This window comes from Mustela putorius, unplaced genomic scaffold (genome assembly GCF_011764305.1).
Source record: "Mustela putorius furo isolate JIRA1106 unplaced genomic scaffold, ASM1176430v1.1 tig00003853_pilon_pilon_pilon, whole genome shotgun sequence".
Lineage (NCBI taxonomy): Eukaryota > Metazoa > Chordata > Mammalia > Carnivora > Mustelidae > Mustela > Mustela putorius.
In genome coordinates this window covers 67,167-131,463 of record NW_025422005.1, presented here as the reverse complement: position 1 = coordinate 131,463, position 64,297 = coordinate 67,167, and the positions used below count along the sequence as shown (strand labels likewise).

The 64,297-nt window shown below is 63.1% G+C and overlaps 5 protein-coding genes and 1 long non-coding RNA gene across 19 annotated transcripts; 3 read left to right on the top strand and 3 right to left on the bottom strand.

Annotated features, from left to right (window-relative positions):
* The first annotated feature begins 7,582 nt into the window (after positions 1-7,582).
* Positions 7,583-13,780, top strand: PERM1 (PPARGC1 and ESRR induced regulator, muscle 1). Of its 4 annotated transcripts, none has more exons than XM_013050404.2 (5): positions 7,583-8,778; positions 9,118-9,339; positions 9,687-11,828; positions 12,339-12,464; positions 12,722-13,780. In XM_013050404.2, exons 3-5 carry the CDS (start codon positions 9,830-9,832, stop codon positions 12,811-12,813), a joined length of 2,217 nt encoding a protein of 738 aa, XP_012905858.1. In that variant the 5' UTR covers positions 7,583-8,778; positions 9,118-9,339; positions 9,687-9,829; the 3' UTR covers positions 12,814-13,780. The 4 variants fall into 4 exon arrangements, with proteins under 4 accessions (XP_012905858.1, XP_012905860.1, XP_012905857.1 ...); XM_013050406.2 differs by having other exon boundaries at positions 9,118-9,503; XM_013050403.2 differs by having other exon boundaries at positions 9,118-9,572.
* Positions 13,753-22,426, bottom strand: PLEKHN1 (pleckstrin homology domain containing N1). 4 transcript variants are annotated; one of them, XM_013050402.2, is made up of 16 exons: positions 21,554-22,426; positions 21,356-21,455; positions 18,600-18,746; positions 18,427-18,507; positions 18,234-18,306; positions 17,784-17,911; positions 17,570-17,701; positions 17,231-17,311; positions 16,378-16,453; positions 16,115-16,254; positions 15,833-15,982; positions 15,500-15,640; positions 15,197-15,337; positions 14,831-15,040; positions 14,527-14,575; positions 13,753-14,442 (listed from the first exon to the last, which is right to left on the bottom strand). In XM_013050402.2, exons 1-16 carry the CDS (start codon positions 22,090-22,092, stop codon positions 14,327-14,329), a joined length of 2,304 nt encoding a protein of 767 aa, XP_012905856.1. In that variant the 5' UTR covers positions 22,093-22,426; the 3' UTR covers positions 13,753-14,326. The 4 variants fall into 4 exon arrangements, with proteins under 4 accessions (XP_012905856.1, XP_044919382.1, XP_044919383.1 ...); XM_045063447.1 differs by having other exon boundaries at positions 18,234-18,507; positions 18,600-19,690; XM_045063448.1 differs by having other exon boundaries at positions 18,234-18,507; positions 18,600-19,601.
* Positions 22,427-22,563: 137 nt separating this feature from the next.
* KLHL17 (kelch like family member 17) lies at positions 22,564-29,270 on the bottom strand. 4 transcript variants are annotated; one of them, XM_004781277.3, is made up of 12 exons: positions 28,566-29,270; positions 27,456-27,715; positions 27,247-27,368; positions 26,867-27,088; positions 26,275-26,391; positions 25,862-26,075; positions 25,397-25,541; positions 25,145-25,312; positions 24,632-24,720; positions 24,451-24,524; positions 24,065-24,246; positions 22,564-23,479 (listed from the first exon to the last, which is right to left on the bottom strand). In XM_004781277.3, the coding sequence occupies exons 1-12, from the start codon at positions 28,679-28,681 to the stop codon at positions 23,251-23,253; spliced, it is 1,938 nt and encodes a 645-aa protein (XP_004781334.1). In that variant the 5' UTR covers positions 28,682-29,270; the 3' UTR covers positions 22,564-23,250. The 4 variants fall into 4 exon arrangements, 3 of the variants coding, with proteins under 3 accessions (XP_004781334.1, XP_044919385.1, XP_044919386.1); XM_045063450.1 differs by having other exon boundaries at positions 24,119-24,246; XR_001177564.2 differs by lacking the exon at positions 24,065-24,246 and adding an exon at positions 24,247-24,369 and having other exon boundaries at positions 23,359-23,479.
* Positions 29,271-30,100: 830 nt separating this feature from the next.
* On the top strand, positions 30,101-42,644 carry NOC2L (NOC2 like nucleolar associated transcriptional repressor). The gene is made up of 19 exons (XM_045063449.1): positions 30,101-30,257; positions 30,452-30,625; positions 31,693-31,867; positions 31,954-32,073; positions 32,739-32,859; positions 32,945-33,035; positions 33,925-34,003; positions 34,112-34,222; positions 34,592-34,705; positions 35,409-35,597; positions 35,846-35,985; positions 36,919-37,030; positions 38,623-38,736; positions 39,079-39,180; positions 40,117-40,260; positions 40,376-40,489; positions 41,437-41,572; positions 41,928-42,041; positions 42,348-42,644. Exons 1-19 carry the CDS (start codon positions 30,226-30,228, stop codon positions 42,452-42,454), a joined length of 2,289 nt encoding a protein of 762 aa, XP_044919384.1. The 5' UTR covers positions 30,101-30,225; the 3' UTR covers positions 42,455-42,644.
* A 363-nt stretch (positions 42,645-43,007) lies between these two features.
* Positions 43,008-63,467, bottom strand: SAMD11 (sterile alpha motif domain containing 11). 5 transcript variants are annotated; one of them, XM_045063446.1, is made up of 14 exons: positions 62,522-63,465; positions 61,278-61,369; positions 57,282-57,463; positions 55,907-55,957; positions 52,011-52,135; positions 48,733-48,822; positions 48,422-48,556; positions 46,352-46,514; positions 45,165-45,280; positions 44,882-44,934; positions 44,526-44,797; positions 43,967-44,081; positions 43,512-43,622; positions 43,008-43,391 (listed from the first exon to the last, which is right to left on the bottom strand). In XM_045063446.1, the coding sequence occupies exons 1-14, from the start codon at positions 63,036-63,038 to the stop codon at positions 43,146-43,148; spliced, it is 2,268 nt and encodes a 755-aa protein (XP_044919381.1). In that variant the 5' UTR covers positions 63,039-63,465; the 3' UTR covers positions 43,008-43,145. The 5 variants fall into 5 exon arrangements, 4 of the variants coding, with proteins under 4 accessions (XP_044919381.1, XP_044919379.1, XP_044919380.1 ...); XM_045063444.1 differs by having other exon boundaries at positions 43,957-44,081; positions 44,301-44,797; positions 44,882-44,960; positions 62,522-63,461; XM_045063445.1 differs by having other exon boundaries at positions 43,957-44,081; positions 44,882-44,960; positions 62,522-63,460.
* LOC123387285 lies at positions 48,820-54,937 on the top strand. The gene is made up of 3 exons (XR_006601606.1): positions 48,820-50,139; positions 51,759-52,159; positions 52,580-54,937. It is a non-coding gene; the product is annotated as an uncharacterized LOC123387285 (long non-coding RNA).
* Positions 63,468-64,297: the final 830 nt, after the last annotated feature.

Here is a 64,297-nt window from a genome sequence, read left to right as displayed (position 1 = left end):
CCCCCACCCCCGTCCCGGGAGCCTCAGCCTCAATTTGACCTCTCACCCAAATGCAGCAAGGCAGCTCCTTCCTGGGTGCGGAGACCTACACGTGCAGTACGAAGCCCAGAATGTTGGGTTAGGGTTAGGGTTAGGTTAGCCTGGAACTTGGGAGGGTTGAGTGGAGTGAATGAAGTAGTGCTGGAATGTTCCAGGCCCCAAGAAGCACTTAGAGCTGGCAGCCATAACAGGGCCCGTGGCTGCGACTGTGAGTGCGTATGTGACCAGGCTGTGATTTGGTGGCCGCCATCGCTGGAGTCTGGGGCACGCGGCCCCCTCGGGCTTGCCATGTGGCGTTGGTGGAAGTTTGGAGAAGGGAATGGGGAGGGAAGCAGTTACCAGCTGCCCCCAGAGCAGCCCCTGCCTCTGGGCTTCCCAGAATTGTCCTGCCTGGAGATCAGCTCCGCCTGGGGCCGAAATCGAGGGGGACAAACCCGCAGAGCGGGAGACACACAGTCCCGTGGCCAGAGACAGAGATTGAGTCGGCACAGACAGAGAACCCCTCAGAGACAGCCAGAGCCTCTCCCGCCAGGACAGACAGACACGGGCCTTCTCGTTCCTCGTGCATGTCTCTGAACTCCCTTCAGTCTGCTCCGGGTCGGGAAGGCCGCAGACGCATCCCCGCACCGGAGTGCCCCGCGGGGCTGCTGTGCCGGGCTCTCCCTCCAGGTCTTGTCAGCACAGGGCCGGTGCAGGGAAGGCTTCTAGCACGCCCTGGGACCGCATTTGATTTCTGCGGTCACTCAGCTGTATGACCTGGGACAAGTCACAAAATCTTAGATGTGGAGTAGGGTTTGTAATACTACTTATCTCCAGTGCTCTGTGCTTGAAGGAATTAAATAAAATAATCTGCATAGTGCGTTGCTTCTACCACAGAGGAAGTAGCAAGGCCCAGATTTACTCTCCTGCCTGAAACAACTAAAAAACTGAGCAAAATATATGAAATGGCAGACCTGGAAGACAGTGGTCCCAGAGAAGCGGGAAACCAGTGACCTGAGCCCCCATTGCCCCAAGGCTGCCAGAAGCCGGTGTTCAGGCCTTGACCGCTGGCAGCGGGAAGCCAGATAGCCAAGCAGACTTCCGTGGGTGGGGATGGGGAGCCAGGGCAGCTCGGGTCAGCAAGAAAAGAGATGCCAGAGAGAGAACTACGGAGCGTTGTACAGGGTCTCCCTCAAGGTTGATTAGAACATGCTGGGAGAAGCTCCTCGAGGAAAAGAACCAGCTGAAAAGATTAGAGGGAAAAATCCTATGAGTTCACCCAGGGTCACCTCCAGCCAGACTGGAAAAGCCCATAATTCAGAGGGCACATGGTAGAGTATTCGGTGCGACCTATCCCAGTGGTGAGGGATAATTAGCCTTACAGTGAGTGCTGGTGTTGCCCGACCAAGTTTATGAGCAAGTCCCCAAAGGACCAAACTGTGTCCAAGTAACTCAGCTGTGCCCCAGAACGAAGCCCCAAAATATTTATAGGTATGCAGAAATACCCAGCACCCAACACATTAAAATTCATGTTGTCTGGCAGCCAATAAAAAATTACCCATAATACAAAGAAGCGGAAAATATGACTCATAATAGGAGAAAAATCAATCAAAGGAACCCTAGAAATGTCACAGATAATAGGATTAGTAGACAAGGACATTAAAACGGTTGTGAAAGTCACACTTCATGTGTTCAAGAAGCTAAAATACTGCAAATTATAACAGTAAAAACCATTCAGATTGAAACAGATTTTAGAACTGTGTTTTTTTTTTTTTTTTAAAGAAGGAAAGACAAGAAAAGAGCATTAGGTAGCCATGGGACAACCTGAAGTGGGGGTTAGCATGTGTAATTGGAGTCCCAGTAGGAGAGGGAAGAGTTAGAAAACACTGAAAGAAATAATGACTGGAATTTTTCCAGTCTTGATGCAAACTATAAACCCAGGGATCCAAGAAGCTCAATGCAACTCAAGCCTAAGAAGTTTGAAGAAAACTACATCAAGGATGGGGCGCCTGGGTGGCTCAGTGGGTTAAGCCTCTGCCTTCAGTAGGGGTCATGATCTCGGGTCCTGGGATGAAGTCCCGCATCAGGCTCCCTGCTGAGTGGGGAACCTGCTTTCCCTCTCCCTCTGCTGCTCCCCCTGCTTGTGCCCTCTCCTCTCACTCTCTGTCTGTCAAATAAATAAATTCTTTAAAAAAAAAAAAAGAGCAAAGCTAGAGGACTAAACTTCCTGATTTCAAAATTCATTGCAGAGCTACAGTAGTCAAGACAGTGTGGTACTAGTCTGAGGTTGAGGTTAGACATAGTGATTGGTAGACGAGAACTGACAGTTCAAAAATAGGCCCTCATATTCACAGATAATTGATTTTCAACAAAAATGCCAGGACAGTCCAATGGGGAAAGAACAGTCATTCCAACAAATGTTGCTGGGACGTCTGGTCACCACATCTTCCCTCACAACACGAACAAAAGTTAACTCAAGATCGATGCACATAAATGGAAGAGCTAAAACTTCTATAAAATTTTTAGAAGAAATTGATCTTGGGTGATGAAGGCAAAGCCTTTTCAGATATGATCCTAAAAACATAGGTGACAAAAGAAAAAACAAGTAAACTGAGTTTCATAAAAATTTTAACATGCCTCAAAGTACATTATCCACAAAAAGTGAAAGACATAGGAGAAAAACATTGCATAACATACATATAATATATATATATATATATACTATAGAAAAAATATTGATAAGTGTTCTATATATATTATATATATAATATATATAACATAAATAACTCTCAACTCAATAATCCAACTAAGAAAAAATGGGTGAAAAATCAGAACAGACATTTCTCCAAAGATGTACAGATGGCCGATGAGCGCCTGAAAAGAAACTCAACGTCATTAGTCATTGTGGAAATTTATTTTATTTTTTAAGATTTTATTTATTTACTTGACAGAGAGAGAGAGATCGCAAGTAGGCAGAGAGGCAGGCAGGGGAGTGGGGGGAAGCAGACTCCCTGCTGAGCAGAGAGCCCAATGCAGGGGCTCAATCCCGGGACCCTGAGGTTGAGGCTCATGACTTGAGCTGAAGGCAAAGGCTTTAACCCACTGAGCCACCCAGGTACCCCTGTCATCATGGAAATTTAAATCAAAACCCCAATGAGGGGCGCCTGGGTGGCTCAGTTGGTTGAGCGTCGGACTCCTGGTTTCCCTCAGGTTTTGATCTCAGGGAGATAAAGCCCTGCATCGGGATCTGTGCTGGGCGTGGAGCCTGCGGGCCTCTCTCTCTCCCTCTTCCCCTCTCCCCACTTGTGCTCTCTCCCTCTCTCTCTAAAATATAAATAAAATCTTCATTAAAAAATGAACTATTGGGGACGCCTGGGTGGCTCAGTGGGTTAAAGCCCTTGCCTTCGGCTCGGGTCATGATCCCAGGGTCCTGGGATCGAGCCCCACGTTGGGCTCTCTGTTCCACAGGCAGCCTGTTTCCTCCTCTCTCTCTCTGCCTGCCTCTCTGCCTACTTGTGATCTCTGTCTGTCAAATAAATAAATAAAATCTTGAAAAAAAAAAGGAACTATCGGTATATACAATATAATAGTTGAATCTCAAGTTACGCTGTGTGACAGGACTCAGACATACTGTACTCTTTAGCAACCCCATTATAACCCCATTTACATAAAGTTCTAGAGCACATCACCGGCTGTAGTGACCGAATGCAAATCGGCTGGCTTGGGAGTGGGGGCAGGAGGCGTCACTAAGGGCACAGGCACCTGCAGACGGTCATGCTGTCTGCACTGTGGCGGCGGCTTCCTGGGCATCGCAAATGTCCAAACTTAGCAAATTTCACATTCAAATATGTGCACTTTATTGTATGTAAATTATACCTCAATAAAAATTTTTTTAAGTTAAAAGCCTGTCGTCTGTGTAAAACATGCTGCTTGGCGTATTAGAGCTACTCGTTACAAGTTGGCTCTTATTCTCCGTTACCCTGGCAAGGTCAAGGCTCAAAGGGGACTCGGGGCTTCAGGAAAGCCCTGAGGACTCCATCCTCAGCAAGGAGGGCTGAGCTCTGCTTCCCGTGGAGTCCTGGTGCCCTCCGGTGGCCCCCAGGGGTACAGCAGGCCGCCTTCTCTGGTCACCCCCCTCTCCCGGCGCACCTCTTCCTGCTTGGGCCTCTGCTCTCCGCTCTAGGATGCGTGTGTCCAGCTGGGCAGCCACTTGTTCCCTGGCCCAGGTCCCCGCCAAGACTTAGCAACCACTGGGAGACATCCTCGGACCCTGATTTCCTCATCTTACAGCAGACATCCCTCCCTCTGCTGCCCCCGGCTAGGCGGACTCCGTGACTCGGTGGGGGAGGAGGAAGAGGGGCCTCTGGGTGGAGCTCAGTCCTCGGTGTCCTGAGGTGAGACCCTGCCTCCCTCACCCAGCCCACCCGCTCCGTCCCCACAGCCTCGCAGCTGGCCTCCCTGCAAGCTCTGTGTTCTCGTCTCCCTGGGCAGTCTGGGCAACTGCTGGAAAGCCCTTGCCCCGAGCCTGGCAAAGGTCTCCCCTTGTAGGGCTCCAGCCCCAGGTGGGGCTGTGCTGCTGAGCCCCAGTCTGGAGACAGACAGGCCCACATACGTGTGCCACCAAGCCTGGCGTGGCCCTGGGCCCGCTAGGAGTCCACATGGAAGCAAGAGAGGCGACAGAACCCCATGCCCCTCCGCCCTGCCAAGTCGGCACCAGGGGGGTTGCAGATCCAATGTGAAAGGTGAGAAAACACAGCTTTCAACAAATAAGCAAGGATATCTTCATGAAATCTTTATGACTTTGGGCCAGGCAAAGAGTTCTTTAAAGAACAGAGAAGGTGAGCGGTGTGGGGCGGTGTCATTGGTTGAGCCTCTGGCTCTTGATTTCAGCTCAGGTCATGACCTCAGGGTGGTGAGATCGAGCCTTGCATCAGGCTCTGCGCTCAGCACAGTCTGCCTGGGGCTCTCTCCCTCTGCCCATACCCCTGCTCTCTCGCTCTCTCAAGTACATACGTAAGTCTTTAAAATAAATAAATGAAATAAATATTTTTTTTAAAAAGCGGGTTAATCCGGGGGCACCTGGGTGGCTCAGTGGGTTAAAGCCTCTGCCTTTGGCTCAGGTCATGATCTCAGGGTCCTGGGATCAAGCGCTGCATCGGGCTCTCTGCTCAGCAGGGAACCTGCTTCTTCCTCTCTCTGCCTCTCTGTCTACTTGTGATCTCTGTCTGTCAAATAAATAAATAAATCTTTAAAAAAAATGGGTTAATCCTTTTACTCATTTTTTTTCAAAGATTTCAGTTATTTATTTGACAGAGAGAGACAGGGAGGGAGGAACACAAGCAGGGGAGTGGGAGAAGGAGAAGCAGCGTTCCCACTGAGCAGGGAGCCGGACGAGGGGCTCGATCCCAGGACCCTGGGATCATGACCTGAGCTGAAGGCAGATGCTTAATGACTGAGCCACGCAGCAGCCCTGAAATAAATCTTTGAAAAACGAAGAACAGGAAAGGTGATAGGGAAAGGCGGTGTTGATAACCCGGACTATATTAAAATTTAAAATTTCTGTTTATCAAAAGGCCCTGTGAAGACAGTGACATCTAAACTGAGGGGGAAGATATTGCTTGCACAGACATCAGTAAATAATCCTTACCCAGAATGCATGTGTCCTATAAATCGATAAGGGAAAGACGCATAAAAGTGGCGAAGCACCAGGAAGACACGCACCTTCACAGGAAAAGAAACACCGTGGCCAACACCAAAGGAAACGTGAATTAAAGCTGTAGCGTGGCACCCCGCCCCCCAGCCTCCCCAGGGCAAGGTGACACAGACCGCCGGTGGGGACGCGCAGCGCACAGGCCCCTGAGTGTGTCCACCAGTCTGAGCAAGTGTGTGGCAAGACCACTGGACGAGCGCGCCCTCCGAAACCAAGGACACAGGGTCTCCAAAGGAAATGTTCTGGAATGTTCACAGGCTCAGTATCTGTAAGAGCTGCCCAGTGGAAACCACCCAGATTTCCATCCACAGAGAAACGATGCAGGGATGCGAGCATCCCCACGTGGGGCCCCTCTTGGCGGGAAGCTGACCAGCGCAGCCCCCGGGGTGCCCGACTCCAACGCGTTGAGGCTCAAAGGAGGCCGCCGGCGAGAGGGTGGTTTCCGCCCCACTCCTGGCGCCGAGCTCTCAAATCCTTGGAAATTCCCCAGCGATAAGAATCCTGGACCGTCTTCTGTGGAGGTGACTTCTAAACCATGTCTGTCATCTGTCGTCCATCATCTGTCTTTACTGACACACAGGGTCCCATTTCCACCTTCGTTCTAAAGAGGTGACCCTGGGAGGCGCTTGGCTGCGGACGGTCCTCAGAAAGCCCAGCCAGGATGAGAGGCTTGGACTTTCCAGCCCCAGGCCCCTCTTCCAGAGAGGGGAGAGGTGGGGACGGAGGTAAGGGTGCCCCCACGTAGGTGAGGGAGCCCCCCAAGTCCCAGCTAGCTCGGAGCGCTTCTGGGTTGCGGGCCCCGTGGAGGCACAGGGACGCGCTGTGCCCTTCCTCACGCCTCGCCCTCGCCCTCGCCAGCTGCTCATCTGCACCCTCGGTACCTCCTCTTGGGATAAACTGGCAGACCTAAGGGCTTCCCCGCTAACCCCGCCCTCTGGGAGCCACTCCAGGAAGTTCGGCGCATCCCAGGGTGAGGGGGCGCAGGACCTCTGGTTTCTACAAACTTGTCAGCCAAGTTTGTAGCCAAGACAGAGTTTTGGGCAGCCCAGGCCCTGCTTGTGACAGGCACCCTGTGTGGCTGAGCCTCACCTGTGTCTCTGGGTAGATGGTGTCAGACTCGAGCAAAACCGTGGGACCCGCAGCTGGGGTTAGAGACGCAGAAGGGCAGCGCTTGGTGTGGGGAGTACAGGACACTCACAGGAGAACAAAATAAGAAGAAAACAAGCTTTTCCTTTTCCAGACACAGGAGGGAACTTAGGACGCAATTCCACTTGTTAAGTTCACTGCGGGCCAGGCTGGCTTGCGCAAGGCGGCCACGAGGCAGACACCAGCAGGCAAGGCCTTCCCGGCTGCGGGCAGCGGCCGCCACACGCCGCACTCCCCGTCTGGGCCCTTCCTGCGTGGGTGACGCGCGGACCCGTTCACTAGGCCTCCGAGCACCCCAGCCTCCCTCACCTGTGAGGCTGCCCCTCCGCCATCACCCCCACAGCCTCGGTTCTTGCTGTCTCCCACCCACTGGGGCACCCAAAGACCGCTTGGTCCACGGCCTCTTCTTAGACGGTCTCCGGCCCCTCCAGGGCACCTCTTCTCTCCACAGTACTTCTTCTTCTTCTTCTTCTTTTTTTTAAAGATTTTATTTATTTATTCGACAGAGATCACAAGCAGGCAGAGAGGCAGGCAGAGAGAGGAGGAAGCAGGGTCCCCGCTGAGCAGAGAGCCCGATGCGGGGCTCCATCCCAGGACCCTGGCCTCACGACCCGAGCTGAAGGCAGAGGCTTCACCCACCGAGTGCCCCCGGCGCCCCCCCCCCCCAGTACTTCCTTCTGGCTGGATGTTGCGGTCAGAAACGACCGGACTGACCCAGTTGTTCAGATGTTTGCTGCCTAGCCCCCTCTTCATGTTCCCTCGCCTGGGGGCCACACGTGTGGGTGTCACAGAGAATGCGTGGGGATGGGGATGCGGGTTGGCCTGGAGAAGGGCCAAGAGGAGCAGCTTTGGGACCCAACTCTGCCACTTGCCCGCTGTGTGGTCGTACGCAAGTCACTCACTCCCTCTGTGCCCCACCAACCTCAGCTGTGAAAAAAGAGTCGTCCTGTGCTCCCTCCGGGGACAGACAGGTTTTAGGAAAAGTGCTCACGAGGGCCTGGAACAGGAGGGGTCATTCTGGAGACCCGTCTCTGAGGCCCTGTCCCGCCTACTGGCCTACTCTTGGTGACTGGCTCAGCTGGGAGCTGGGGGGCTCCAGGCCCCCTTTCTTGGAGGGTCGGACCCCACCTCCCTCTTGGGACCATCTATAGGAGCCAAGGTCAGGAGGGTTGCTGGGGGGAGTAACCCACTTTCCACCCTGAACCCTCCCAACACTCTGGAGGCCCCAGGCCCGCACTCCTTGGGGCTCCTGCCACCAAGAGTGACCCTCAGTGATCCCACTTGCCTCTTGCCCACTGGCAGGCGCAGCAGGGCTGTGGGGGAGGGGCCGGGAGCCTCTGGAGGCCAGAGGAGAAAGGTGCAGGCCCTACCCCAGTCAGCAGCAGCCCCCGCCACAGGGTCTCTAGGAACATTCTGGAGTACTGAGGCCCCACTTACCACTCTGCAATGCTCTCTAATCCACACAGGGGGCAGGGCAAAGCCCTGAGGCCCAGAAGGGCCTCGGCTGGTGGGGGCCTGGGAGATGGAGCTGCTGGCACGGGGGCTGAGATTTTACAGCGGGCGGGGCCGCTTGAAGAGGAAAGGTCATCCCGGGCCAAGAGATGAAGTGCAGAGTGGCCTTCAGCTTGGGCAAAGGAGGCCCGTGCAGGACCGATTGCCGGGCAGCATTCTCTGGCCAGCGTCTGACCCGACCAGGAAGGCGTCCCTCATAGAGCTGGAGGCTCCTCAAATGCCATCTATTTGTGTCTTGGACCCTGACGGCGGGCAGGAGACATGTGACCACAGGGATGGAGTATTTTTGGCAGTGGGGGTGGGGCCCGCGTGGTGAGCCCAGCACCGTGCTGCTCTGGGATAGGCAGCTCGGATGCCCAGCTCCGCTGCCCAGGCTGGCCACGGGGTCCCAGGTATGACACTATTAGTCCCTCATTCCCATGCTAAGAAGTCCCAAAGTCAGAGAGAGGGACTTCCCCAGGGCCAGTGAGGAGGGCAGATTTCAGGGGTCAGGAAGGCACAGTGCTCTGGTCGCAAGGCGACTGCATGTCAGCACTGGCCTGGCCAGAGTGACCTACCTGGGTGGGTGATAGTGGGCCAAAGGCCAGAGAGCGCTGTTGACTGAGACGAGGCGGAAGGAGGAAGCGCTGACAGCCGGGCAGGCCTGGGTGAGGGGCAGAGACCTGGAGGACGGCCCATGGGGTCCACTGGGGGTTAGGAGCCTCATTTCTGTTCTGTGACCTCCTGCCTAGGCAGGGGGCAGAGCCAGGCACTCCCTGATGACCCCTGAGTGGGCTCTAGCCAGCACTAGTGTGACCTTGATGATCTCCGTGGAAGCCCAGAAGCCTGTCCCAGCCAAGGCTGGTGGAAGGTCATCGCCAAAGGCCGGTCACCTGCTGGGCACTGCGGCCCCTCCTCCATGGCCAGCTGCCACCTGAGGCGCGCTGGGACAGACCCGGGCTGATCCTCGCCAGGTGAGCTGACCCCAGTGAGTGATCCTTGAAATGGACTCTGCTGTGTCCAGTCGGCCTTGGTACCTGCAGGTCTGCAGGGGGCTGGAGAGGGTAGAGCTGACCCAGTGGAGCAGAAGACGCTCCCAGATGTGAAGAAAGCCACTTCTGGGGACAAAAATTCAAACGTGAGGATGCTGTTAGTGTGCTTGGCTAATCAGAGCCACGTTTGATTCTAGGAACCGGCGCACCACAAGGTTATCATTTGGGTCGGCTGGGAAATCGGGAGTTACAGGTTTTCTAACTTGGAGGAGGGGCCAGTTCTGACAGCTGCTCGGCTCCCTCAGGCTTCCCCTTTGGTTTTCTTTCAGGAAGCAGATGGGGTGCTGGCCCCCGAGCCAAGGAGGCAGAGGGCGCCGCAGCAAGCGTCCAGCGGCCGGTGCCCGGGACCTGGGCCCACGAGGACCCCGCCCGGCCTCCAGCTCTGCCACCCCGGCGCCTCTGCTGACCTGAAATGGAAAACTTCCAGTACAGCATCCAGCTGAGTGACCAGGACTGGGCTGAGTTTTCGGCCACGACGGAAGAGTGTGGTCTCCTGCAGGCCGGCCTGGCCTCAGGGGATGAGCTCTTGTCCAGTGACATTGACCAAGGGGACAGCAGTGGCAGCAGCCCTCCGGGGCCTCCACCCCTTCTCGAGGGGCGGCCGGCTTCTGGGGGGAGGGGCTGGCCCGGCTTCAAGGAGGAGGACGAGGCAGCTCCCCGGCCGCTGGTCAGCAGGTCTTGGCGTGAGCCTGTCTTGGCCCCGGGGCCCGATCAGCAGACGCCCAGCACGTCCGCACGGTCAGAAGCTCTGCTGTCCCTCGGATCTGATGCCACCCCCCAAGGCCAGAGCTTGTCGCTTCGAGGGCCGGTGTCTTCCCGAGGCGAGATGCAGAGGCTTCTGCAGGGGCCTGCCCCCCAGGGCCCTGCCCCTAGTCCCCCTGGTGGGCCTCCCCAGAACTCTGAGCCTCCTGGCTGCACCCCAGCTCCCCAGAGGCCCCCTGGCAGTCCCGGAGCCCCGGCACGCAGCCCTAGCCGAAAGAAGAGGCGCGCCGCCGGGGCCAAGGGGGGCGGGTGCCTGAGCACCCCCGGCTCGGCTGCCCCCCAGCAGGGTTCCCCGCTGCCTGCTGAGGTCAGGCCCAAGGAGCGCCTTGGCCTGGCTGCGTCCAGGGGGCAGGGTCTCCCGGCTGGGGCAGCGGAGCAGACCGCAGGAACTGGGCAGGGAGAAAGCTGTCTGGAGTCTGCAGGAGCCCCTGCACAGGTGACCCTGCAAGGAACAGATCCGGATCTGCCGACACCTGTCCCTGCAACTGAGGAAGGTACAGAGCTCCTGAGAATGGCCCCGGGAGCTGAGCTACACACCACGTCCACACCTGCCCGGGCCGCTCGTCCAGATATTTCAATGGCTGAGTCAGATGTGCCTCTGTCTACACCTGCCTCCAAGCTTCAGCCCGATATGCCTCTGTCTACACTTGCCTCCAAGTCTAGACTGGACATGGACCTGCCTGTGCTGGACCCAGTGGTCAAGCAGGAGGTGGATTCGTCCACACCTGCTCTGCTGCCTCACCTTGTGTCCAAGGCCCAGCCTGACGTGGGCGTGTCGGCAGCTGTCCCCACTTCCCGGGCCGGGCCTGATGTGGTGAAGGTGGAGGTGGGCCTAGCGGCCACGCCACAATTGAGCCCTCTTGGGTCTCCAGGACACCGGGAGAAACCCAGAGAGGAGCCCTCAGCAGGTGCCCCTGGACATCACTCAGGGGAGCCCCCACCAGGCCGGGTCCAAGCCCCCAGGAAGAAGAAAGTGCGGTTTTCCATGGCTGTGCCCAGCCCTGAGGGGCCAGGCTCAGGAGAGACCTCAGGACCCCTGTCGCCAGCCGCAGCCCGGCCCTCATCCCCCAGGACAGCCACGGGGGGCCGAGGGGGGCCTGGAGGCTGGGATGCCATGGCAGTTGGGCCCCGGTCTCCGCAGCCTCGGATCCTCAAACACCTGCCTCCCCCTTCCCCCTCCGCTTCGGTGGGGCCCAGGCCAGGGAGCAGCTTTGCAGTGACCCTCCCAGAGGCCTACGAGTTCTTCTTCTGTGACACCATCGAGGAGGAGGATGAAGGTGCTGAGGAGGCGGCAGAAGACGACCAGGCCCTGTGTGAAGCACGGTGGCCAGACGTGTGTGAATTCTTCTTCCAGGACCGCGGAGCCCAGAGGCCCGGGCACGGGGGGAGCCACGCTGTGGCCCAGCCGCCCCAAGCTGAGGCTGTACGGGCCGCTCTACCTGGAGACCCTGTGCCCATCTCCATCCCTGAGGCCTACGAACACTTCCTTGGGGAGGACTCCCCGGGAGGCACGCCCGAGCTGGCCGCCCTGCTCCAGGTGCAGGCCACGGAGCCCCCCAGCTTGGCGCCCTGGGGCGTGGGGCTTGGCACCCCACCAGAGCCCAGCCCAACCACAGCAGAGCAGCTCAGTCTGGCAGTCAGGCAAGCAGGTGCGTGTCGCGTGGGCCCCATGGGCTGTCCAGGCCTGGGAACATACCGTCCAGGGAGTCCAGCCAGGAGGGCCCCGGGGGAGGGGCGGGCTAGGACCCCGAGTCATGAGCCGGCGGGGGGCGCTTGGGGATGATCTGGGGAGGGTGGACCAGCTCCTGGCCGTCGCAGGACGTCGTCCGGGTGGGCAGATGAGGCCAGACCCCGCAGCTGTGCAGGGATCTGTGTCTGCAAGGACCATCCCTGTATCTGGGCCCCACGACGGCAGTGCCCTGCCCCCAGCCTCTAGCACGGCGGATGCTGGGATGGCGCGGGCCTTGCCGCCCGGTCAGGGTGTCGGTAGACGTCATGCCACAGTCCCCTCGGAAGATACGTCACAAACCAGGAAGTGGCTCCCCAGAGGCAACCCGCTCACGCCAGCTTGACTCAGCTATGCCCCACGCCGCTCTGTGTCTTGGGACGGAGGTGTCTGAGGGGGCAGCCCGAACACAGAGTGTGCTTCTCTCTCCCAGGGGGGCTCCGAGGTCCTCTCCCCTCTTTGGCCCTCAGCCAGAACGACATGTGCCTCGTGTTTGTGGCCTTTGCCACCTGGGCTGTGAGAACGTCAGACCTGCACACCCCAGATGCCTGGAAAACAGGTTTGGGGGCCCTGGGGGAGGAGCGGGCTAGGGCCGGGGAGGACCAGGGCCGCCCAGTCTCCCTTGCTGGGCCGGCAGGGGTGATGGGTGCGTGGCGAAGCCTAGGTTCCTCCCATGACCTTGCTCCTCTCATGGCTGACGCACCCCTCGCCCCGCTGGCCTCCTCTTGCCCTGTGAGGACCAGGCCATGCGGGTAGCCAGTGGTGACCCGGCCGGAACGGAGCCGGCACTCAGGAGGCTCTGCGTTTCCCTCACAGTCTTGCTGGCCAACATCGGCACCGTCTCTGCCATCCGCTACTTCCGCCGGCAAGTGAGGAAGGGGCGCCGCAGCCCCAGCCCCAGCTCTTAGAACCCAGGCTTGGTCCAGGAAGACACAGGACAGAGAAATGGCCATGGGCACTGAGGACAAGGTGCTACCCTCAGGTCTTGCCCTTTGACCCCTGTGTTCTCCGGCATCTAGGAAGGAGCCAGTGTTCTTGCTCCTGCTCCGTGGACTCCCGCAACGTTCTAACCACCGGCTAAGGCCGAGGCGATGCTTCACACCTGGGAGGAGGGAGATTCCGGAAGGCTGGGTGGGTGGGTGCTGAGCAAGGAGCTGATGAGTAAGGTGACCAGATTAGCTCATAAAAACATAGGGGGCCAGGGAAACTTGAATTTCAGATGCGCAGTATTTGATGCTTTGCACTGTGATGTGTGGTTTATCTGAAATCCAATTGAACTGGGTGTCCTGTATTTTACTGGGTTATCTAGTCAGCAGGGAGAGGCAGGGAGAGGCACTGGGAACGTGAAGGTGTTGGAGCAGCAGCAAAGCCCCAGCTGGAAATCTGGGAAGGGGGCAAGAGTGAGGAGACTGATGGCCTTCGGGTTGGAGGGGGTGTCCCAGGGACAAGCGGGTGAGGAGGGGAAAGCCTCTGAGGTCTCTGTGACCCATAAGCCCCAGGCTGCCTTGGCTCCTGCCCAAGCAGAAGACAGCGAGCAGGTCCCCGCAGGGGCGGGTTGGACGGTGGCTCCTGCAGGGTGGGGGTCTGTAGGGCAGAAGCTGGAGCCCCTCCTCTGGGGAACCTTAGATGAGGTACAGAGGCACAATAGGGTGGCGTCGGATAAAGGATCAGATATTTGGGATTGTCCTAAGGCTTTGAGGCGTCAGAGATGGGGCAGGAAGGTGGGTGGAGGCTGGTGGTGGCAGAGCCGTGGAGCCCACAGGGCTGGGTGCCAGGTGGGCCTGTGCACAGGGTCCCCAGGATGGGGGACTCCTGACTGCTGAGCGGAAAACGCATGGACACACAGCACAAATAAAACCTTCTCTTTCTTTCTTATTTAGTCTCTTGTCCGTTTCTCCTGACCTGCCCCAGCCCACTGACACCCGCCCAGAACGCCCTCTACCTCTGCTCTTGTGTCTCGGACTTTGCTGACCTCCTACCGTCACGCCCTCTGACCTCACGTGCTCTGACCCTCACTAACCTGACGTTCTCAGCCCTCTGACCTTCACACCTGCTTCCCCCCCCACTGGCAGGTAAAGCCTGCGCCAAGTGGCCTCCCTCATTGCTTCCCTGGAGGAAGGGCTGCTGCCGGGTCCCCTGTGAGGCCTGCTGTGATCTGGGGTCCAGCCACGTCGCCAGGCCGTCTTCAGGATGCGGCCCCCCTCCCGGCCGGCCCCCCTCCCGGCCCCTCCAGAGCCCGGGGAAGGTTGGGAGCTCTCTTCAGCCTGCTGGGATGAGACACGGACTCAGCACTGGGTGGGGTTTGGGGCCTGGATGCCGGTCAGCCTGTGGCCCTACAAAGAATGGCCCAGGCTGTGCTGCAGTCCCTACAGCAGAGCCCACGCTGGCAGGTGGTCCTGAGAACCAGCCACCCAGAAGCCATCAGATCCACTGGACGAGCCCCCCACCAGGCTCAGGTCCTCCTCGGGGCCACCGCTTGTGGGAGGGAGAGGAAGCGTTGTCCCGGAAGTTGCCATAGCTCTTGGGGGGGTGGCCACCTGGTGGGGAGGACAGAGACGCCAGTGCCTTTAGGAAGCCACACCCAGCGCTCCCCTCAGAGAGAGACAAGGGCCCTCACTCACCTGAGGGAGGTGGCAGGGGGTCCGGCGAGACTTCCTGCACAGGGGCGGCCTGGGGATCGCAACCACAAGTCTGAGAGCTGGGCCCTGGGGGAGGGGGCTTGGAGAGCAGCCCACCACCCTGCCAGACCCGAGCCCCGCCTCTTCTGTCAGGTCGCTTCCTGCCTCCACCCCCTACCCCTGCCGCTTCCTGTCTTTGGTCTCAGCTTGCCCTATCGTCCTGCTCCCCCAGGGCCCCAGAGCCCCCACACTCTTTCCACCCCTCCACAGGACCCCTTACCCGGCAGGGGTGAGTGCTGCTACTCACATGCTGTGGGGAGTCTGGAGGGAGTGGCCCCTGGCCCTTGACGGAGCCTCGGTGCCGCTGAGAGGCTCTGGGCTGCAGGGCTCCCTTCTTGGAGAGCAAGTGGGGACCGGAGAGTCCAGAGCTGGGGCCCGAGACAGGCACAGACACAGGGACCGAGGGGAACGGGCTCGAGGACTCAGGTCCAAGTGAGCTCTGCGCTGCGCTGAGGAACTGCCAGGGAAGGGGTGGGGACCTGAGGCCCTGGACCAGGACCTCCGTGGAGCTGAGGGATCCCGGCGCCCCGAGCCCCTTGGCCACCCATCATGGCCTGAGCAGACCTCAGGCTGTGGATACATCGAGCCTTTCTGTCATCCACAGGGAACTGACCTCATCCAGGCCCTGGACGTCCGTGATCTTGTGGTAGGAGGTAGCAGGTGGTGTGTAGGGGTCGGCATAGAGTGGGGAGTGTGGGGTCTTCAGAGAGTGGTCTGGGGCCTCAGGGTTGTCCTCGAGGCTCTGCCTGCTCAGCTGCAGGCAGGAAGACACAGGTTTCTCGGAGCTAGAGGTGGCCTGAGCCCTCCCTTCTCTGTGCAAGGCCTCTAGGTGGCTCCAGGACCATCTGGGCCTAAGAGACGGAGGCCAGGGAGGCGGAGGGCGGGAGGAGGAACTGGGTCAGTGTGCCGGGCCCACCTTGGTCAGGTCCAAGTACAGCGAGGTGGCCAGGCTGGGCTCCTCGGTCCGGGCCTCACTCCTGGGTGACCGACTGCTGCTGCTCCGTCTCAGCTCGGCCCTCTGCCTGCGGGTGCTGGTGCGGCCAGGGTCGGCCTGGTCCTGCAGGGACCAAAGACCTTCCAGAAGGTTCCCAAGGGCCCTCACCCACTCAGTTCTCTGAGGCTGCACGAAGTTCCCTCCAGGTCCTGCCTGGGGTAGAGTGCCATGGGGACCTACGTTCTCCCACACAAACTGTCCGCATGGCCTCCTGTGCTTGTCTTCTGCTTACCCTCCTCACCTCCTGATACTCACAGGCACAGGCCGGGCAGGGCAGCCTGTGGTGGGCGGCACTGACGACTCAGGGAGAGAGTGGCTGGTGTGGGTGGAGGGGGGTGCGGGGCACCCCGAGTCCCAGCTGGTTCTTCCATCCGAGGAGAGGGAGCCTCGGCCGCCACCCGTGACCTGGCCAGCGGCGGCAGGAGCAGGGAGGTAAGACAGAGCAGGACCCTCTCCCTAACCAGCCACGCCCTAGATCTACGCTTCAGCCCAGAATGTGAGGCGTGGGGGCGGCATCTCCTCCCGTGGACCCCTCACCTGTGTGGACCCCCACAGCCCCGGGAGGCCAGCCGACGGGGCGCCTCCAGCCCGGGGCGAGATGGTCTGCAGACAGAGCAGCCAGTGGCTGTAGTCCTCATAGCTGGCACACAGCACACGAATGGTGTTGATGAGCGGGCCTGACACACAGACTCCGTGAGGGGTGCCGGCCTGCAGGGAGCCAGGCTCCTGCAAGGCCCCGGTGGGGAGCTGGGGCGCCCAGCAGGCTCCTGCCCTCCCTCCCGGGCCAAGCCTCCGCCCACCTTCGATCAGGAAAGAGCGGATCTGCTTCTCCTTCTCCTCCAGGTTGACGTGGATGGTACTGAGGGGCAGCTCCCCCTGCGGGGCAGTGACGGAAGGTGGGGCCGGAGCCTGGGGGGTGAACTCTGGGCCTCTGCCTGGGCCCCTACTTTTGTCTCACCCTGCAGAGCTGGCCTGGGCCCTCAGACGCTTAGGCAGAGGGCAGGACAGGGCTGAGCCGCATCCCTGAGGGAGGTCTGCACTCCCTGACTGGCGTGAGGGATCTCTGTGCGCCTGGACTCCGGGTGGGGCTTCACTGGCCCGCGGCAGGCACAGACAGATGCCTCTGGGGACTGGTTCCCTGGGTCACCTACTAAGACTGGGGGTAGGTTGGAGGGGATCGTGGGGAAGACCCCTGCATTTTCCTCAGTGACCCAGGGCCGTGATCACCCCCAGAGCGGAAGCTAACTGTGGTGCACATGACAGACACACCCCAGCCCCAGAGGACCGTCCCACACACGCATGCACATACACGCCCCCAGGAGAGGAAAGTGGCCACTCAGAGGTACAGGCCCCCTCAGGCATGCTGGGGCCCAGCACAAGAGTGTCTCCCTGGAGTGGTTCTGCCCCATGCCGCCGGCCCCAGGCTGCTGGTGGCCAACGCTCCAGGGTGATAAGGGGTGCTCGGGCAGGGACGCCTCAGTGGCCACACCACTGCTGAGACCAGACTGACCAGGGCAGCAGGCCGGGTGGGTGGGGCCAGCACACTCTGTCCCAACAGGCCCCGAAATACAGGTTCCTCCTGAGCTGCTGCCCTCCCCCACCCCCACACACAGGGTGTCTCCCGGGGCGCGTCCTCAGCCGGGAGGGACCCACCTTAAAGCAAAGCCCCTCTGCCTCTTCGGAGAAGATAGCCAGGGATGACGGGTACAGGACCAGGAGCCGGTCCTGTTGCTCCTGTGAGGAGGTCGGAGGGCGGGGTGGGGGCGGGACCTGTGTGCGCAGGCCCTGGCCCCACTGGCCTCCTGAGGCCTTCCCTCATCTCCACCCCCAACCCCCTCCTCACCCCTCCCCATCTGTGCCTCCCCCACCTCCTCTCACCCACCCCGTGCCTCCGTGTCCTCAGCCACGTGTCCCCGTGATCTCAGCCCACTCCCACCCCTCGGCCCCCGCCTCCTCCCACCCCTGCGCCCCCCCCCCCAACCACATACATACCTGTGAGGGCAGATGCTGCAGCTTGACCCTTGAGGCGCAGACGGCGCTGCCCGCCGTCCGATGTCCAGATGCTGCCCGGAGCCGGATCAGCCTGCGCTGCAGAGTCCAGGGCAGCTCACCCTCGGGGGAGCCCTAGTGAAGGGGGGGTCAGGGGCAGCAGAGGGCGTGGGCGCAGAGGGGAGAGGAAAGCGTCCTGGGGGTCCCCAGCACTGACCTGCAGGGACACCGAGTGGCAGAGCTGTGGCCCTCGCACAAGGGCTATCTGCTTTTCCAGGTGGTACAGCCAGTGGCCCAGCTCGGCCTGGCTGGGGCAGAGCACATGAAGAGGAGCAGGCAGCGGGCCTGGGGGTAGAGGTGGGGAGTGGGCTGGGCCAGCAGCTCATAGGAAAGGCCTGATCCAAGGGTTCCCTGGGCACCACAGGGCCTGGGACAGGGGGAGCCTGTGGCACCATCCTGGACCACTGGCCTCCAGCAGGCTCTGGATATCCCCTGCCCACTGTCCTGCAGCCCAGCTTGGCAAACACCCACTGGAGGAAAAGCCAGGACCCCTCCATGCACTCAGGGTCCCTCCAGGTTCGGAAGCTCAGCCAGAGCTCGAGATTGCTGAGCAGCCCCAGCTAGAGGCGCCTCCTGGGGGCCAGGTGCACTCATGCCCCCCACACACCTGTGATCTGGAAGGCATGCTCTCTGGACCCCTCAAGCGGGCAGACGCTCAGTTCCATCAGCGGCAACAGCCCCTGCCAGAGCACATGCAGGGAGGGAGGGCTCGGGGACCCCGGTGGACATGGGTACCCACCTCCCAAGAGGCTGCTCTCTCCCGCGACCCCTGGCCTTCCCCTTTGCCTACTTCCCCCCACCTGGAAGGCGAGTCCTTTGGAACCACGGGCCTGGAAGTAGAGGTAGGAGTGGAACAGTTCCAGATAGCAGTCGCTGACGTCCTGGGGAGAGCAGGGCTGCTGGTCTCAGGGGCTGGGAGACAGGCCCCAGGCTGGTACCCGAGCACCCCCCACTCCGCCCGGCCTGGCCCCACCTGGCTGTGTTGGAATCGTAGCTGGACCTTGGCGTAGTGCACAACCTTGCCCAGATCCCTCACAGGCACCCTCCGCCGCCCCTTCTTGAACACACTCAGGAACGGCTGCTCTAGGTTTTCGGGCTGGCTCTCTAGGCCCCGGAGGTCCTGTGGGGAGCAGAGCTCAGGGGAGGGGGCCTGACCTGCGGCCAGCTGCCCCACCCATGCCCACGCCCGCAGGTACATGATGCCAAGGTGAGCAATACACACACACCACCACTCACAGGTACAGAAGCCCGACGCACGCTCACGGCCTCTTAGTATGGAACTAGGGGCAACAAACACGCGTGACATCACGTGGTCTGGTGGAGAGACTGTGAGGTCTGTGCTCTGTGGACATTCGACCCTGATTTCTGATATTTCCTAACCTGTGCACCTTCGTCTTGATTATTCGGCCTCCCCAGACTGGTCGTGTCTGAGGGAGCCAATGCGCAAACCCCCTCTGGGTCTCCAGGGTCGGCTCCGAGTGTTTACTACCTGGCTCCGGGGAGGGTTCTGCGCAAACACTCTCACCACGGCCACTGCAAGCAGCAGCAGTCAGTTAACAGGCAGCTGGGAAGAGATGCGTCCCACCAGCCCTTGCGCGTGTGCTGACGGCGGCCGCGCACTGCAGCGGGACGGGGACTTCAGCCACCGAGAAGGCCGGCGCACGGGGTCCTCTTTGATCTGCCTCCTCCGTTTGTCTTCTTCTCCCACATCAGGCACAGGCTGACGCGAACACTCGCGATCCCCCCCACCCATTAGGACTTGGCTCAGATGTCCCTTCCCCATGAGGTCCCGTCTGGTAACCTCGCACTGTAGCCTTCCCCGACCCCTCTGCACACCTTTCTTCCTTTACTCTTCTCAACACCAGCCACATCTGGGCTTACCAAGTCTTCCACCCGTCTTATCTTCTGGTTCTGTCATGCGGATGGGAACACCAAGAGAAGAGGGTCTTTGTCTGTTTTGCCCACTGCTGTATCCCTAGAAGTAGGCCAGGCCCGAGATGTGCTGGGGGTTCCCCGCTTGTCTGCTGAGGGGAGGAGTGTCGGGGCACAAACACTTGGCCAGTCCTGCCACACAGAGAACCCTCTCTAACTGGGGGCTCCGTCATCCGACTGGAAGTCAGATAGAGATGGGCACTGACCTGACACCCTGGCTAGAAGGGCTGAAGTCTAGGGGCTCAGGGGTGAATTGGGGAGGGGCCATGCTCTATTTGGGAGCTGGCAGAGGCTGCCTTGAGGGCTTTGAGCCCTGGCCAAGCTAAGCTGCCCCTTGGGCAAGCCCAGGAATGTGAGGCCTCCTTCCTTCTGGGTGGGGCCTCCTATATCCACACCCAGTGTGGGGAACAACGCAGGGATGGGACCCATGAAAAATAGGTTACGAATAGGAAGGACCACGCAGCCGTCCCTGTGGCCCAGGCTCAGCCTTAGGGGCTAGGGAGGAGTCAGCTCAGAGCCTTGGGGGGTGCAGAATCCCCTACGGGGGAGGGCCTACGAGGTGGCTCCTCCCCCAGCCCCAGCTCCCAGGTTCAACAGGCCTGCTCCCCTCTCCTGCTATTATGGTTGCAAGAGAGGACCACCAGGGCCACCACATCTCACGGGATTCCACCAGGCACACATGATGCGTCCTGGGCTTGGATCGAGTCGAGGTGCGTGATGCAGTCACACAGAGGAGCTCTACCGCGGCCCGGCCGGACCCTGGACAGAATTGCCTGTCCACCTCCCAGAGGCAGCATGGTTTCTCAAGCCCGCACTTGCCTGCATGGGGCCCTGGGACCTCAGAGGGCAGGAAAGGGGACAAGCCCGGGCTTCCCAGCTTGATGGGGACAAGCTGGAAAAGTAGGCTCTAGAAGCACGCACCAGTTACTGGGCCTCGAAAGAACACTGTGAGGAGAAGAGTGCAGGGCTGGAGCTCTGACCCAGAGTGACAAACGTTCCTCCTTCTCTGGCCTGGGGTTAGATTTTGGGGTATCATTTCCCTTGCATTCTGGGGCTTTTGCACATAGCAGAGCCTCCTACCATACCCGAAGCTATCCAGGTTACGGTAAAGGGCTGGGTGCCTCTCCCCTCTCAGCTAACCCTTAGCTCCCCAGGAGCTGCGCAGGGTGAGGGGGGCAGTGTTCAGCTCAGAGGTGGCCTAGCATGCAGGAGCCGTGTCCTTGCTGTGTGGCCTTGGTAGGGGGTAGCACGGTGCGCTGCTAGGAATGAGGCAGGGGTGGGTGCCGAGACACCCCGGGAGAGACTGAAGCCTGAAGCAGGTGAGAGGCTGGCTCAGCAGACACCTGGAGCCCCTCACTCTCGCGGAATGATGGCAGCCACCCCGACACAACCCCACGCCCACGCAGCGACAGACATGCCGGTCTACCTCGAATGTACCTGGACGCACTGTCCGGCCCCCAAGTTGGCGGGGGGGCAGTGGGTGGACACCCCAGGTAAGGCTCTGGGTGGAGAGCCTGGTCTCGGCGCCCCCTCGGGTGGAGCAGAGACTTGGGGAGGGCCCGCCCCCGGCCTGCCCCACTGACTCAGTGTCTCGGTTTCGCTCTCTGCTCAGGCTTTCCGCCAGGGGAGCTCCCCAGGGCGGGGCGGTGTCTCCTTCCTCACTTGGTTCTGGACTGACTCCCCCCAGGCTGACAGGGAAGACCCTGGGCCCTGGAACGCTAGGACAGGTACACGCAGTCCCACAGAGACCACCGCCGCCGCACCCTGTGAGCTGGGACGCGCCACCCGCCTGCTCACCGGTCCAGGGATGTAGTAGAAGATCTTGTCAGCGGTGGTGTCCAGGTCAGGACCCGCCTCGGTGCCGAGCAGGCCGGCCAGCTTCCTTGCACCATCCTCTCTGGGGACAAGGGAAGGGGGGCTCACAGCCTGGCCCCCGGGGCAGCCTGAGGGACCCCCTGTGATCTGGGGACCAAGGCTGTGCTCCACACCCCTCACCTATTTCCCTTCAGCGAGGGCTTTCTGGAGAAGGAGGCCCGGAGCCTCCTAGGGGCCTGAGGGACGCAGTGGTTGTTGCCCATGGGCGGCAGCGGCGGCAGGACCGAGTGGAGCAGGTCGACCGGGTCCCTCCGGACTGAGACTCCTGTCCCGCCTCCCAGGCGGAGCTCTGGGAAGTCTTGCCCCTTGCCTAAGGGCCGGATGAGGGTGGAGCCTTTCTGGGAGGGACCCAGCCCTGACCTAGGCCCAAGGCTTTCAGTACTCTGACTTGGGTCCTCAATGCCGGCAGGCCAGGCTGGAGTTGGGGGCTGGTGGGGAGGAGTCTTCTCCCCTGGCCCAGCCGGGAGCGCCTGTCTCGGCCTCCAGTCTGTATGGGAGGAGCTTCGGAAGCCTGGTTTGTGAATACTTGGTCTGCCCACACTCAGGCCGGGTTGCCTGCGGTTGGGGCTCTGTGAGCCCAGGGCTCCCTCTCCCCAATACCACCCCTCCTCATGGAGAGCACACATCATATTCCACCTAAAGGCCACATTCTGAGTCATACTGACTGTAAGGGGGGGTGTGATTGTTCTCAGCTGCTGAAATAGGAGTTTGTGACTTTGGGCAAGGGGAAGCCATGACCCTCCCCCTACCCCTCCCACTCCAGCCCAAACCTCACCCCAGGCCCAAGTCCAAGAAGGAGGCCACAAACCTCCTGGGTGCACCCAGGGCCATCACGGTGCGGTAAGGTAGGGTAGGGTTAGTACCGTGCATGCCTCTCTCCCCAGAGCCTGGGATGAGATGGGACCATGAGGGCCTCTCAGGGCCAGGCTGACTGGGAACCACACTCCTAGTTGGGTGCCCACGCACGATATCACATCCCTGACCCACCTGGGCGTGAAGATGTTGCCTTGAAGGACTCAGATACCAAAGCAGAGCCTCAGCCCAGCTGCACACCTGTCCCCAGGCCCTCCTGGTCACCCCAGATAAGACCCCAAAGGGTGGAGATGTACACTCAGCCTGAAGGCCACAGAGCCCGAGAAACATGTTTATTGTTCAAGTTGGCTCATATTGCTGTGTGGGGTCTGGGGCACACTGTGCTCAGCTCAGTGCAGGATCCAGAAGACACACCATGCCCACGAGAAGGAAGCTTGCATCATGCCCTTCTTGGGAGTGTGCCTGGCTGGGCAAGGTAGGAGAGGCGTGCAAAGCCCAGGCTGGAAGGGTCTGCACCTGCTCAGAAACCGCCCCCCACCCCTGCAACCCTGGCCTGCTGCTCTGCACCTGCCCCCCCAGTCCCTCCAGGTCTAGAGTCTGAGCTCACCTCTGACCCATCCGCAATCCAAGTGTCCACCCCCACTGCTTGTTGGTGCCCCCAGGGGGGCAGGACACCTGGGAAGGCAGCTTGGTCCCAGAGACACAGGACACGTCAAGGGGAAACGTGTGAACTAGTAGGCGCTGCGCGGTTCACCGACCGATAAATAATAAATAGATAAATAAACTAGAAGTAAACGGCGCACACGCACGCACACGCACACACACTGAGCAGTGAATACAGAAGTGGCCGGCCTCGACGCAGAGACAAGGACAGACAGGGCAGGACCTTCCTGGTGGGGGCCGAGCACCCCGCCCCCGACACGCGAGGTGCTGGGGCCGCCCTGTGGAGCTTAAGGCATGTGGGAGGCCGCGGGGCCGGGCCTCTGGGCAGTCCGCGCCGCGGGTCAGAGGCTGGTGGACGACACGGACAGCGTGGGCGAGGAGGGCGGCGGGAAGTTGAGCAGCTCGAGCACTGCCACGCCCACGCTGCTGCGCCGCGTGAACATGCAGGACGCGGCCACCCACTTGTTGGTCCTCGGGTTGTACTTCTCGATGGAGTTGAGGCTGGAGCTGCCATCGTTGCCCCCCACGGCATAGAGCCAGCCGTCCATGGACACCAGGTCGTGCGTACTCCTGGGGGTGCGGTGGGGGCGGGGAGGTGAGCGGCAGGCGGAGAACTGCTCTCAGAGCCTCCCGGGAGCCAGGGGAGGAGCCCCCGGGGGCGGGGCGGGGCGCTGGGTGGAACCGGAGCTGGGCGGGGCCCTGGCGCTGGGCGGGACTGGGAGCTGGGTGGAACCAGAGCTGGGCGGGACTGGGGAGCTGGGCGGGGCCCTGACGCTGGGTGGGACCGGGAGCTGGGCGGGGCCCTGACGCTGGGTGGAACCGGAGCTGGGCGGGACCGGGGAGCTGGGCGGGGCCCTGGCGCTGGGCGGGACCGGGAGCTGGGCGGGGCCCTGGCGCTGGGCGGGACCGGGGAGCTGGGCGGGGCCCTGACGCTGGGTGGAACCGGAGCTGGGCGGGGCCCTGGCGCTGGGCGGGACTGGGAGCTGGGCGGGGCCCTGGCGCTGGGCGGGACCGGGAGCTGGGCGGGATGTGTACATGGATAGGAGGCGTGGACACATCACTCTGGCAAGAGGCTTCAAGGCAGACCTGGGAATCTGGGGGGGGGCAGTGGTGACAGGGGGACACTCCGGGCCTGTGCGGAAGGGGCCAGCGCACCTTCGGATGTTCATGGGGGCCACGCTCTCCCAGGCACCGGCCTTAGGGCTGTACCTCTCCACAGAGTTGAGGCAGCTGGTGCCGTCGTTGCCGCCAGCCACGTAGAGGGCCCCCTCCAGCACCGCCACCCCTGCTGAGCTTCGTCGGCTCAACATGGAGGCCACGGGGGTCCATGCATTTACCTGCGGTTGAGGGGACCAGCTGGGGGCAGACCCGTCACCGGCCTCCCTCCTCCTCCACAGTCCAAGGACCCTCTTCTAGGACCGGGTGTCTGTGCGACGGGATGGACCTAGAGGGCTGGTCATCTGGGTGATGTGGGTGTTCGGAGTGAGGACCTCAAGTCGCTCTTGGAAAGGGAGATTCATGGGCTGGGGGGTGTTTCCTACCTGGGGCTCATACTTCTCCACAGTTGCCAGGTGTGACGAACTGTCGTAACCACCCACAGCGTACAGGTTCCCATCTGCAGAGAGTCAACGTGCCCGTGGTGTGCCTGCTATGTGTGGGGTCCCCAGGGTGGGGCAGGTGGGGGTGGGGTGGACACTACACAAAGCAGGCCCTGTCACCCACCAAGCATGGCCACACGCACGTATCGCCTCCGGGTGCTCATGGCAGCGATGGACGTCCATGTTCCCGTCAGAGGGTCATAGCGTTCAGCACTGTGGACACCAGGCCTGCCGCTGACCTTGAGCAGTGGCAGAAAGGCTGCCCTGGTCCCAGGACCTGCCCTCTCCCACGGAATGATTAAAATCCCATCCTAGGCAGTCACAGAGACTGATCCCAGAATCCCACCAGAGCAAGTAGCAGGCCCTCTGGGTGGGGACAGGGGCCCCTAGCTGGCTGCCTGCATGATCCTGGGCACGTGTCCATGGAGCCCAGCCCCTAGGCTGGGGGAAGAACTTGAGAGGAAAAGAAGGGGCAGCTGGGCTGGTGCAGATGGAGAGACCCAGGGTGCCCTGGTGACTTGAGTCAGGGTGGATCCCTCTTTGCTCCCTCCAGGCATGATCTCTGCAGTCCTGATGCAGCCATACCTGCAGCCGAACCAACCCCAAGAGGCCACCCGGCCCTGACCCCGGCCACTACCTGTTGAGGCAGGAGGCCCCATCGTAGCCACCAGCTGCATACAGGAGCCCGTGCAGGGCAGCCACACCCAGGCAGCTGCGCCTCGTGCCCATGGACACCTCAGGCTGCCAGGTGTTGGTCACAGGGTCGTACGACTCTACGGTGGCCAGGTCTGAAGTCCCATCGTAACTAGGGGAGGGGTCCGCTGCCGGTCAGGACTGGCCCAGTGGGCATATGCTAAGCCCCTGACCCAAAACCAGCGTCCACACTTACCCACCCACAGCATATAGCCGGTTCCCAACTGCTGCCACGCCCACCCGGGCCCGGCGCGTGGACATGGAGGCCACCACGTGCCAGCGGTCAGTGCGTGTGTCATATGCTTCACAGTCTCCATGGATGGCGAACAGGCTCCCACCACCTAGGAAGGGGGAAGTGACGGGGCAGGACAAGGGACCCAGGGAGGCAACGGCTGGGCATCTCTAGTGCAGCTCAAGGTCAAGAGTACGGGGGCTCCAAGGGTGGGTGGGGATGAGGATCGGTGAGTGGGTCATACCGCACGGGGTCCTCCACAGGCGAACAGAGGAGCAGGTGTGGGGTGGGTACAGGATGTGACCAGCGCGGTATGAGGTAGGCTTGTGCTGGGCTCAGGGACAGAAGCACAGGTCAGGGATGGGAGAGGAGAGGGAGGGCATGTGGGGGAGGGTCCTGGACCCGAGGGGACCAGGCAGGTGAACATACCCACGGCGAAGAGCACGGGGCCGGCGCCCTCACAGCGCCGGGGCCGCGTACGGCTGGTGCCCAGAACGCCCCTTTGCTCAGGCAGCAGGTGGAATTTGAGGGCCTCGATAAGCAGGTCCTTGCAGTCAGGATGGTGCCTCACCAGGCTCTCAGCATCCACGTGGCCCAGCAGGAAGTCCCGGCTCAGCAGGGGCAGGCGCACACACTTCATGAGCTGGGACGCAGGGGTGCCACGGTCAGGCGGCAGGCCCCAGGGAAGAGCTCCCCCTCAGACGTGCTGGCTCTTCTTGAAAACGTCTCTGCATCACTCCTGTGAGGGGGTCTCTGTACACAGCAGACCCCAGGGGCACCCAGGTCCTCAGCCGCTATGTGTCCCCTTCTAAGCACAGTGGGCCCCTAGGTGCTGGCCTCACCCTTGGCACATGCTGTCTCCGAGCGTCCACATCATGTTTGACCCAGCTCAGGACGGCACGGTAGACGTCCTCCTCTGAAGGCACGTTCAGGCTGTCACTAGAGACCAGTTCCAGCACCTAGGGGTGGGGACCCTCAGACCTGAGATCTAGGGAGGACTTTAGGGGCCCATGGAGCCCTGAAGGTACCCGGGAGGGAGAGTCCAATGGGGAGGCCAGTGTTCCTACAAGAAGGGACCAAGCAGGGTCAGGAGCCACAGACTCGGTTCCCATGGGCCCAGGCCCGGAACAATGCTAGGGATGCAGACCCAGGGCCTACAGGCTGTAGGCAGGGATGTGGTCAGAGGAGGATGAGATCTGAAGTCAAAAATTGCAGGTTTGGGTGGGTCAGAAGGGGGTGTGGTGGGGGTGGGGTGGGGAGAGGGCGGGGGATGGGTAGTGAGGCTGGAATGCGGGTCAGAGGCTGGAAATAAGGGTTGGGGGGCAAAGGGCCAGGTCCGAAGGGCCAAGATGAAGGAAGCCAGGAGTCCTGGGGCTGGGGCCAGGGTCTAGGGACTGGGTCAGGGTCGAGGCGGTGCCCCCGCTGGCACGTTACCTGCTTTAGTGGCAACAGCATGAACTCCTCGGTCTTGGCCACATCCACAAAGTGCTGCAGCACGTACCTGTGTGCGGCCTTGAGCAGGTCGCTGCATGAGTGCGTGTCAGCAAAGCCCCGGATGCCCAGACAGTTGGAGGGGTCGAGCTGACTCAGCAGGAACTTGCAGCAGGCGTCACGGACGCCATTCAGCTGCAGGAGGCTGGCAGCTGGGAGCAGAGTCTGTGGGGGGACACGAGAGAGAGAGAGAGCAGGGGAGCAGGGACAAGAAAACGGGCCACGAGGGACTGAGGGAGAGGCACAGGGAAACACCAGGAGCTGAGGCACAGGGGCCCAGCGGAGCTGTGTGAGGGATTGAGAGAGGGACCAGGCAGCCTCACCTGCACGTTGCCTTCGCCCACCACAATCTCAGCCGTGTACGCAAACTGCACCAGCTGGTCCAAGGCCTGAGGGTCAATGTCATGCAATGTCACGTGCGTCTGGCGGCTCTCACTCATCTCATCTGTGGGGACAGAGGGTCAGGCTGGTCCCTGCCCGGCGAGATCTGCAGAGCCCCCCGAGTGCCCAGACTGCATGTGGGGGTACTTGCTTGTGAACATGGCGTGGAAGTAGGGACTGCAGGAGGCAAGCACCACCTTGTGTGCTCGGATCTCCTTGGCCGCCACGTGCAGGACGATGTCACACAGGAGGCCACGCTGCCGCATGCGGCTCATGGCCACGAAGGCATCGTGGTAGTGCCGCTTGGAGTTGTGGGACACGGTGTGGCCCTCACGGCTCAGCAGCTGCACTGCACCCTCCATTGGAGCCGTGGGCCGGGCCTGGCGAGGACGCGCGCGCTCTGCCTCCGGGCTACAGACGGGCAGGGCCAGGTCAGACGCCCGCTGCGGGGAGCTGCTCACCCACCCCTGACACTGCAGCAGGGCGAGGGCACCGAGGTGGCAGCCCCCTCCCTGACAGCCCCTACCTGGCTTCCATCAGGAACCACCCCCCTTCTCCTTCACATACAGGGAGCCTCCCTAGAAGTGCAGCAAAGCTGCCCCACACCTGCTCCTCCGCTGAGGTCCAGTCGCACCCGATGCCAGCGCTGGCCCTAGCAGCTTCCTCTGCCAGGATACCTTCTGGCACCATACTCCCCTCTGCCCAGGTGTCCCCACAGAGTAGCCCGTCTCTGCCCCTAACTTGTAAGGACCAAGTTCCCTTCGCCCTCTTTGGGTCCAGGCGCTCCTCTGTCACTGGCCGCCCTTCCCCTTCCCCATCAGAGTCCAGTGTCCTCAGCACGGGCTGGGCACACAGGATGTGCACCAAGCGCGACTGGCTAAGGCTTCAGAACAGCTCTGAAGACGGCCCCTATGCCACCAGCAGGCCGAGCCTCACCCGACCCTCCCCAGCGGCTCCACCCGCCACCCCCCCATCCTGCAGATAAGTCGCCCAAGTCTGAGCGGCGCAGCCGGAATTCGAGGGCGGCGGGAGAGGACAGCGCCTCCGGGAAGCAGCCACTTTTGCGCGCCCGGTCCCATGTCGCTGCGTGCGCGACAAACGGGGGGAGTTGCACCTCTAGGGGCGGGCCGAGCCTGCGGGGCGCCAAGGCCGCCTCCTCCGGGCAGCCAGCCAGGGTGGGCGCACGCCCCTCCTCGTCGCCCTCCCGGGCCCACTCAGCCCCTGGTCTGGCGCACGGTCCCCAGGCCCTCGGCCCACTTACGCCGGCGGCTGCGGCTGCGGCGGCGGCGGCTGCGGCGGCGCCTCCGGCCCAGGCCCCGGGCTGCCGTGCTCCGGGCTTTGCGTCCTGCCAGCCGGGCGCTCGCTGCGCGGCTGCATGGGCTCGGCTGCCGGACCCGCCGCGACCCGCGGAGAACGCGCAGACGGACGGACTTAGGACTGCCGGAGGGCTGCTAGGCGGTGGCGGCCGGCTCTGCGTCCCTCGCTCCCGCCGCCCGCCCGCAGCCGCTGTTTCTCGGCGCCGCCCGCCCCGCCTCCCGCGCTGCCCGCGTCTTCGCGGACGGAACGCAGCGCGGCAATCCTCCCAGTCCGCGTCCGGGCGCCCCGCCCGCTCTCTCCTCCGGGAAGCCCCCGCGGCCCCGCCCGCCGCCTACATCGGAGAAGCCACCCCGACCGTCCTTCCCCCGCCAGTTCCTTTAAGAAGCCCCGTCCCCGTAAGCACTCTGGACGGCCCTGCTGCCCTTGGGGCCTGTGGCACCGTTCTGCCTGCCCCCGTTGTGACCCCAGGCAGGCCAGTTTGCCCGGCCGGCCTTCGCTGGGTTCGCTCCGTGAACCCCTACAAGTACCAGGCCTGGGACTGGGCGCCAGCGGCGGGGGTGGGGGGGGGCGGGGGCGCAGGGCCCGGGGGATCTGCCAGGAGTCACGCCTGCTCCCTAGAAGCCCGCGGGATCGGGCGTTCCAGGCCCACACACTCTGGCCCTTTAGGGGGCGGGGATAGGAGGGCACCGTGTGGTTCTCCCGCCCCTTCTGCAAAGCAGTCTTCCGGACTCTGGGCTTCTGGACCCGCCTTCACACAGGCGGGGCAGGGAAGAGTGGCCGCTCCCGCCCAGCCCACACTGTGGACTTAGGCAAATTCCCGGCGGAGGACTCGGAGGACCCAAGTATCAGCCGCAGTACTTCCCGTTCGATTTGGCCAAACGGGCTTCAGTAACAGCTCCGGGATCTGTCCACTGTCCCCCACCCCCGCCGTGGCCTGTCCAGTGAAGCAGAAGCGACTCTCATCATTCTGACCCTCATTCGATGCAGGCGAGACTGGCCTGGTCATCAGAGCGTCATTTTTTCCCGGCGAATTGCCCACCTACGCGGCTAGTAGCCCGCTTTTCCTGCGAAGCTGGGCTCTTTATTATTGATTCGTGAGAGCTCTTTGCATAGGAGTCTTGTCTGTCAAGTGTCTTCCCCGGGGCGCATTTCGTCCGGCGCCTGTGCATTGACCCCCTTCCAGGCACGTGCTTCTGGAGCTCTGGGGAGGCTGTGGGTAGCAGGGGAGAGGATGCCCCAGGTCCTGGGCCTCGTCTTCCCTGGGGCAGGTGATGTGCGAGCAGCCGGCCAGCGTTCCATCCCGTGCAGTCCTGCCCGACTTTCGAGATCGACAGCCCGACACTCAGCGATGTGTGCGGGAGCCGTGACTGAGTCCGGCCTGCGCCGTTAGCGTCCATCCGGCCGGCCATCCTGGGAGCCCGGAGCGCCGAGGATGTGAACTTGCCCTCCCGCCTGGATGCCACCGGAGCCTCGGTTGGAGAAACTCAGAGCCACCGGTGGGGCGCGGCGGGGCGGGGCCGAGGGCGGGGCCGGCCCGGAGGAAGTGCGGCTGCCGGACGGCATTCTGGGGCCGGAAGTGGGGCGCACGCTGCGGGCGGGCGGCGATGGCGGCGGCGGCGGCGCGGGCCGGCAAGCGGTGAGTTGGGGGTCCGAGGGCCGACTGGGTCCGCCGGTGCCTCCCGGAGCGTCTCCGTGTCCCCGGCGCGGCTAGGCTGGGCGGGCCGGGCCGGCGGGGAGGCCTGACCCGGCCGGCGGGGAGGCCTGACCCGGCCGGCGGGGAGGCCTGACCCGGCCGGCGGGGAGGCCTGACCCGGCCGGCCGCCACCGCAGGCGCCTGGCGGAGCTGACAGTGGACGAGTTCTTGGCTTCGGGCTTCGAGTCCGAGTCGGAGTCCGAGTCCGAGTCCGAGTCCGAAGGAGCCGCGGGAGCCGCGGGAGCCGGGACGCGGGCGGTGCGTGGAGCCGACCGGAGACGGGATGGGCCGGCCGGGAGCCCCTCGTCCAGGTGAGGGGAGCGTCCCCCGCGGGTCGTGCGTGAGGCCAAACCCTCTCCCTGTCCGGGCCCGTCGCGCGGGTGGGGACCGGGGGCCGCGACCCCGCGCCGGTCCCCGCGCTCGTTCGTCCCTGCCGCGCTTGCCGTGACGAGCCTCCTTCCGCTCCCCTGTGTGCTCGGGCCTCCCCCTCGTGGAGACCCGTCAGTCCCCGCTTGGCCCGGAGACAGGCGGCGGGAGGGAGCGGGGAGCCCGGGCGGGACTCGATCCCAGGGCGCTGGGGCCGTGGCCTGAGCCCAGGGCAGACGCTTCACCGACGGAGCCCCCAGCGCCCGACGGCCCGTATTTTGGGCGCTCCCTGGTGCGTCCCGAAAGGGTCCCTTTCCGGCCTGGAAGAGGTTCGGCAGCCCGGGGGAAGCGGGGCCGGGTTGGCCAGAAAACGAAGTGGGGCGGAGGGCCAGGAAGCCGGGGTGAGAGAGCTAGGGAGGAGGGGCGCGGCCCCTGTTGCTGGTGGTGCAGAAGGACCCTTGGGCAGCGGGTCAGTGGACAGAGACCCGAGGGAGCAGGCCACCAGCCGGGGGAAGGACGCTGTGGTGTTTCAGGGATTCGGAGCGGCGGAGCTGCCGAGGTGGGGGCAAGCCTTACGAAGGACCGGTGACCGGGAGCGTGGAAGGTGGCCCTGGGGAAGGGCCGGTGCTGGCTAGGGAGAGGGGCGTCTCTCACTGAGAGCCTGCGGAGGTCGGGTCACTGATGCGGGAGGTGGAGCAGAGGGTGGGCAGAGGAGTCCGGGAGAATCTCGGGTGCGGCGTCGGCGTTGGGTGGGACGTGCAGGTGTTGGAGCCGTACAGAGAGGCTGTCGGACGTGTGCATCCAGAGTTTAGGGGCGAGGGCATCTGCTGAGGGCGCGACCCTGGAAACTGCCCTGCGTTGGCTGTCCGCAGCCCTGGTGGAGGGAGCTGTCCGGGCCCCGCAGCTTCTCTGTGGAGGCTGGCAAGCTTCCAGTGTGGAGGCCAAGAGGCCTCTGCCCCCACCCCTGTGGGCTGCGCCGGTCCGTTGTGCCTGATGACCCCCACCTCCTTAGCCGGCATAAAGGTCGAGCATCTGAGCATAAGGACCAGCTCTCTCGGCTGAAGGACAGAGACCCCGAGTTCTACAAGTTCCTGCAGGAGAACGACCAGAGCCTGCTGGACTTCAGTGACTCAGACAGCGCGGAGGACGAAGAGGGCCAGCTCCACTCCCTGCCCGACACGCTGGAAGTGAGGGCCTAGGCCCGACGGGTGGGGGCAGGGGCACACTCAGGGCCCCTGCCCCCTGCTCTAGCCTGGCCCTCTGTCTGGTACAGGAAGCCAGCGAGGAGGAAGATGCGGGGGAGGGTGGGACCCCCCGCGGACTGAAGGGGAAGAAGCGGGATTCTGCTCCTGTGACCCTCGCCATGGTTGACGGATGGAAGCAGGCGGCGAAGGTGAGGCGCGGCATGGGGAGCGCCTTTGGACACCCCCGCCACCTGCTTTAAGAGGAGTCTACCCTGGCCTCGTTGCAGTGACTCGGATCTGTGCAGTCGGGAGGGTGGGGGGGGAGGCCTTCTCCGAGCACTGGCCCTGGAGTCCTCCTTAGCACATGTCCTTACGCTGAGAGGCTCCAGGATCGCGCTCTGTCCTTCGGTCAGAGATCCTGGGGGCGCTTCTGCTTTCTGCCCCTCAGCTTCCCTCTCAGGTGCTCCCTGGTGCTGAAGGCCACTGCAGGCAGGACACACTCGGTGCCTTTGTCGGTCATTGGAGCCAGAGCCCTTCTTCAAGGCGTTTGCATTGGTTTCTGTGGGGAAAGGGAAGGGCAGAGGGAGAGTTCTGGAAACCACCTGTCACAGGTTGCCGCCCAGATCTCGGACCCTCAGCCTCTCCCCTCTCCCTCTGACCCTGAGCCAGGCTCGCTTCCCTTCCAGGAACGTTTTGGACTCCTCTCTCTGTTCCCTGCGTGTGTCTCCATAACAGCTGCTGCTCCACGTCTCAGAGTGTGGGCAGGGGGCACCTTTCTCTTTCAGAGCAGGTTTCTCTGGTTGCCTCATGCTCTGTCTGACATGGCTGACCCCACCCCCCCCCCCGACATTTTGGGTCCTCTTAACCCCTTTAGCATCACCTTACTCCAAAGCTGTTCCACGAAGTCGTGCAGGCGTTCCGAGCTGCTGTGGCCACCACCCAAGGAGACCAGGAAGGTGCCGAGACCAGCAGGTTCCAGGTCACGGACAGTGCTGGTGAGCTGGACGAGGGGATGCGGGATCCCGGCCCCCTGTTCCGCCTTCTGTACTGTGAATGGCATCTGTGGTCCCCTCGTCGTAGTGTTCAACGCCCTGGTCACCTTCTGCATTCGCGATCTCTTTGGCTGTCTCCAGAAGCTGCTGTTTGGAAAAGCCCCGAAGGCCAGCAGCAGGTGAAGGGAAGAGGGAGGTAGGGAGGTGTGGTCAGGCCCCGCACTGGGGAAGGCAGAGGCCTTGTGATCTGGGGGTCCTCTCTAGACCCCGCCAGGACAGAGGGGTGTTGAATGAACATGGAGCCGGGCCCGTTGCCGTGTTCCTGGGAGAGGCCGGGCGCGCGGGCCGGTTGGGCGGCTCTGCTCTCCTTTCTTGCTTCTTTCTAAGAAGCACGTCCTCTACCCAGAAGGTTTTAGGGGCCCGAGTGCGCGCTTGGCTTCACGCCACTGGTTTTCTAGGTCGGGATCCTCTCTAATGAGTGTCTTTTCCACTCCTTCGCTGTGTGGTTGGGGAGGTGTCTGTGCCCACATAGGTCGGTGCCTTTCATAGCTGAGTTTCAGAACCTTAAATCCCATGTTAGAGGAGACTGAGGAGGCGAGGCTGTGAAGTCTTCAGTGAGAGAGAACAGCCGCAGACTTTTGGCAAAAGGGGAGGCCCACTGGCCTGGGAGGGCCGTGCAGCCACGTGCCTAGGAGGTAGTGAGGGCCTGAAGGGTCAGACTATCCCCAGACACCAGGAAGAAGGCTCCAGGGAAGGGTCCTGCGTGACCTTCTGAAAGGGAGGCTTGGGGCGGTGGCGGACCTGGAGACAGGGGTATTTGGGTCTGCTGGAAGTTGCCAGGGTGAGACTCGTGACCAGGATGGCGCAGCTTTGTGGAGGTGGCCCTGGGGGAAGGGGGCAGGGAAGCTGACAGACAGGTGGGGTGGGGCTGGTGCTGGCCAGGTATGGACTCTTGCGTGAAGGGGGCCGCCGCATGGGGAGAGCCGTCACCGGGAAGGGGGGTGGGTTTGGGGAGAAAGTGCATTGTGGGGGTTCACTCAGACGGCTGTGGGTTTGGTCTCTCTGTAGGGTGCTGCACCCGTCTGGCAGCCCACTGTGGGGCAAGCTCCGGCTGGACATCAAGGTTTACCTGAGCTCAGTTATACAGGTGTGGTTCCAGAGGGGAGAGGGCCTGCTGTGCTCCACGGGGCCAGTCCTTCCTTATTTCCCAGATGGGCGTGGGCTGGGGGCCTCACGGCATCTCCCGCTTCCCCAGCTGGTGGCCTGCGTGGCCGAAGCGACAGTGGCAGCTGCCGTGCTACAGCATGTCAGCAACTCCGTGCCCTACTACTTGACCTTCCCCAAGCAGTGCCGCCTGCTGCTCAAGGTCAGCCAGGGTGGTGGGGGTGCGCGTCGCTGCCCTTCCAGCGTGCCCCTCTCGTGTGCCCGTCCTCACCCTGCCCCCGCTTGGGTTCTGTCTCCGTCCGCTCTTTGCTCCTGGGGCTGCAAAACCAGTCCCATAAGGGGGTGGCTTTCTGACGTTTCTGATGAGAAGCGAAGCAAGATCTACTCTTGCTTTCTCACGTGCTCCCTGGTACTGCCTTCACGGGTTAGGGTTACGTTTTTGTTACCCCCAGGTTGAGTTCTGAGTGGTTCTCTTCTGAGATGCTCTGGGAAGGGCCGTCTCCCAGCAGTGGCCACGGGGCTCTTTGGCTTGGGGAGGCTGGGGCAGGCAGTGACATCTTGCCTTCTGCAGAGGATGGTGGTGCTGTGGAGCACAGGTGAGGAGACGTTGCGTGTCCTGGCCTTCCTGGTCCTCGTCAGGGTCTGCCGGCATAAGAAGGATGTCTTCCTGAGTCCTGTTCTCAAGGTAGTGCGGGCCCAGGGCTTCTGCCTCTTGTGCCCCCGAGTCTGTGTCCATCAGGGTCTAGGTTGGAAGTGCTGGCCTGAGGGCTGGGGAGCTGCCTTTGTGGTTGGCACCCTGTGTTGGCCCTGCGGCTCGGGGCTCACCCACACCGCCGTCCCTGAGAAGTTGGGGACCGTGGCAGGAATGGGAGTTCTTGAACGCCTGGGGCTCCAAATCGGCTATTCCGCACACCTCTCTCCCTCACTGGGTGTGGAGAGGCCGGGGACCGTGCTGCTTGGCCTCAAGCGGGGATGGCCTGTCCCACGTGGAGCCCCTCTAGAAAGCCCTGTGTAGGCCTGGCACATAGCTGGGGCTCTTCTGCCTCCCTGCTTCCCAGTCCCTCCACGGCGTCCTGCCTCTTCTCAGTGGCTCATGCTGCACTCCCCTTGGCACTCTCCCCCACCTGTAGGGTCCCTCCTCTCGGCACTGTGGACTTTGTTTGAGATTGCTGGCTGTACGGTGTGGAGGCTGAGCAGCAGTAGGGGGCCCAAGGGGCAGGCTGCGTGTAGGGGGAGGGGTCTGTAGCAGACATGACCAGACTGTGGCTCCCGCCAAGGCAGCAGCTCTGGGAGAAAGGCCCAGGTGTCTGGTAGTGGCTTGGAGCTGGGCGGTGGGTACCTAGGCCCCTGGGAGCTCAGGTGGTTCCAGCTGGGGTCTTTCCTGGCAGCACATGTATATCACGTACGTGAGGAACTGCAAGTTCACCTCTCCCAGCACCCTTCCGCTCATCGGCTTCATGCAGCGGACCCTGACTGAGCTGCTCGCCCTGGACACTGGCGTCGCCTACCAGCACGCCTTCCTCTACATCCGCCAGCTCGCCATCCACCTGCGCAATGCCATGACCACCCGCAAGAAGGTGTGTGGGTGTGCCTGCGGGGTGGGGGATGGCCCAGCCTGACCCAGCTGAGGGCCTGAGGGCTCCTGGCTTCCAGGAGACGGCCCAGCATGTGTTTGGGATCAGGGCCTTTGCTGGTGGGGGCTTCGGGCATAGGCAGCGGCACGGGGCAGGGGGGCCGAGATCCTGTGCCCCTGGTGGGTGAGGAAGAGCAGGGCCTTGCCAGGAGCCCCGCGCTGAGCTGGAGACGGCCCTCGCTCTGTGTGCAGGAGACGTACCAGTCTGTGTACAACTGGCAGTTTGTGCACTGCCTGTGCCTGTGGTGCCGCGCACTCAGCACCCTCTGCCCCCGGGAGGCCCTCCGGCCCTTGGTCTACCCCCTAACCCAGGTGGTGATCGGCTGCATCAAGTGAGTTCTGCTGGGGGCGGTGGCCCTGACGTTGGAGGGAGGCAGCTTTCCGTGGGCTGCTGCGGGGATCGGGCTCGCTACAGGGGAGGCATCCTGGACGGCCAGGAGGAGCTGCTGCTCTGGGAGGGTCTGGGCCATCCCTGGACCCTGGGTCTGTTACTGGGCAGCGCCTGAGGAAGTACGGGGGTGGTGGTGGTGGTGTGGTCTGTGGCCCCGTGTCCTCGTGTCCCCGACTGGTGCGTTCTAGGTGATCTGGGTAGAAAAGGCTAAGTATCCTTGGAGGGAATTTGGTTTTTGGACAGAGCTGGGCTGTGGTTGTGACTCTTGAGTTGTGGTCAGTATCCAGGGCGGATCCTGGAGGAGCTGCAGGAGGCCAGGTGGTTGCCGTTGTTGGCCAGGAGGGGTCGCCCCGGAGCCCCTGAAGGGGGAGCCATCCAAGCGAGGCGCAGGCCTGCATTAAAATGAAACTAAGTCTGGGGGCGCCTGGGTGGCTCAGTGGGTTAAGCGTCTGCCTTCGGCTCAGGTCGTGGTCTCAGGGCCCTGGGATTGAGCCCTGCATCGGGCTCTCTGCTTGGCGGGGAGCCTGCTTCCCCCTCTCTGCCTGCTTGTGATCTCTCTTTGTCAAATAAATAAATAAAATCTGAAAAAAGAAAAAGACGCTAAGTGAGAAGTCGTGTGGGGTGTTCTCTCACCCGACAACCGAGTGAGGAGGCAGGTCCTTGAGACCAGGATGTCAGTCGGGGGCCTTTTGTCCTGCCGTGTTCTGTGTGGAGGAGTCAGAGGGGCAGGTGTGCCCACCCACCCCGCCAGAAGTGAGGTTAGATCCCCATGGGTGGGAATGCATCATGAGCAGCCAGGCCAGAAGGGGGAGGCTGGTTTGGGGGGTCTCTGAGGCTCAGGCCTCTGCTCACCCCTGCTTTCCTGTGCTCCCAGGCTGGTCCCCACTGCCCGCTTCTACCCCCTGCGCATGCACTGTGTGCGCGCTCTGACGGGGCTCTCGGAGAGCACCGGCACCTTCATCCCAGTGCTGCCCTTCATACTGGAGGTGAGAGGGGGCCGCCACCGGGGACTGGGGGGGGCGGGGTTGTCTGGTGCCTCCGGGCTGTCTTCGGAGGCACCTCTTGCTGTCTCTGGACTGTCCCTTCCAGAGTGCTGGTTTTCTCATTTGTAGAGCAGGTTCTGGGAGGGCATCGCTCTGTGTGGAGCCTGTGTCATGTGCTGGTAGGGGCCCTGGCCGTGAGGACACGGACGGCTGCTCTGCAGGGCTGGCCTGACGGTGCTGGTTTTAGGACACTCTTGGGTCTGTCCGGTCCAGTACAGTGAGCAGGAGAGCTGGGCCAGAAGCCTCGGTCTGATTCCAAAGCTGCGTTTCTTCTCCTGCGCGCTCCTGGGTCCGTTTGTGTGGACGCACACATCTGTGTGTGCACACGTGTGTGTGTCCTTGCCTGCCTGCACGCACATGTAGCTCAGGTACCGAAAGGTGGTCTGACTAAAGCCCAGAAGCCCGCTAGGGCTAGTCCTGGACCCACTGTACGCTTAGGACTTCACGTCTCCCTGTTAGAGAGGCCTGAGTGTCCCTCACCGCGAGATGGGCCAGGTTAGTGTCTCAGGGTGGTGTGCTGTGCTCCCAGGGCTGTGTTCTGTGTCTCCTTACCAAGCAGAAGAGAGAAGGGAGCCCCTGAGGGTTCCGACTCGGATTTTTTCCTCTCACAGCTCTTGTACGGACTGACCCCTGCCCCAGCGTGCCGCTCTGCAGGGCACGTCCCTTCGCAGCCAGGCCTCTCCTTTCCAGAGAAAACACCTCAGGAGGCAGTTTCTGCCCTGCCCTTCCCGGGTGGGTGGGAAGGGGTATCGAGAGCAGCCCCCCGCCCTGTCCCCACACCACCTCGGGCTGAGCCAGGTTCGAGAGTGCCGGTGTCCCCCCCCTCGGGAGATGCTGTTACTGCCACAGCTGTGGGTGCTTTTCACCTGGGCTTGCGTTGAGCTCGGCTGAGAACCTTCCCCCCAGCTCCGTGGCATCTTCTGTGTTGGCCACCCACGCCCTTCAGGACAGCATCCTGGATCACTTCTGTGAACGGGCTGTGCGGGGGGCAGGCATGGCTTCCACTCTGCTGCCCCAGGGCACCCTGCAGCCTTCCGTGTTTGGACCCAGGGTGGGCTTCTCCAAGACGCAGAGAGCGATGGATGCAGCTGGTGGTCTCTGTGGAGGATGAAGGAGTGGTGGCGCTCCAGACCTTCATCGGAGATGCTCCTGGGGATGCAGCCCTGGGGTTGGCCCAAGGCCTCGGGGGTGCGGTCAGGGGGAGAACGTTGCGGTGGCCGTGGCTGTGTGCAGGTTCTTTGGTTTCTAGATGTTGATTTTTACAGCTTCTTGGCCTAGTTTTAGGAAGGAGTCGATAGCATGTGTGCGCTCCTGGTCCCGTTCCCTTCAGCCAGAGCCCCAGTCGGGGATAAAGTGATGGCCTCGGAGGCCCGAGTGCTGCATGGCAGGGGGTGTGGGGGCCCGCAGGGCTGGCACTGCATGTGGCTGCCCGTCCCTGGTTCCACATTGGGTCTGTTGTAACCCAGGATATGGGTGGAGTGTGACACAGTGGGGCATGCGGCAGAGCAGGCCGGGCTGATGTGGCCTTGGGACAGGTTTTCCAGCAGGTGGACTTTAACAGGAGGCCAGGGCGCATGAGCTCCAAGCCCATCAACTTCACCGTGATCCTGAAGCTGTCCAAAGTCAACCTGCAGGAGAAGGCGTATCGGGTGAGGCTGGCCTCCTTGGAGGGGCGTGGAGAGATGCCTTGGGTGGGGGTCCCAGCCGGATGGCATAGGGCACTGAGGTCAGTGTGTAGGGTGGCAGGGGTCAGCTGAGTGTGGAGTTCGTGTGGACCTTCCTGGGTCTCTTGGGATGGGAGGGAATGGTGTTCTTGGCCTCAGCCACACTGAGTGTGAGCGTGTGCGCGTGTGAGCGTGGCGTCTGGGAGGCTGTGGGGGCCCGTCCTCCAGTTTCCACCCTGCAGACTGAGTGGACACATCGGACTGCTCTGGAAGAGCACGGAGCTCCCGTCTCCCCAGCCCCGACCTTCTTTCTTCCCTGCTGCCCAGGACGGCCTGGTGGAGCAGCTGTATGACCTCATCCTGGAGTACCTGCACGGCCAGGCCCACAGCATCGCGTTCCCTGAGCTGGCGCTGCCTGCCATCCTGCAGGTGTGTACCCACCGTCTAGGTCCACCTTCCCTTCCCAGACCCCTTGACGGCCTGCCCCCGTGTAGCAGACAGAGCTGCTTGATGGGCTCGGCTCCCCATTCACGGAGCGAACAGAGGGAGGCATCCTTGTCACAGCCACACAGGGCCAGGAGCCAAGCCTAGCCTCTGTCGAAGGTCCGTCTGCTTTCAGGCCAGATGTTTTCCATCTCACGGAGGCAGGTGCCTCTCATGGAAAGGACCAGGTGGCACTGCCTGTCCCTGTCTGGTGCTGGTGGGCAGAAGCAACCCGCACAGCCGGAGGCCTGTTCGGCGAGTTGGGCTGGGCTGCTCTCCCCAGAGCCGCGCTGGCCGGAGACGCATCCAGACACAGGGCTGGCTGTGTCTTCCAGCCTTTAATTCTGGGCTCCAGGTCCCAGGGGTCCCAGTGTGGAACAGGGCTTTGCAGACTCTGTTGGTAGAATCTGATGGTAAGTGTTCTAGACTTCACAGTCACGGGCTCTCTCACAGCTGCTCAGGTTTTCCAGTCGTTGTTCTAAGAACCCACAGAAACGCATGAGTGAGTAGGTTGGACGCGCACCGGTTCGACTTTATTTACAGAGACCGGCTGGGGGTGGTCCGACCTGGAGGGTAGCCCCGTGGTGCCCCACTGCTGCCGTGCCTTTGCCTGCCTGTGGGATGGGCCGCCTGCTCTCCAGCCCCCACAGGCCAGGCACCAGAGATCATGCAGCACCCCCCACCCCAAATCTGGTGTGTGGACGTGGGTCCCCTCCCCATGTGTGTGCAGTAGGGTTCCCCATAGCCAGAGCTGTGCGACACATGAACCCACGTTCCCTGCTGTCCCATCTCTTCCTTCTGGTCACGTGAGGCCCAGACGGATTGTGGGGTGCAGAGCAGGTCTGTGTCTGGACCTTGTCTGAGCCCCTCTTGCTTCCGCAGCTGAAGTCCTTCCTCCGGGAGTGCAAGGTGGCCAACTACTGCCGGCAGCTGCGCCAGCTGCTGGAGAAGGTGCAGGAGAATGCGGAGTACATCTGCAGCCGCCGCCAGGGGGCCCCCTTCGCCGTGGCTGACCAGCATGCAGTGGTCAGTTGGGCGGTTGGGAGGGGGGCCGGCGGCACTGTCTGAGGGCGCCAGTCCTGACCGGCTGGGCTTTGGAGGTTTGCGCAGGGTGGGGCTGATCCCGAACCTCTCCCCGCAGGATGCCTGGGAGAAGCAGACCCGAGAGGAGGGGACCCCTCTCACCAAGTACTACAGCCAGTGGCGGAAGCTGAGGGAGCGAGAGATCCAGCTGGAGATCAGTGGCAAAGAGCGGGTGTGTCTGCAGGGGACGTTTCTGGGGGTCAAGGAGGGGATGTGGGCATGGCCCCCTGGGTTGCTCTGATACTGGGATCCAGCTCCTTGGCTGTGACACCAGAGTGGGGAAAGGGGCTTGTGGGAGGGGACAGTCCCAGGGACGACGTCGGCAGGATGGGTGGGGGCCTGTGTTCCAGCGGCAGCTCTGAGGGGGCAGCTGTCCTGCAGCGCTGGGTAATGGTGGGGGGCTGCTTCTCTCATGACCTGCAGATGGAGGTGGCTGGAGGCCAAAGCAGCTGGGGATTCTGGGGGAGTGAGTGGCTGGACTGACCTTGGCACCAGAAGTGGAGGCAGGGAGCCACAGGAGGGGCGATGCCTCTGAGTCTGGGCCTGGCCAGTGGGTGTGGGATGGTGGGACTCGAGGGGACAGGTTCATGCTGAGGGGCATGCCTGTGACTGTCTGTCCTGTGCGGTCACTGTGGGTCTGCTGTCATTTCTGAGATGGATGGTTGAAGATTTGGAGGCAGAAAGGTGAGGGGCTGCAGCTGGGCCTCCAGCCCGTGGGTGTGACTGAACCTTTGATGGCACCTTGTGGCCAGCGTGTGGTTGGGGCCTCCTCTCCTGCCTGGTGGGATGGCTGTCCTGGAGTCCTGTCCCGTGATGTGGACCAAGAGTTGGCTAGAAAAAGTGGCCAGAGTCTTTGCGTGGGGGACCTGTTGGGAGGCAAAGCTTGAGGGGGCCTGGGGGAGGGAACAGGACACTGCGATCAGGCGGGGAGACAGGAGCCGCGGTCCGGATTCCTGCCGTGTGCCGCATGCTGTGGCCTAGCCATGGCTAGGGTTAAGCCTTGGGGTGCAGGGGGTTCCTGGGGCTGAAGCAGGGCAGGTTGGGGACTGGGCTGGGGTGGGCTCTCTGAGCCTCCTGACGATGACCCTCGCCTCCTGCTCTGGCTCTGGGTCCTGCCAGCTGGAAGATCTGAACTTGCCAGAGATAAAGCGGCGGAAGGTGGGAGACAGGAAGGATGAAGACCGAGTGGAATTTAAGGATCTCTTTGACCTGGACAGTGATGGGGAAGACAGTGCCACGGACTTCTCAGAGACAGGTAGGGGCCTGAGCTCCTTGTGGGGAAGGGGACGGTGGGCCTGGAAGGCTTTCTAAGCTGCCTCATGGACCCAAAAGAGGGTGCCGGCTTCCACCTGACCGCTCCTGTCCGCTGGGGCCCTTCTACCGCTCTGCTTTGGGGGAGGGCTTCCTGGCACTGGAACACGTGCTGCCAGACCTTGTTCCCTTGCTCTCACTCTGGGCACTTGGGAATCCTCTCTACCTGCCCAAAGGGGCCTGAGTGAAAGGTGGGTGGGTGTGGGGCTGTGAGCCTGGCCCAGCCTCCTCCCCTAACCGCCCCCAGTGAGCACCTGCGGGCGGGCCCCCTCCCATGGGCTTTTCTTCTCGGTCCCCAGGGATGCCTGGGTCCCCAGGAGCTCGGCAGAGGGTGGAGGAGGAGGAGGAGGAGGAGGAAGAAGAGGAGGAGGAGGGCAGCTGTAGCAGCCAAGAAGCGGCTGGCAATTCAAAAGGTATGCGGTTCCTGGGCGTGAGGGGTGGTGCGTGGCCTGTTGAGCCTGCCTGTTCGGAAGCCCGAGGGTGTCAGGGGTGTGGCGGGGCGGGCAGGCAGGGCAGCCAGCTGGGAGGGCAGCTCTAAGCTGGGCCCACATGCTCCTTGGGGATACCAGGCCAGCTGCTCCATTCCCGCTGGTTCTGGCCGCCAGTAACAGTGGCACAGTAAATTAATTAGGGCTGTGATTAATTAGTGATGAGTAATCTCCAAGGCTGGCTTCTCCCTGATAAAGTGGGATTTATGTAGCCTTGGTCTCTCCCTGCAGATGGAGGCCCGGACACACAGGCGGTCCTGGGCCTCCGGGAGCTGCGGCGGCTGGCCCAGGGGCCGGAGGACGAGTTGCAAGACCTCCAGCTCTCCGAGGAGGACTGAGGGCTGCCAGCCTGGGGACCTGCAGGGACTGCGGTGCACGGCTCCCAACTCAGCGGGCAGTCGGGCACATAGCTTCTTGGCTGGCCCTGAGCCTGGCGGTCAGGGCGCACGCTGCGGTGGGGGGAAGGGCAGCCGATGGCGCACAGGGCTTTATCTTTCCAACATGGAAGACCAGAAAGTACCGAACCCTGTGCGGCCCCTGCAGTGGTGGCTGTGGAGCCCGTGTCTACTGCTGCACCCCCACAGTGCTGGGTCAGAGGCATCAAGACCGTGCAAGGAGCTGACCTGGGGCGGCGCTCTGCCCCGACCTCTGCCCCAATGGCAGTCTGCTGAGAGGCCTGCCAGGAGCAGTCCCAGTTCCAGACAGAGCTGGCGGGGCACGGCCACCGCCCGTGTGGCATGATGGGCCGCCTCTGTGTCCTTCGTCATTCTTTGGTCTGTCCGCAGGTACCCAGGATATGGAGTCCCTGTGCTTGGGCTCAGGTGTGGGTCCCCAGGCTTGTCTGCACCTGGCTCTGTGACCACCCCCAGAAAATTTTGGAAACTTTTCCTCTTAACTCACATTTTCCTTTAAAAAAATTCTTTGTGTTTTTGCATCCAAATCAAAAAGAAAGCAAGCTGTGGGGTGGGTCTTTTGCATCAGAGCTGCTGGCACTGGAGGGTTAGGGAGCAGGGTCGCTCACCCACCAGTTCAGCACAGAGGCTGGGGGGGCTCTGCAGGCCCTGGGAACAGAGCCACAGTTCCGTTCTCTTGCTTGGGAGAGGCTTGGCCAGCAGGGGGATGGCCCCCCACATAGGGGGAGGGGACCATTGTGGGGGACAGGGGCTGTTCCCCAGAGGTGAGCTCCCGCTCGGGGGCCCGCAGCGTTGGTGGCTGCAGCGGCAAAGCCACAGGGAAGCTGGCCATGTAGAAGACTCGGCCTAGGCGCTTGGCCACCTGTGGAGAGACGGGCCTGGGTGGGGGACTTCTGGACCCGTGGCTTGCAGCCACCAAGAGCCTCAGTGCAGCCAGGCCCCTTGTTGAGACTACAGCTCCCCCTCCCCCACAGGCACTCACCTGGGCCCGGATCTTGAGAGCAGGCCCTAGCTTCAGCCCCATGGTGGTCAGGAGGTGCTCCTCGGTCAGCAGGGGCAGGGTCTCCCCGTCAATCCCCTGTTCTCTGAATACCTGGGGTGGGGGGGATGTCAGGGCCTGAGTGCTGGGACCAGTTCCTGCCCACCCTGTTGGGTCCCTCCAGGCCCCCAAGGGCCAAGTGCCTGGGGTTGCCTCATGGCTCTCTGGAGAGAAGCTGCTGGTGTAGTTTGCTGGGGAAACGTGCAAACGAAAGGAAGGTCTTCCCGTTGGGAATATGCCTGTGCTGGACGCAGAAGCACGGACAAGGGGTGGGGGGTGGGGAGCCCATGCAACAGCACCCCTACCCTCCCCACACGAGGCTTCCGAGGAGGGGAGCTTTGGGGTGGGAAGGGGCACGGAGAAGGTGTGTGGCCCCTCCCGCCCTCACCGGTGCGTACTCTCCACAGCCAGCCAGTCCCCCCACAAAGCTGCAGACATCGTCCACTGTCCACTTGCTGAGGTCCTCGGGGGCTGTGGCCTCCTCCCCATCCATGAAGAGTCCCCCCATGGTGCCTGGGTTGGGGGGTGGTATTACTAGGACGATGGCCAGCTCTCTTCTCCCACTCAGGTCTATTGAGCTTGGCCCAAATTGTTCAGAGATGTCGGATTGATGACTAACAGGGACTTTTCCCCCCCTTCCCCATGGACGCCCTCGGTAAGACCCAGGTGCTGGTGGGGACTAACTTTCTTCCACCCCATGGAGGGATCTAAGGCTGGAGGGGGGGTGCCCACCTGTGTGAAAGTAGGGGCTGACGGCATAGGGTAAGCCCAGGGGCAGGGGAGGGGGCAGCATGGACCCTGAGAGAAGCCCCTTCCCCTCAGGGCTGGCCCCTCCAGTTGAGGCTTGGCCCCCAGCAGCCGCCATCTCAGGGTCCTCTCCTTCTGAATCCTTGGGGGGCTCGTCCTCAGAGCCATCTTGTGCCCAGAGCCCAGCCCCGGTGGTCTCCTTGGACTCACTGGAGTGGGTTGAGGCCGGGCTGGGGCCCCCCTTCCGAGGGGCGCGGCGGACAGGATCCCGGGGAGGGGTGGGCGGGCCGGGGCCCGGGGGCCCCTGGGGGGGCAGGGCCAGCAGCGGCGCGGAGCTGTGTCTCAGCACCAGCACGGCCCCGCGCCGCTGCAGCTCCTCCGCGCCCTCGGACGGGCGCAGGGCGGCTTCGGGTGCCAGCAGCTGCGGCCGGGGCGCGCTCTCCAGCTCCTTCTGACGCAGCAGCTCTGCGGACATCTCCAGCCTGGACCCAGGGGGAGCGGACAGTCGTGTGAGTCATGCAGCTCGGCAGCTCCGCCTTCGCCTCACCGGTCGCCCCCGCACTTACCGGGCCAGGTTCTGCTTCCGCAGGAGCTCCTGCTGCCGGGCGAGCATCTCCGCCTGGGCAGGGGGCAGGAACCCGTAACCTGGTGGGAGGGGGACAGACCACGAGGCCAGGTGGCCGAGTGGTCTAGGGCCGCCCAAGCCCACCTGGTCCGCCCTTGGCTTCAGCAGGGCGGGGGTGGGGGCGCGCTCGGGGACACGGGGCTCCCACTCCGACGGCCTCGTGGCAGGTTCCCTCACCGGCCCCTTAGGACACAAAGAGCTGGCACACCCCGCCCACTCCTCACCTGGGGTCTGGCAAAGGGCCGAGGGCACCCCCAGAAAGGGGGGCCTGAGGTGGGGGCCCAGGGTGATGTGCGGGGCATTCTGGGGCGACAGCAAGGGGGGCGGCTGCGACAGCTCCCTGTGGACGACAGGGCGGTAAAGTGCGCGCCGCAGGCCCCGGCCTGGTCCCCGCGAGCCCCCTCCGTTCCCGGAACTGCCCCGCGCCCCCGCCCCCGCCGCCTCCGCCTCTACTAATTGCCGGCCCCGCGGGCGGTCGATGCGGCTGCTCGTTACGACTCCGGGTCGTGCGCCGCCCCCGCCCCCGGCTGGCGGCGCCAATTAATCTCCGCGGCGGCGCGGAGGCGCTGACCCGGCGGGCGGCGGCGACTGCAGCGGTAATTACCGCGCGGGGCGCGCCGGGTCCCCGCCTCCCCGCCTGCGGTGGACCCTGTGCGGCTGGGGGGTGGGGGGCGCAATTAGCTGCAAATAGCGCTGGGGGGAGGAGGGCGGAGGGGGGCAGCGTTGTTGGGGGGCGTACCCTGGCGCCGGACAGGAGACCGGGGGGAGCTGCCCGACCCATTACGCCCCGTAACTCGCTCCCCCCTTGGCCTCCGCAGGTGGACCAGCCGGGCGCCCGCGCGCGCGGTTGGGGTGTGTGTGTGTGTGTTCCCTGTCCCAGCTCTCCGACTTAAGGTTTCCAGACCTCACCCTGCTCCCCTCTTCTGCCCCCCTCCGCACTGCGCTCTCCAGGAACTCCCCCAGTCTGTCGCCAGCCTCTCACCTGCCTGTTGGGGGAGCAAAGCCCTCAGCGGTCTCTAGGGCACCTGGATTCCGTGAGGCCCACGGCTGCTCCACAGAAAGGGCAGTCACCCTTAACACCCTGCCCAGAGGGGCAGTTACCCCCCCCCCCCCCATTCTCCTCCAGGAGTGTTCTGGGCCTCTGACCAGCTCAGTGGGTGTCAGGACCTTTCTGCAGGCCATGAACCCCGTGCCAGCCCCATACCTGGCGCCCTCTAGCCCCCCGGCAGCGTGTGGCCACGATGGGGAAGAGAACGCACGACTGAAGGCAGGTGACAAGGTAGTAGGGGCAGGCCGTGGATGTGACCTGCAGAAACCAGGTGCGAGGTTTCCGAAAGACCCGCCCCAGTTTTGTGTCCAAGAAACTAGCAAAGAGAAGATGGGGGCCTCTCTGATGTGGGCACCCCAGTACCTCTCTGAGAAGGAAGGGGTGCCCGCTGGCACGGTGCCCTCTCGGTGCTGAGCCAGGCCCTGCTTTCGACGCTGACCTGCCGTGGGTGAGGGCAGGTGGACTTCCAGGCCACTGGGGCTCCTCACAGCTGCCGCGCCCACCTCCTGCCGGACTCTGAGGAGATCTGGGAGTGGGGGAGGGGGTCCGTGGTGACCCAGAGGCCAGGCTACCCCAGGTCTCTGACAACCCAATCCTGTCGCGCGAAGGACACCGAGGAGACCAGAAGCCACTGAGAGCACACCCTTACAGTGCCCTTGCCTGTTGGTCATGGGAGCAGAAAGATGAACCGAAGGCCACGGGACTGGGGACCCAAACCCTTACAGTGCGACTAGCTTTGTGTGGTGCCAGGGATGGGGGTTGGGACGCACCCGCCTGTACCGGGGGTGGCAGGTAAGCCTTGAGAGGGATTTGGGGATTTCCATAACCAGAGTGCAGTGGGAGGGAGGGAAAGGCTCCGACGGCAGGGGTTCCGCGGCGCCTGAATGTCCATACGGACAGGAGCTCAGAGGTTAGGCCAGCAAGGCTGCAGGAGCCTTGAGGGGCGGGGTTGTGCAGAGACGCAAGACTGGGGCGCAGGCTCGCCCCCTGGGGAAGGGGTTTCCAACCTGTACTGACAGTGCCCCGCCACCCCCCTTCTGGGTCACACGCAGTGCACGCTCCAGGCGCCTAGCATTCTGCTCCCCATCCGGGTCCCCCGTGCAGCTCAGGGCCGGGCCTCCGAGTCCCCCCTTCCCGCAGCCCCCCCCTCCCCCCCCCCCCCGTCTGTGCAGGCTCCGCCGACACCGCCGCCGCCTGTTTATAAATTAATTACCCGAAAAGCGGAGGTGGGTCCTGCCCGGGCCGGGTGCCAGCCCGCAGAGCCCAGCCGGCGCGGCCGCCTGCATCGATCCCAGCGGGGCCCCTCGCCCCCGCGCCCGCCCGGCGGCCTCGGTTATTTACAGTCGGCTCCGCGGGCGGGGGCGGCGGCGCAGGGCCGTGATTGACAGCCCGGCTCCCGGCGCTGCTCCCCGGTGGCCGGCGCCCCCTCCCCCGCGCAGGCCAGCCGAGCGGGCCCCAGGCAGGGCAGGGAAAGCAATTAAAAAGGAAGATTTTTAAATTATTAACATTTGGTGAATTATTCAGGCTCTCGGTGCCTGACTGCCCTGGGGGACAGTGCCTTGTGTAAGGAGAAGAAATCCTGCCCCCTTTCCCAGCACTCCTCACCCAACTCCAGCCAGAAAAGCCAAGTTGGGGGCAGCACCGTGGGCTGGGGTCTGCAGGCTAGGGTGCAGCTGGTCAGCTGGTGGGTGGTGAGGTGTGTCGGTGAGAGGCAGGAAGAACAGAGCGAGCACAGGGTGGGGAACTGGGGGGGGGCAGGGACTGCGCCCCCACCCCCGGGGCTCTGCTGAGCACCAGCCAGCTACGTCCTGCTGGCCACAGCCTAGCCGCTCCCCATCCTGCCTTCTGGATGTCCTAGCCCGACTGCCTCCCTCTTCCTGGCGCCTTCCACACAGAGGCCCAGGCTGTCCCCAGGTGAGGTGTCCCGCACACTCTCACGCACTACCCCGAGGGCCCCTACAGTAGGAAGGGCTGCAGCACACCGGCCGGGGCACGGGGCACGAGGAGGTGCTGTGAGCACTGGAGAGGGGGCAGGCCTGGCTCGTTCCCCACCTTCTACTCTCACGGGGGCTCATCCCAGACTCAGTCTCCTCATCTGTGGATGTGGGTGACTGTGCTGGCATGTCACACGGAGGGCTGGCCCTGCTGCAGAGTCTGTGGGAGATGGCGGGGTGGGCTGCAGGGGTATGCAGGTGGGGGGTCCCCCAGATCTTCTCAAACAAGTGGGTGCTGGGCAGAGGGAGGGGGGAATCTCCCTTCAGTGCTCACCCACAAGGCTAATGGCAGATCCGCATCCAGACCCGGTCTCGTCGTCAGCAGCCCCAGACCCCAGGGCCTCTTGCCAGGCTGAGCAGAGGCCTCCAGGGATGGCCGGAGCCCAGCACGCACGGGCAGACACGGTAAGGGATGGTGCTGTAGGGTGGGGGCACGTACCGTGGCTGGGGAGGCCCAGGTGGTAGAGACGCTGGGGGTCCTCAAGTGTGCCGGCTCCACTCAGGGCCGACATAAGCCTGCGGTAGTGGTCCTCAGGGGCCATGCTGGGCCCTGGTTCTGGCAGCAACAGAGTCTCTGTTGGGAAGAAGGTGAGGGGTTGAGGGGTTCTCCAGGTGCTGCTGCACAAAAGGCAAGACCTCCCCTCTTAGAACCTGCTGCTGGGCCAATTCTGCCCTGCACGGGGTCTGAGTCACCCCTCTCTCCTCCGTGGCCTGTCCGCCCCCCGCCCCACCTCCAAGCTGAGCTTCCACCTTGGGGTGACTTGCTCCGCGCCTTCTTCTCCAATGGGCAGTCGCCGCTGCTGTGGGGGGAGCGGCCCAGCCTCTTGCCCGACAGGTCACCTGTTGGGGAGGGTAGAGTGAGTCCTTTCACGCATCTCCAGGCTTGGAGGGGATGGAAGGCTGGGCGGTCCAGGGGCCAAGAGGGACCCAGTCCAGGTCTCAGTCCCAGCCAGCCCCAGCTCAGCCCAGTATCTAACCCATCATGGCCCAGGTGCCCTTGGATCCCAGACAACTCAAAACCTTTTGCAGTCCAGGGTCCCAGGCCTTCAGCCAAAGGACATGTTGCCAGGGTTTGGAGAGGTCAAGGGACGGTTCTGATCCTGGATTTTGGGGTATGTATGTATGTGATGAAGGATCTGTGGCAGTAGAGTCAGGCGGCAACTCAGGAGTCCACAGGCACCCTGTTGCCCCTGCCCAGCCAGACTGGTCTGTGCAAACTCTCAGGTCCTCCTGATCATTCTGCCAAAGAGGAGCCGAAGGTTTGGTTTAGCCTGGAAGTCACCTTCCCTCCCAGGGGTGAGGACCCCAGCCTCTGTCCACTCAGGGAGGTTGCTAGGCAGGCCCCCGAGATTAGGCACACCTGCCACACCCACTCCTGGGCACCTCCACCTCGGTCACACGCCTCCCCGCCTTGGAAGGCCCGAGCCGGCACTCTGGTCTTGCCTGTCGCACACCTGCCCGCCTGCCTGCTGGGCTGTGAGCAGTGAAGGCACAAGAACACTCATCTTGTATACAGCCGGGCCACAGTAGTTGGGGGGGGCAACTCTCCCATGTCCTCCCTCCAAATTATATTCATCTGTTTCCCCAAATCAGCCCCTCTCCAGCCCAGCCCCCGATCCCTCCTTCCTGAGCTCAAGGCCTGGGATGGGGTGTCTGATGGACAGCCCAGCAGATGTCCTGGTCTCCGGGGTCCACCACAGTGCTGGCCTCCGGGCTTGAGCCCGTGGTCTCACCCCCTCTCCAACCTGAGGAGGCTGCCTGGGTGGGGGTGGGTGAGGGCTACCCCCGCTGTGAACCAGGCCTGCCGGGACACCTCAGCAAGGCAGGCTTCCCAGAGCCTAATTCCCAGAGCCTAATTCCTTTCTCTTATTCCCTTAATCTGTCATTTTTATCAGGCCGGGGAAGTGCGGCAGCAGCGAGAGGCCAATCAATCCCCACTTTACAGCTGACAGAATGGTGCTAATAACTTATCGATCTCGGCCACCTCGGCAGCCCAAGCCCAGGCCTTGCCCCGAGAGGGACGAGGACCTTACTGCTTGGCGGAAGGGCTCCTACCTCAGTGACCTGGCAGGACAGGGAGCCACGCACCCAGCAGAAGGGCCCCTTGAGGAAGCCACAGCTGGCCCCCAACAGCTTGGGGGCATCGGGGCCCAGCTGGTAGGAGAGCCACACCATCCCACTGGTGGGGGGGCTCTGGAGGGGGATTGGGGCTGGGTCCACACCCGCTGCCCAGGCCCCTTCCTGCACACCCCCGATCCAGCACTCTGACTTCCCGGAGTCCCATTCCCTTCCTCCACAGTGGGAACTCCCCCTTGCCTTGCTGCGGGGCAGGGGTGGATGGTGGGGGGTGGGCCCCGCTCTGATGGGAGAGGAGGGAGAAGGAGGACCCCCCCCCCCGTGAGACCCAGCCCCGTGGCCGCAGTGAGGTGCTGCCAGGGTAAGCTGGGGGCTTCCCTAGTCCTTGATAAGGGTCACACTCACTCACAGACACGGACGCACAGTCCTAAAACGCCAGCATGGACCCAGGGGGAGCCCCTCACAGTCCTGCATGGCCCTTCCTGTCCAGGGTCCGTTCCTGTGGGAACAGGGACTGACAGGTGGCTCCTGGGGAAGCAAGAGGAGGGGACAGCAGGCAAATGTCCCCACCCAAGGGCCGACAGGAACAAGTGGAAGCCAGTGGGGGACGACAGCCCCAAGGAGACACAGTACACACATGTGACAGTTCACGCACAGCGCCCGTGACCCCTGGCGTGCCTGCGCGCCTGCCCTGCACTGCGGCATAAAGGAGAGGGGAACACCCAGACAGAGAGTGCCCTGGGTGCCTGGGCCACACCACGGCCCCAAGCACACAGCCCCGGCAGGGAGCAGGGCACACGTGCCTGCTTGCACGCCTGCACACTCGTGCCCGTGTACTGCGAGGTCTCCCTGTGTGCGGGCAGCAGGGGGAGGGCCTGCTGGCTCAGAATGTCTCAATCACTGTGGGGCTCCTGTGGCTCCAGCCAATCGATGGGGCAATTAGATTTTATCAGCTGCCTGCTCTGCCGCCTCGAAGGCCTCCAACGAGGCTCCAGAAGCAGCCCCCTCACATCCACCCCACAAAGGCCTTCCCAGACACAGGTGTGCCTGGGGGCACTAGTGGGGATGACCATCTCCTGCCCAGCTTTTCTGAGAGCCACTGCTGGAGACTTTCCTGCCCTGGGGCTGCAGGGCTGCAGGGGCCCCTGCCTGCTGCTCTGACAGTCCGCACGCAGCCATGCCCCATTCTCTGCAGCACAGCTGCACCACCAAGTCTTCTCCCGCTTGCTGCTCTGGGGAGGGCTTGGGTCCCCCAGCTGCCCTCTCGTCCCAAGCTCCTACTGCCCCCAGGAGCTGTCCTTCCGAGATGACCCTCTGAGATGACCACGGGAGCTCCTGGGCCAGCACTCTCCCTCCCCCCCTTGCAGAGGTCCAGATGGCAGCCCCCCATCTCTTGGGCCATGATGGTCCCCTTTCCTCTAGGAGCCTGAGCTCTGTGGGGCTGGCGGATGCTCTCATGCACACAGCCTGTCCCTGCCTTCAACTGAGCCATTCAAGAGCTGCATTTCCGAGCCTGTGGGAGTGTCCTGTTCCCACAGGAACGGACCCTGGACAGGAAGGGCCATGCAGGACTGTGAGGGGCTCCCCCTGGGTCCATGCTGGCGTCTTAGGACTGTGCGTCTGTGTCTGTGAGTGAGTGTGGCCCTTATCAAGGACTAGGGAAGCCCCAGCTTACCCTGTCCCTGCTTCTGCTCCTGCAGGAAAGGGGTGGCAGTGGCCTTGACCCCTTCAAGCCCACCCCAGAAGTAGCCACGGTGGGACCACTGCCTTGGCCTCCTGTCTGCCTGGCTGGCCTGGATTCGCACAATTACCATCCCATGGAGCCCCAGGGGACAGCCGGCCTCCCTGGCTGTTGGCCAAGGCTGCTGGGGGTGGCGGACGGCAGGGCAGGCTGTCCTTGGGCTCAGCCACAGCGGCCCAGGCAGCCGTGGCCTCTGCCCCCCGCTCCTCACCTGTGGCCCCCAGGCCTAGCTCCACACCAGCTCTTTGGAATTCACAGCGGCTCTGGTGCTCGGGCATAACGAGGTGGCGGCTGCGATGGACGCTGGATAGGAGGGCGGGCAGGTCGCTGTCCTGGCTGCGGGGGAGCAAGACAGCGAAGGTGAGACCCCAGGAGGCTGCGGGCCCAGCCGCGGGCCCGACACGTGCCTGACTGAGCTCAAGCACGTGCCCGTGCAGGGCCAGAGAACAGTCTGGAAGTGTGCACCCTGTGTGGTCTGCGGCAGCGCACACACAGGCGTCCCCACCACAGGTCCTGAGGGGAACAGGCAGTGGGTGTGACCGAGGCAGGTCTCACCCAGGACCAGGACCTGTCAGGTGTCTGCAGGGCACGGGGCCCTCCGCTCAGGCCCCGCCGCAACTCCCAGGGAGGGTGTGTGCCGGGACCGGCAGCCCAGCTCCGTCTCGCCACGCTTGCCCCACAGCGACCGTGGCCGTCACCCGACGAGGGGGTGTCTGCTCATGAGGAGCCGTGACGGGAGAGGATGCCACTGTCACACGTGCCTCTGGCATTTCCTCCCAGGCCGGCCGCTTCATCAAGGAAGTCACACGCGCTCTTTCAAGGAAGGCCGGCAACCACCCACAGACCCTCTCTTCCAACGCGGAAACCCAGGTTCCGACCACAGCCCTGCAGCCAGTGAGATGTGAGCACACACGCAGGGACACACGCACCCTCACGCAAGGGCCACGAGAGCGTGCGGCCACACGTGCACGCCGACACGCAGCCCTGGTGTGCTCGGGGCTCTCCCTCCCCCGGAGGCTCCCAGCTAAGAGCCTCAGCCACCGGGCTCGTGTGGGCCTGGAACAAACGTGCGCTTAACTCCTTGGTTCTGCTCAAGCGGCTCGAGCTTACGCCGGAGTCCCAGAGAAAGGGCAGAGCAAGCAAATGTCAGTGGGACCGTGGGCGACCAGCCCCTACTCCGTCTGCTCCTGGGGCTCTTGGCATAGAGAAGGGGCCCCTGCCTCAGAACAGAGGCAGCCTGGAGCGGCAGAAGTCAAGATGGAGGAGAGGAGGGGCAGGGATGGCCCTGGCACTGCCCCGCCCCCGCCCCCTTGCTCCCCGGCCCACCTGTGTCAGGGCAGCCTTCCCGCTGGGCCGCTGCAAGGGGAGCCTCCACGGAGTGACCTGGGAACCGAGCCTAAACCTCGTTAAATAGCCCCCAGCCCCCCTGGCCTGGGTGGCTGCAGCTAATCCAGGCTGGCCCCTAAGCAGATCAGTTTCAGCCCCAAAGACTCCGGGGCTGGGCTCCAGAGCTTCTGGGAGACCCAGAGGCGGGTCCTCTCCCCGCCCCCACCCTTGTCCCAGGAGGGCAGGTCGGGTGGGAGTAAGTACTTTATGGGATTAATGGCGGCAATGCTCATCCCTTATCATCCTCATCAGAGCGAGGGTGTTGAGAAGTGCTGTCCTCAGCACTAGGGAGGGGTGGGCGGTGGCTGGACGCTGCTCCGAGATCTCCTGTGAGGGGATCCAATTCTGGTGTCCCCAGGACTCCCACAGGGAGTGGACCAACTCCCCGAGACAAGAGGTGAGGAGGGGTCCCATCCGTTGGTTCCCCATGAACCCCTCGTCCAGCGCCCACACAGCGCCCGGACGGCACCCCTCCCTTGCCGCCCCCACCCGGCCATCAGCTCTGTCACTCACCGGCCAGCCAGGCACTTGGGTGGTGCCGTGGCAACATGGAGGTGAGGCCTGGTGGGAATCAGGACACCGCCACTCACCACATCCCTGCTCTCTGCCTTGAGGGTTTGCCCCACGGGCCCCAAGACAGCCTTGCCTGCCTCTGGAACACACGTTCTGGCCACTCAGTGAACAAACGATCAGGTTTTAGATAAAGAAACACCAGGCGGAAAACACACAAACTCTGCCTTGGGTGTCCCAAGTCTGGGCTCCTGCGGCCATAGAAACACTGTCTGCCCTGGCTGTGCACGAGGGCCCAAGCCCGGGAGGCTCTGTGGCAGCGGGTGATGGGGAGAGCCCGCGTGACCGAAGCGGCTGCGTGCCGGAGGCTGTGCGCCAGAAGGTTGAGGGAGAAGGGTCTGGCCCCTCCGGCCCCTCTCCCCCAGAGGGGCGTCCTGGCCTCCTGCAGGCTCCCTCAGCTGACCGTCCTACTGTTCAGTGCCTGCCCATGTCCCAGCCGGCGCAGGGGCCTCAGGAGGGCAGGGGCCAGGTCTCCTGCCAGCTGCTGGGGGTGCTCCGGCGCTGAAGCAGGAGCTCCAAGCGGGCCACTGGGCCAGTGGATGGAACTCATGGACAGATGGAGGGACAGACAGATGAAGACTGATGGATGGTGGGAGAGGGACAAACGGAGTGAAACATGATGACAGCTGGACAGACGGCACTACTGAGTGGACGGACGCAGGGACAGACAGGATGGGCATAGCAGAGAGAGAAGTGGACAGGGCCTCGAGAACAGACGGCCGACGAGAGAGGAAGGACAGACGGAGAGGCCAAGCTGCCGGCTGCAGCCCTCCTTGGCCCAACGTTGAGGGACCCCCTCCGCAGCAGGGGAGAAAACAGGCTGGAAGACCTGCCCCAACTACAGTCTCCTCTCGGGTAAACGCCAGAAAAGCATCCCAACCATCCCCAGGCCTGTGCGGACTGAAGGGGCCCCACGCCCTCGGACTTGGCTCCGTCCCGGGGCACCTCCGTCTGGGCTCCTGGGACCTTCTATCACCTTACAAGGCCGGGGGGTGCTCAGGAGGCGGGAAGGGTCACGTAGGACTGGAGGGGCCTCCTGGGGTTCGCTAGAAGCTTCACCGACATATTCACCCTGTGGCTGCCCAAGCAAAACGCTCATAAAATGCCGTCCATGTTCATCACGGGTCATGAAAATGCTCAGTTGCGCCGGCAACTTCAAAGAGAGGTGGAAGTAAGTTGAAAGATGTGTTCGTTGTACTTTGGCTCTAGGACTTCGCTGTTCTCAGAGACGTATATAATAATACGTACGGCGCAGAGCCAGGCTGGGGGTGTGGAGGACAAGCTCCCACCTTGGGGACTGGCCCCTCAGTTTTGGCTGAGGAAACCGGGCCTGTGCTGGGTGCCCGCTGCCTCCTTGGTTGGGCCCTTCCTCTGCCCTCCCTGTGGTTAAGACCTGACCCCATAGACCAGGAGCCACAGCCTGGGCTCTACCCACAGACTGACCATCTTTGGCTCGTTTGGAATCTAGAACTTGGGTCTCCCCAATGCCCCCCCAACCTCCTCTTCAGGTCCCCTCATTTTTATCTCCTTGGTTCTGTAGTCCCCTGCCCTCCATCGTGCTGCCACAGCCTGAACCACGGCCTCCTGGGGCAAACCTCCAACCTCCCGGGCTGGGCCTCCAGAAGGACCCCATGGAAACACACACTCTGTCACCCCTCTGCTCAAGAACTTCGGTCGGCCCCTCACTGCCTGGAGCACCCCGTCCCATAGGCTCGGCTCCCAAAGTCCTCTAGCAATTGATGGGGCCAGACCTGCCACCCCCCACCCCCCCACATTCCCTTCCCTTGCTCCAACACATCTTCGCAGACAAATTCTGTCCCTACTGAATGTCTCTGCACTAGGAGACCCCATGCACACATCACCATTCTCGTCTCCTGGTGGGTCTTTGCGAGGGTGGGAGGGGGAGGTCATGGCGTCCTCTTTGGGCAGACCGACTCAAATGGCCAGTCCCGTGCAGGCAGGTGGTGCCCAGAACCCGCACTTTCACTGCTGTCAGGGCCTGGGCACCAACAGACAGACACAGCACAGAGTATGGAGGGGAGGAGGGATGGTGGCTGGAGAGATTGAGAAGCAGGCTCAAGGGAACAACAAGGCGCCGTCCAGCCCACGCACAGTGTGTGGGGATCAGCCTGGCCCGGGCCCGGACCCTACCTGCAGGACGTCTCTCGGAAGGAGATGTTCACGTCCCAATGGGTGTGGACTCTGCAAGGAGAGAAACAGAGGGTCAGACTGGCCTCCAGGGTCTGGTACCCGAATAGCAGGGCTTGTGGATGGCATAGCCCTCATCTGCCCCAGAGCACCGGCCCCCAGGGAACTGGGCTGGCTTGGATCTGTCTCTGCTGCCCTCCTGTACCAGCTCCACCAGCCGGTGGCTGCCGCCAGGGCAGAACCATGGGGCAGGAGCCAACACCTGGTCTCAGCAGACAAAGGAATCCGGAGGATAGACTGGAGGCCGCCACAGCTCTCCTTCTTGGGGCAGCGAACCCAGAAGAGTGGCCACACTGGGCTCTGGGTGAGGGCCGCAGCCTCTCCCGCCCATCAGCCACCAACTGAACCAAATTCCGTGTGTTTGGAGCAGCTCCACCAGGCTGGACCGGTCAGGGAGCAAGGCCCAGGGCTGCTACCGGCAGCCGTGGTCCAGGGGCCGTCCCAGTGGGCATGGCTTCCTGGGTCCCAGCTGCTGCCAGTGGGCCTCCTGCCTCACACCGTAGGTAGGAGGGTGGCCGGCCCGAGAGGTCCAGTAAGGACACAGCTCTGCCCTGGGCCTGTCCCCTCCCTCACAGCACTGTTCCCGGAAAGACCCTCAGGCTGAGGGATGGCGGCCGAAGACTGCGGGTGTGTCACCTCGGCAAGCGTGAGCATGAGGCCTGGGAAGCGGGGGTGTTGGGGGTTAGGGAGGGTTCTTTTAGGGCAGGAGAAATTGGAACATGCTCAGAGACTAGGTGAGAAGAGAAAAAGGCGGAAACTCGAGGTGAGCAACACGCGCCGGCAGGACAGACAAACGAGTGGGCAGACCACGGAGGTGGTGGGATGAAGAGTGGACAGAGGGAGGTGTCTCTGCCGGGGAGGAGACCGTGGGAGCCTGGAAGGGACAGTGGAGAGCCAGGAGGGCCACCGCCTGTCAAGAAGAATGAGCACCTGAGTTTTAGGGGCTGGTCCTGGGGTGGGGGGGCTGCTCAGATCCTTTCTCTGCCTGGCTGTGGTGGTGCCTGGCCCTCCGTTCCCGGGTCTCCCCGACCCTCCTCCTGGAGCCTCTGGCCCTTCCTAGAGCCCCCTCCCTTCCCCACATGGAGCCACATCGACCCCCTCCCTCCAGGTGGGGGCAGGGTGGGTTCTCCCCAAGGCTTCCTGGCATCCAGGGTTCAGGCTCTCTCAGCTTCAGCAGATACCAAGACCTGACAAGCTAAGCTCAAGCCCTGTCCCCGGGGCAAAAGGCCCTCACCCTGGCCTGGCCTGGCCTTCAGCCACCCAGACATGCCCAACCAGAGTCCATGGGCCCTCCCACCCTGGTCGCTAGTAAAGGTACCTTCTCTTCATGATACAGACATGTGGGGTGTCCTCCTGTTTCAAGCCCGGCCGCCGCCCACAGGCTGGGCCACTCCCATCGCTGTCACCATCACTGGGTGAGAAGCTGGGGGTCAGCTCCTTCTTTAGGACCCTTGCAGTGGGGAGCGCAACTGTCCTCTTGTCCGCCAGCCGCCCCCGGTTCTGGGCACGGAGGGAAGAGAGGAAGGTTAGGCTGAGCCGGGGCCCTCAAGCTGCTGGGAGGCCTCCACCCCAGGCCCACCCCTCAGGCAGGTGCACGCCACAGAAGCCCTCAGAGCAGCCACTCAGATCAAAGAGGCACCACAGCTGGCCCTGCCACAGGGCTTCTAGCCTGCAGGACAGGCCCAAGGGTCCACGGAGTCCCAGTGAGCAGAGAGGTGAGGCCTGGGTCTGCCCCGGCCCCCGTGCCAGCAGGGGGGCAGAGTGAGGGCTGTAGGCACTGGCCGGGCTCCTCGTGACTCTTCTGTGTCCAGATTCTGCACTCCAGCCTGGCTCCCTCCCCAGGCTATCAGCCTGAGTGTGGGGATGCCCACTTGGAGGCAGACCCCTGCTTTCCCCGGCTCCAGGGAGCCCCAAGGGGCCACGTTTGCACAACACAGTACATCGGCGTTCTGCCGCGTGTTCAGCGTGCAGCTGCCTCCGTGTGCGTGTGTCCGCTGAGCTATCCCACACAGCTCCTGCCTGAACCCCCAACAAACGCCAAGTCCTTTCTCTGCTCTGCTAGTGCCATGCGGGGGCTCCAGGGGTGGTTCGAAGCCCGAGTCTGGGGCCTGATCCCGCTGGCCCCTTGCAAACTGCGGGCCTGGGGCTCACAGGTCACTTGCTGAGGAGCCCTTCCCAGCCTAGACCCTTTGTCCCATGGGCCCCGAGGGAGCCCACCTTCTGGGTCAGAAACAGCGACTCGGTTTCTTCCATGACACCCACGTCTTCCCTCCCCACGCGCATGTGGGGAGTATGTGGAGCTGATGCGTGTGCCGTGTGTGGGGGTCAGAGCAGGAAGGCAGGCCCTGTGCACAGACACGGGGGCACTCCCTACCGAGCCTGTCCCTGCTCAGAGCACGTGCACACACCAGACAAGGTCACCACACACCGCAGCTCCCTCCAGGGTCTTTGGGCCCCGCTGCCCCAGAGGACGAGGAAGAATTATTGATTATTTTCTGGTGTGCAGGAAACTTTTTCTTCTTTAATAAGGAGTTGCTGTTTCACGGAGGTGACAGGGCCTTGGGACCATCTAATTCTTTCTCATCTTTTCAGTCACCTGGGGACCCATGGACACCCTCTTTTCTGTTGCCAGGACAACGACCAATGTCCCCTGGACCAATGTCCCCCTGGACCAATGTCCCCTGGACCAATGTCCCCTGGACCAATGTCCCCCTGGACCAATGCCACCCTGGACCAATGTCACCCTGGATCTAAAGGACAGCTGTGCGGCCATTCTAGTCCTGCTCTCCAGAATAAAGAAGGGTTTTTCTTTTCAGATCGAGCCTACCCCAGCTCCAGATTTGGGCAGTGTTCCCAAGAGGGCCAGGGAGCCCTAGTCTTCTCTCTTCGCTAGGTCTGAGGACCACAATTACCCCCTCTCCAGGTCCCCCCTCCAGACTCTCCGAGCCACAGTCTCCCCCATACTTGCCCTCCGTGTTCCTCTCTGCAACACTCAGTGAGATACACCGGATGGCATTGGGGTCAGGTGGGGTGAGGTGGGGCAATGGAGCCTGAGGGTTGGCCTGGAAGATGAGATGGCCTGCTTTGTGGCCCCTTCGGAGATTCTGGCCTGGGCCCTGTGCTCTAACAGCAGTAGAGAGAGTAGGCAAAGCTGCAAGCAGAAGGGCCTGTCTGGTCCCCGCGCCCCCTCTGTGCCAGCCAGCAGGCTCCAAGGGGAATGTTTTTAACATTCTGCCCTGCCCGAAGTGTGCACAGCTGGGAAGTCCCACTCAGCTCTGCCCTTCTCTAGCCTGTTGTGGCCCAAGCACCAGGACCTCCTCTCCTGCCTTTCTGTTTTAATTAAGCTACCGTCTTCAGAAAAAAAAGGAAATGTATTTCCCTCTGCTTCTCATCTGTGAGACAGTGAGAAGGAGGGAGCCACTTAGGATGAGGCCAGACCACCTATGCTGGCCTGTGGCGGCTCTCGGAGGTGCTCCTGTGGGAGGGAAGCGGAGGAAGAAGGACCAGGATGGGCAGCCCTAACCCTGATCAAGGACAGGGAGCACACTTTCCTCCCACGCACCCCCAGAACCTCAACCCCTCATCCCCGCGCAGCAGCACATAGATTTGAAAGCACAGGCTCCCCAGAATGCAAGGGTGGGCACAGGAAAGCCACATTGCCCGGCTGTGACCCCTGCATCATAGGCACACCTCTACTGTGCCCCCGAGGTGTCTGTGACCATGAGGAGTGTATGTACCTCTGGGCCTGGCTGTGGGGGATGGAGGAAGACAATCTCTATGTGGCAAACGTGGGGCCGTAAAGTCAGGAGGGACTGTGGCGCTCCTTCCTAAGCGAGGGGTACCGGGATGGGCCTGGAAGGGATCCGGTTCAGGAGAGGCAGGCCCAGGTCTGAGGCATCCCTCATACAGGGCAGGGACCGGGGACCCCCAGACCACAGGCAGTCCAAGCCTGCGGCCTCATCCCTGCCTGAACTTTCCACCCCTCCCCAGTCCAAGCAACGTCCTGGGGAAGTCGATACTGGGCTCAGGCCACCTGAACCAACACTCCTCTGAAAGACCTCTGGAGGGGGTGGGTTGAGACAGGCTGGGCCCCTCCAGTCTGAACAGAAACCCCAGGCTACCCTTGAGGGTGCCCAGAAGACTCTTCTCCAGTACCAGCTGCTCAAAAAGGTGGGTTAAGTGGAGAGGGAGATTGGCGTTTTGCCCCAGGCAGGTACCATGCTAGGGTGGGAGGTGGGCTGCCTGTGCGTACACACTCTGGTGACAAGTCCACGGCATGGTGTGTGGGGTGGGTACACCCTGAGGCATGGCTGTAGCGCCCTTGCGTGTCTGATCTGGTGTCTGTCTTCACAGCTGTGTCTGGGGCTTCCCAGTCTGCCCAGGCTACGCGCCTCCAGGGTCCACGAGGAAACCAAAGCGTCCCTTCGTCCTTCCTACTTCCAGTCCGAAGTAAAGAAGCTCAAGTGGGTGTCTTGGGTCCTTTCTCACCCCTTTCTGTGTGAGGGTGCTGCCGATGGCGTCAGGGAGAGCAGCACAATGCCAGCCACCCCCAGGAGCCGGAGCCCTAACTGGCTCTCCCCTAGCAGCTCAAAGTACTTCAGGGGCAGGCCCGGAACCCCAATCTCTGCTGCTCCCCTAGGCCAAAGAGGGGGCCGATATACGTCTACACTGGGTTCGGAGTCCTGGATCAGCCTCCATCTCCAGTTCTTGCCACCAAAGGCCCACACTGCTCAGATTCTGCCCCCATCTGGGTTATACCCTCACTCAGACTCTCCTGGGTATCCAGGGCTTTGCCCAGCAGGGTTCTAGCTCTTGGCATCCCAGATGGTAACCCATGTTAACCACATCCAAGCTGTGACCACCCCAGAATGCACACCCAGGCCTGCCAACAGTGTCACATCCCAGGACAAGTGTTACCTTAGGATCAGCCCCTCTCCCAAGCCGGGCCAGCTGACCCAGTGACAACACCCCTCCCCACAAGGACCTGTGACAGGGTAAGGTCCCTAGGCTACACTTGGATGGCACTGTCCAGGGAGGAGACCTTTACAGCCTAGACTGTCCCCAGGACATCAGGAGAAGCAGCTCCAAGGCTCCCAAGAGAGGCTCCAAGATAGGCAGCCATCAGACCCCGCATCTGAAGATAGGCCTCCTCCAGGGTTCCCACCCAAAGCAAAGTCTCCCTATTTGCCCTTGGGGGCTCACTCCTGCACACCGGCAGGGCTGAGGTTAGGGCTCTGGATCGTAGAAAACAGGCACAAGCTCCATAGGGGAGAAGGAAGACCCTCAAAGCCCCAACTTTTCTCCCACATCTCACCACCGGGGAGGATATTCGGCAGCCTGGACAATCGCAGATCGGAGGGTGAACTTGCAGAATCCCTTTGGACATAAGCGTCTTCAGACTTTTTCCTGGGAAGAGAGCCAAGGCAGGACCGATGAGAGAGCAGCGCTGGGGCCAGGGGAAGCCGGCGCACGCGGGCGCAATTTCGGGGCACAGTAAGCTGCAAGGCCGGTTCCCCTTCCTGGCACGTGTACGAACATCCAACTTCCGAACCCGCTACCTGGCCCTGCCGCCCACCCTACCCTCGCGGACGCCGCGGGGATCTGCAGAGCCCAGAAACTCAAAATCCGGGCCAGCGCCCTCCCCTGACCCAGGGCGGCATCCTTCCCGCCCCCCGCGTCCCTCCTCCCGCGCTCTGCCCTCTCCAAGCCGATCCGGGGGAACTGGGAACCCGGCCGGGGAAGGTCGAGCCTGCGCGCAGGTGAGCGGCGCCGCGGGGTCCTGAGCTGCCTGAGCCCGCAGCGGGAAGAGGGCGGCCACAGCAGAGCCGCGAACCCAAAAGCCCAGCGCGACTGGGTCCCTAACTTTCTAACGACCCCCATCGCCACCCCCGCCCCTGACGCTCCCTGAGTTTCCCCCGCTTGCCTGCTCGGGCGCCCGCACATCGCGCCTCGGAGCCAGAATCTCCTCCAAGCAGGCTGCTCACAGCCCAGCCGCGCTCCAGCTCCGCGCGCGCCCCCGCCCCGACGCGCGCCCCCGACGGCGACACCCCCACACCTTCCCCTTCCGTCCAGCAGCTCGCACCCGCACCCCGGCCGCCTGCGTGCTCCTCTACTCCCGCTAGAACCTGGTGGCTCCCCGACCCCGGAGGGAAGTTGAGTCCCGCGCAGCCGGCCTCCCGCAGGCTCCCGAGTTCCCGTCAACTTCCCCTGGGCGGCAAAGCTCAGGAATCCCGCAAAGACCTTCCGAGTGGGAGGAGGGGCCGGCTCGGGGGCCGCGGGGAGCCCAGAGCACCGCGGCTGCAGCTGGGGTAACGGCGGAGGCCGAGGGCGCTCTGGTCGGGTCCACCAAGGCGACCGCGCTGGGGGCGGGGGGTGGGGGGCGGGGGGGGGGAGTGTCCCTGCGGCAGCCCCAGAGTCGCAGCGCCCTCTCTGGGCGGAGATGGTCTCCCCGGTGGCAGAACGAGGGGGTCCGGACCCAAGGATCCTTGGGGAGCCGAGGGGAGGGACCGTAGCGGCCTGCGCCCCCCCGCCCCCCGCGCGCCCGCCCCGCGGCCGCACCTTTGTGGCGGATGCTGCGCTTCCAGTCCTTGGCCGTCTCCCGGCCGCTGACGAACTGGAACTCGTTGGGTGTGAGCCACTCCCCGCGGTGGCGGATGGACGGACCCTTGCTGCCTTGGCAGAGTTTGCGCACGTAGAGCAGCGCGCGGTTGGCGCCGCACTCCACCTCGATGCACGGCTCGCCGTTGTCCAGAAGCGGCTGGAAATCCGGCGCTGAGGCCGCGGCGGACGAGAAGCGCTCGAGGGCCAGAGGGTCCCGGGGCAGGTGAAGGTGCGCGGCGGCCTCGTGCAGGCTCAGGTAGGCGCGCGGGGAGCGGAGCGGGGGAGCCAACAGCGCCTCGTAGCCGGCGGTCGCGGCGGGGAGCGAGGCGGCCGGGGGCAGGGCGGCCGCCGCCGGCAGCGGTGTCAGGTAGCCTGGGAGCGGCGGCAGCGGCAGTGCGGCCAGGGTCGGATGGAAGGTGGCCAGGGCCAGGGCCAGGTCTTCGCGGCCTGGGAGCTCCTTCTTGACCGCCGGCATGGCGGGCCGGTGGCCCCGTAGCCCGGCTCTCCGCCGCCGGCGCAACTTGTTCGGGCCCGGGCCGGAGTTGGGTCTCGGGGGCTGGGGGCCCAGGGACCTCCCGGCCGCGCGCCCGCCGCACCCGCTACTGCGCCCCGGCACCTGCAGCCGCGCCGCCCGCCGGGCCACCTCCGACCGCTTCTCGGCCGGCCGGCGGGGCCTTGGCCGCCCGAGACATGGTGCTGCCGGAGCTATCGATCCGCTATCGACCTGCTTCAGATCCTGGGCGCCAGGGCTCCACAGGGCGCCGGGCCACCTGCGCCCGCGCCCCCTGCGCCCGCGCCCCCTGGGGCGACCCCGCGCGCGGCTCGCTGGTCCACCGGCGGGGCCCAGCCGGACAGTGGAGTCCAGAAGTCTCCGGCCCCGAGCCCCGCCCCGCCCGGGGGGTCCCAGGCCCCCGCCCCGCCGGCCCGCCGCTCCGCCGCCCCGGCCGCGCACCCGTGTCCACTGGCGCGCGCCCGCCCGGCTGGGACTTGGGAGACTCCCGCCGCCGCCGCCGCCTCCGCCGCCGCCGCCACAACTTGGCCCATTTAAACGGCCCCGGCGCGGCGGGCGGGCGGGCGCGGGCTCCAGCAGGGGGTGCGTGACGGCCGACTGGGCGCCCACGGCTGGCGGCGGGGGCAGCGGGACAGAGCTGCACCCCTGCCCTGTTTCCGAGCGGGTGAGGGTGTGGGATGGGGCGTCTGGGAGCGAGGAGCTGCGCGCACCCGCCGCGCCATGGTCGAGGGAGTCGCTGGGCGCCGCGGGAGGCCCGGACTACACGTGGGGAGGGGGCGGAGGCCAGGCGGAGGAGGGCTCCGGGACTAGGGGCGGCCCGGGGGCCCGGCTCTGGGAGGGAGGGTTTTCACAGCGGCGGGGGGCGGGGGGTGGCGTGGGCTGCAGTGCGGGGCGTGGGGGGTCCGTGCATCTGCAGGGTTGGCACGTGTGTGTCGGAGGCTTCGGGTTCTGCGACTAACAACGAGTCTGTCGGTTACGCTGTACTTGACGGGGCTCATGGCAGGACTTTCCCTCACCGGTCTCACTTTATAGATGAGGAGGGTGAGACACAGAGAGGTTTTAAATCCGGGCTCTCTGACTCCAGGACAAACAGTATGTGAGCCATGATGTGGGGCAGGGAGGTGGGTGAGGGATGGCGGGCGTGCGGAGGAAGAGGGGCCGGTGAAGGCGAGAGAGATCGCACCCTTGGGCACATTTCTGTTCCCTAGTATGAGCCAATCTGG

Bases quoted from the DNA above. Each gene is read 5' to 3' on its own strand.
- NOC2L (XM_045063449.1), top strand. From the start codon at position 30,226: ATGGCGGCGGCGGCGGCGCGGGCCGGCAAGCG. The intron at 34,004-34,111 runs GTGTGGTTCCAG...CCGCTTCCCCAG, and splicing joins ACCTGAGCTCAGTTATACAG to CTGGTGGCCTGCGTGGCCGA. The intron at 35,598-35,845 runs GTGTGTGGGTGT...CTCTGTGTGCAG, and splicing joins CCATGACCACCCGCAAGAAG to GAGACGTACCAGTCTGTGTA.
- KLHL17 (XM_004781277.3), bottom strand. From the start codon at position 28,681: ATGCAGCCGCGCAGCGAGCGCCCGGCTGGCAGGACGCAAAGCCCGGAG. The intron at 27,089-27,246 runs GTGAGGCTGCCT...GTCCCCCCACAG, and splicing joins TGGGCGAAGGCAACGTGCAG to ACTCTGCTCCCAGCTGCCAG. The intron at 24,247-24,450 runs GTAGGAAACACC...CCTCAACCGCAG, and splicing joins TGGAGAAGTATGAGCCCCAG to GTAAATGCATGGACCCCCGT.
- PERM1 (XM_013050404.2), top strand. From the start codon at position 9,830: ATGGAAAACTTCCAGTACAGCATCCAGCTGAGTGACCAGGACTGGGCT. The intron at 11,829-12,338 runs GTGCGTGTCGCG...TCTCTCTCCCAG, and splicing joins TCTGGCAGTCAGGCAAGCAG to GGGGGCTCCGAGGTCCTCTC. The intron at 12,465-12,721 runs GTTTGGGGGCCC...TTTCCCTCACAG, and splicing joins CCCAGATGCCTGGAAAACAG to TCTTGCTGGCCAACATCGGC.
- SAMD11 (XM_045063443.1), bottom strand. From the start codon at position 63,038: ATGCCGGCGGTCAAGAAGGAGCTCCCAGGCCGCGAAGACCTGGCCCTG. The intron at 48,557-48,732 runs GTGGAAGCTCAG...TCTTCCCAACAG, and splicing joins GCGGAGCAAGTCACCCCAAG to AGACTCTGTTGCTGCCAGAA. The intron at 44,961-45,164 runs GTGAGGAGTGGG...CCCTCCCACCAG, and splicing joins GGCCCTTTGCCAGACCCCAG to GTTACGGGTTCCTGCCCCCT.
- PLEKHN1 (XM_013050401.2), bottom strand. From the start codon at position 22,092: ATGACTCAGAATGTGGCCTTTAGGTGGAATATGATGTGTGCTCTCCAT. The intron at 16,454-17,230 runs GTGGGTCCCTCC...ACTGCCCCGCAG, and splicing joins CAGAGGGGCTTTGCTTTAAG to GGGGAGCTGCCCCTCAGTAC. The intron at 14,576-14,830 runs GTGAGTAGCAGC...TGCGATCCCCAG, and splicing joins CTCCAGACTCCCCACAGCAT to GCCGCCCCTGTGCAGGAAGT.